This window comes from Peromyscus leucopus, chromosome 14, assembly GCF_004664715.2.
Source record: "Peromyscus leucopus breed LL Stock chromosome 14, UCI_PerLeu_2.1, whole genome shotgun sequence".
Lineage (NCBI taxonomy): Eukaryota > Metazoa > Chordata > Mammalia > Rodentia > Cricetidae > Peromyscus > Peromyscus leucopus.
In genome coordinates, this window is record NC_051075.1 from 24897696 (window position 1) to 24969784 (window position 72089).

At 43.2% G+C, this 72089-nt stretch overlaps 1 protein-coding gene across 1 annotated transcript; it reads left to right on the forward strand.

Moving 5' to 3' along the window:
• Positions 1 to 10944: 10944 nt before the first annotated feature.
• Positions 10945 to 50854, forward strand: Brms1l (BRMS1 like transcriptional repressor). The gene is made up of 10 exons (XM_028869743.2): positions 10945 to 11262; positions 16071 to 16161; positions 25019 to 25146; positions 25908 to 25987; positions 42681 to 42777; positions 43555 to 43638; positions 44098 to 44162; positions 45055 to 45094; positions 46148 to 46274; positions 49256 to 50854. The coding sequence occupies exons 1-10, from the start codon at positions 11121 to 11123 to the stop codon at positions 49371 to 49373; spliced, it is 972 nt and encodes a 323-aa protein (XP_028725576.1). The 5' UTR covers positions 10945 to 11120; the 3' UTR covers positions 49374 to 50854.
• The last annotated feature ends 21235 nt before the right edge of the window (positions 50855 to 72089 follow it).

A 72089-nucleotide genomic window follows, 5' to 3' on the forward strand; every position in this document is an offset into this window, starting at 1 on the left:
TGCATGTGTGCTCATTTCTTTTTGTTGGGTCTGTGCATAGTTTTGGAACCAGGATAATAGTGGCCACATAAAAAGAATGAGGCAATTCTCTTTCAGTTTTTATTTTGGGGAATAATTCAAGAAATGGTGTGAATTAGTCTTCGAAGATCTGGTAGAATTCTCTGCTGAATCTATCTGGCCCTAGATTTTTTTTTGGGGGGGGTGGGTTGGGAGACTTTTAATTGCTGCCTTTATTTCACTAGGGATTATGGATCTGTTTAAATTATTCATTGGTCTTGATTTAGTTTTTGTAGGTCATATATAACAAGACATTTATTCATTTCTTTTAGGCTTTCCATTTTGGTGGAGTACAGATTTTTTTTTTAATTTTTAAAACTTAGTCCTGTATATATTTATCCCATCCCTCGTCTTCTCCCAGCTCTGCCCCCATTCCCTTCCATCCACAGTAAGACCAGGCACTTCTGCTCATAGTAAGGCTGAGGAGGTAACTCGGTAGGATGAAAAGGGTCCCCAAAGCAGGCCAAAGGAAAGTATGTCCTTATGAGTCTCCAAATTTTCTTAGTGAGAGTCTGTTGTGATGTCCCTCTCTTCATCTCTAATTCTATTCGTTTGAATCTCCTCTCTCCACCTTTTATTCAAGTTAGCTAACAATTTGCCAGCCACATTTGTTGGTTTTCTTAAAGAGCCAACTCCTGGTTCCGCTGACTCCTCCTCCTAGTTCGGTTGTTGTTCGTTTCTATCTCACCAGTCTTGGCTCGGATTCTGATCACTTCTTGCCATCGACTCCATTTGGCATTATTTCTTCTGCTCCGGAGTTTTCAACTGTGTCACTGAGTATCTAATATGGGGTCTGTCTAATTTTTTGATATAGGCACATAGTGCCGTGAACTTGCCTCTTAGAACTGTGGTCATTGTGTCCCATAGGTTTGGGTATGCTGTGTTTTCTTTTTCATCCGTTCTAAAAAGTTTTCATTTCCGTCTTTATTTCTCTCTTGACCTGCTTTTCATTCAGCAGTGACTTGTTCAGATTCCATGAGTTTGTAGACTTTCTTCTGTTTCTGTTGTTGTTGATATCCAGCTTTAACCCAGGGCGGTCAGACAAGATACAAGGTGCTCTTTCCTTTCCTTTCCTTTCTTTTCCTTTCCTTTCCTTTCCTTTCCTTTCCTTTCCTTTCCTTTCCTTTCCTTTCCTTTCCTTTCCTTTCCTTTCCTTCTCTCTCTCTCTCTTTTTTTTCAAGACAGGGTTTCTTGTGTAGCTTTGGAGCCTGTCCTGGACTTACTCTGTAGCCCAGGCTGGCCTCGAACTCATGAAGATCCACCTGCCTCTGCCTCCCAAGTGCTGGGATTAAAGTCGAGCACCACCACTGCCCAGCAATGTGCTATTTTCTTATATCTGTTGAGACTTACATTGTGTCCTAATATGTGGTCAATTTCAGTTAAAGTTCCATGGACTGCTGAGAAGAAAGTATATTGTTTTGTGTTTGTGTGGAACGTTTTGTATATACCGGCTAAGTCCATTCGATTTATGACACTATTTTACTACAGCATTTCTCTGTTTAGTTTTTGACTGGTGAAAGAGGGGTGTTTATTGGGTGAGTGTTTTGTTATTTGCTGTTGCCCACTCTGGACCCCAGGCAAGTGTGGTGGCTGTGCAGTCCCTGGTAGAGGGTGCTTCTGCTGGTTAGTGGGTAGCACAAGGAAGGGGAACGGGGTAGGAGGACAGGATGAGAGGGGCAGATACAAAGCTAGGGGACCTGGGTTTGCACCAGCAGTCTCCAGGGAATGGGGGTGGGGTGGGTCTCCCAAAGGCAGGCTGCCGTGGGACTAAGAAAGTCTGGAGAGACAGGAATGGAAGACCTCAAGGCTATTTTTCAATGATCCGTTTAAAATGCAAGCCGCACTATGCTAGCTCTGGAATAATACAGATAGAAAAACAGTATGTACACAGCTGTAGTAATCCAAAGCGCCAGAGCTGGAATACTGGGAACTGTGAAAAGAGGAGAGAAGTCGGATTGAGGAGGGGCTGGAGCAAGTACACAAGATGCTAAGATCTGACAAAGTGGGGCTGGCCGCATGGCGTGGCGGGTAAACGCGCTTGCCACCAAGTCTCATGACCTTCAGCACCCAGGACCAGCATCCTGGGAGATGGGAGAACCAATTCGGCTCCCAGAAGTTGTCAGTCACACGCGCATGTGCTTATGCATGAGTGTACACACACACACACACACACACACACACACACACACACACACACACACCCCAACATAAAAAAAAAAGATTGGCAAAGCCTAGAGGTAAGTAGTGTGTAATATAACATTTTGACCACCTTTTAGGTGTTTACATTTCTAGCTAATGTTATAATATTCAGTAAACCTGATTAGAAAATCTATATGCCCCTAAATCTATAGGAGAATCGGTAGAAGCAAAATGCCAAACATACTCGTCTACTGTGCAGAGTGAACGTAATCGGAAAGGGAGTGGAATCAAAATTATCTACACAAAACTAAAATGACAACGAATCACTATAGGCAGATGGTGTGTGTGTGTGTGTGTGTGTGTGAGAGAGAGAGAGAGAGAGAGAGAGAGAGAGAGAGAGAGAGAGAAAGAGAGAGAGAACTATTGTTTTTCTGCCTTACACATTAATTTGAGGCTGACTAGAATTGTGAAAATTTTAAATTTTCTTTTGTGTAATGTGTATGGTATTATCTTAGGTTTTCTATTGCTGTGATGAAACACCATGACTCAAAAGAAAGTTGGGGAAGAAAGGATTTATTTGGCCTAAACTTCCACATCACTGTTCATCACTGAAGGAAGTCAGGACAGGAACTCAAGCAGGGCAGGAACCTGGAGGCAGGAGCTGATGCAGAGGCCATGGAGGGGAGCTGCTGACTGGCTTGTGTAACATCATTTTTAAAAGGTCTTATTAATTAAAAAAATGGAGCCAGATATTGGGGTAAACGCTGAAAGATCAGAGAAACAGAACAAGCCACAGCCAACCTCACCTCACCAACTCCTCTGCCGATTCTGTTTCCTCAGACTGAAAGTCTCTGAGTCCTCCCTGGTAGGAAACAGAACCACTAGCCCAGGGATGGAACCACCCACAATGGGCTGGGCCCTCCCTCATCAATAACTAATGAAGAAAATGAAGAAAATGTCCTACAGGCTTGCCTGCCTATAGCTGGATCTTATGGAGGCAGTTGTTTTTTTTTTTTTTTTTTTTTTTTTTTTTTTTTTTTTTTTTTTTTTTTTTTGAGACTCCTTCCTTTCAGATCACTCTAGTTTGTGTGTCAGGTTGACATGAGACCAGCCAGGGCAGGTATGTATGTTCACATGTGTCGGCAGGTGTGTCAGGTTGACATGAGACCAGGCAGGGCAGGTATGTATGTTCACATGTGTCGGCAGGTGTGTCAGGTTGACATGAGACCAGGCAGGGCAGGTATGTATGTTCACATGTGTCGGCAGGTGTGTCAGGTTGACATGAGACCAGGCAGGGCAGGTATGTATGTTCACATGTGTCGGCAGGTGCATATGGAGACCAGAGGCTGATGTTGAGCGCCCTCCTCAATTGTGCTCCTCTGTAGACTTTGAGGCAGGGTCTCTCTCTTGAACCCAGAGCTCACTGGATTCAGCTGGTCTAGATAGCCCAGGATTCTGTTTCTGCTTCTTTAGCATTGGGTTTACAGGTAGGCAGGCCGCTGTGCCTGCCTGGCTTTTCCTTGGATTATGGGCATCTGAGTCTTCAGGATTTCACAGCAAGTGCCTTCCCTGCTGATCAGTCTTCCCAGACTACGGCAAGAATTGTAGACTCTGAAACAAATTTAAAGATAAGATTAACTTCTTATTTTATAACTGACCAGAGAGACGATGTTTTGCCAAATTTATTCCTGGGCTACTAGAATTATAGAAGCAGGGCTTGAATCCATGCTTCTTGCTCTCTAACTTCCTTTTGTTCGAGGCCGGCCTCAAACTTGTGGCAAATCTCTTGCCTCAGCCTCTGGAGTTGCCAGGATTGCAGGTGAAAGCCACCATATCTGGCTCCTTCTGCTTATCTCTGCAGAAGCAGAAAAGCCTCCACTTGAGGACCACTGTATGCCAAGAGAGTATATGCAAGCTCTGATGTCGCACTGTTTACTTCAAATCTGAGATCTGTTATTTATTGCCTCTATGACTTTGGTGAAGTAATCTAATTGCTCTGTGTCTCAGTTTCTTTGTCTGTAAAATTAACTCTCAGATTTGTTATGGAGATTAAATGAGCTGACTTATTTAAAGCACAAAACCATATGAGGCATATGTAGTGCACTATTTAGCACACATTCTTCTGGTTACTGCCATAACAAAGATTAACTGAAGTCAGTGACTTTTGCCCATGGCTGTTTTTATTTGATCTGCATTTAAGGAGCAGAACCCAGCCGGGCGGTGGTGGCGCGCGCCTTTAATCCCAGCACTCGGGAGGCAGAGCCAGGTGGATCTCTGTGAGTTCGAGGCCAGCCTAGTCTAGAAAGCGAGATCCAGGACAGGCACCAAAGCTACACAGAGAAACCCTGTCTCAAAAAGAAGCAGAACCCCAGGCCAGGAGTGGTGTCTCATGCCATTAATCCCAGCTCTCAGGAAGATGACACAATGCTATGAATTCAAGGCCAGCCAGCCTCTGTCTCAACAAACATGCTCCTAACAAAACAAAAACTTCATTGGAGAAGGTGTTTATATCTTGTCATTCCATACAGAAATCTCAACTTCAGTTTCTCTTGAAAATCGGAAGGCCTGATACTACTGTTCGGCTAAAATTCTTACATCCTAACAACTGGTTGGTTGTAACATAGTAGCTTTCCTGTTTTCAAGTGCTTCGGCCTGTCTGCTGCTTGCCCTTGTGTTTTCTTTTCTTTTTTTTCTCCTTTTCTTTTTTTTTTTTTTTTGGTTTTTCGAGACAGGGTTTCTCTGTGTAGCTTTATGCCTTTCCTGGAACTCACTTGGTAGCCCAGGCTGGCCTCGAACTCACATAGATCCGCCTGGCTCTGCCTCCCGAGTGCTGGGATTAAAGGCGTGAGCCACCACCGCCCTTGTGTTTTCATACTTGCCTAAAACAGCCCTGTTCTCAAGGAACTCGCAATCCTATCGTTGACTCACACTGGCTGAATATAGCCTGGGGGGGGGGGGAGGGAGACAGTGTCGCCAAGTACGGTGCATAGCAGTAGCCCGGCGAACACAAGGGCATCTGAAATGGTGGAGATGGTGGTGGTGGTGTGAGTTGTCAACCCAGAGGCTTTGAAAAACAAAAGGAAAGGGAGAGGCTTGCAGAGAGAATTCAGTGAGTAAAGAAATGGAAGGGGAACCAGCCTGTGTCCTTAGCAACCATAAAGAGAGCCTTTCGGTAGATTTTTATCTAGGAAAGATAGACACAAAATAATAGAAGTCTCTAATTTGGATTTTACCGTGCAGGAAATGGACAGCTCTTGAAATGTTTCCTGTCATTAAATTACAAATCTAACTTTCAATGTAGTTGTGTCTGGATGTTGTTATCACATCCTCGTTCTTGAGAAAGAAATGCTGTGTGAATGCCTTGTTTTTTATGAAAAAAATATTTTGAAACATTCATTTTATATTTATTAATTTTATATGTCTTAGTGTGCATTTGTGGTTTTTTTTCTTTTTTCTTTTTTTCCTTTGGGGGCCTGCCACCTAGTTCCCAAATAAACACATGGAGACTTATTCTTACTTATGAATGCCTGGCCTTAGCTTGACTTGTTTCTAGCCAGCTTTTCTAACTTAAATTATCCCGTTTCTCTTTAACTATGTTTTGCCTTTGGGCTTTTTACCTTTCTTTATTCTATATATCTTTCTTTCCTTCTTACTCCGTGGCTGGCTGGGTGGCTGGCCTCTGGCATCCTCCTCTCCTCTTCTTGCTCCTCGACACTCCTGTTCTTCTCTAGCCTAGATTTCTGCTCCTTATTTGTTCTCTCTGCCTGCCAGCCCCTCCTGTCCTTTCTCTTGCCTAGCTATTTGGCCATTCAGCTCTTTATTAGACCAATTGGGTTTTAGGCAGGCAAAATAACACAGCTTTATAGAGTTAAACAAATGCAACATAAAAGAATGCAACACATATTTGCATCATTAAACAAATAATCCACAGCATAAATGAATGTAACACATCTTAAACTAATACCCCACAACATTAGTGTTTTGCCTGCATGTATGTATGTGAACCATGTGCATGCATGGTGCCTAGAGAGGTCAGAAGAAGGAATAGGCCCCTTTGAAACTGGAGTTATGGATGGTTGTGAACCTGGTGCCCAACGTCATCCACATAAAGCCTGAGAAAGCTTTAAAAAAAAGTTCTAAATGCACAGAAACAGAGATAAACATAAGCTTCCTAGTCGCACAGTCTCATGCCAGCTGCAGCGCTGAGATACATCTCCCAACAGTTACCTGTAAGAAAGAGCCAGCTGCCAGCTGCCACGAGCTAAGTGGCATGGCAGGTTCCTGCAGACTCTCTCAGGGCCAGGACAGAGAGGCTTCTCCCAGCCGCTGCCTGCGGGCTTAGGCTATACACACTGCATGACGGGTTGGGGGTTTTTGCTCATGCAGACAGAAAAGATTACAGATATGTAGTAAAGACAGAGTCAGACAGAAAAAAACCTCTAAATGGGTTACAGTGTGTTTAAAAACATACAAAGGCTTGGGAGAGAAAAGAAAAAGGGTAGAGATAGTGCTTAAAAAAGGACTAGAGACATAAAAATTATAATAAGCCACATAAAGATGGGAAATAGAGAGCGTCTGGATCCTGTATGTTATTGTGTTGTCTTTGAATTTTTTTGGCTGCTACCAGCCACTGGATTATAAAAACTGCTAGATTCAACCAGCCTATATATTTTAAAAATATCTTGACTTCAAAATTTAAGTAAAAAATGTATTGCTTTGGGGGACAGGTTATGCTTTATTTCCACAGGAAATGAGAGGCTATGGATTCATTCTGAGTTAAGGAAAACCAGTTTTGATTGAGGAAGACCTCTTGAAATCCTGACTACAGACAGACATGAAAAAAAGAAACCTAGAAGAACTACAGGACACCTGATGTATATTTTACCTGCTCAAACACATAACAAAAAAGTCATCTTTGCCTGACTTGTGTACAATGCACAGTCTATATTTGGATTAATGCAGATATGTATGTTACTTTTTAAAAGTTTATGTATTTTTAGAGCAAGAGGACCAGACATCAATAAAAATGGACCAGGTGATCCAACATCCAAAACAACTTCAAGGCTGCTGACTGACATGATCCAGCCTCACAGAATACTCCATTTAGAATTAACAATTATCCAGTTTTCTCAAGGTTCCCAAAAAGATGTCAGCTCCCTCAAACAACAGGAAGTAGTCTAGAGAACCATGCCCACATTCCCAAAAAGTTGATTATGGATGTTTGTTATCACTTAAGGGGGGTTGGTTATAAGTTATTATTGGTAATGGTCAGGAAACAGCTGAACAAAGGAGATTAGATTCAAAGATCTCTTTCTAAAAAAAAAAAGTGTGTGTGTGTGTGTGTGTGTGTGTGTGTGTGTGTGTGTGTGTGTGTGTGTGTGTGTGTGTAGCCGAGTGGTGGCGCATGCCTTTACTCCCAGCACTCTGGAGGCAGAGGCAGGTGGATCTCTGTGAGTTCAAGGCCAGCCTGGTCTACAGAGTAAGTTCCAGGACAGTCAAAGCTACACCAAGAAACCCTGTCTTCCAAAAAAGGAGGTGGGTGGGATATGATATGATATAGAAATGATAACATAAAAGGGTTGAATCTACTTTTAAACAAAAAATTACTAGTCTTAAATATTTTACATTGGTATGGATTTTTGTATATTGATACAAATTTGAGGTTACTTTTGCTATACAGTATATGTTTCTATTCTTGTTTAAGATATTTTTGTATATTGATACAAATTTAAGGTTATTCTTGTTAGAACCTACTGTACCTATGTTTCTACTCTCGTTTGGAGTATTGTGCTTATGCAGCTCATTTAAAAATGTAATGTAGTTAAGCCATACAGATTAATAGTCATCTATAATAGTTAAATTTATAGTCATGTTAGGTATGTTTTCAAGGTCATACACAGATATATTTAGATAGATAGATAGATAGATAGATAGATGGTCTTTAAACACTTCAAAGATCTACAGAACAGGACATTTAATATGTTTAATAACCTAAGGCTTTTCATGACAGCGAGACACATCTGTTCCTGGCAACACCAATCTACTTCAGAGAAGATGATGGACACTGAAGAAATTCCATATAGAGTTTGTTTTCTTTATGGCCATGTGGGCAAAGAAATTTTCCTGCTGGGCGGTAGTGGCACACGCCTTTAATCCCAGCACTCAGGAGGCAGAGTCAGGTGGGTCTCTATGAATTCAAGGCCAGCCTGGGCTACCAAGTGAGTTCCAGGAAAGGCGCAAAGCTACACAGAGAAACCCTATCTTGAAAAAAAAAAAAAGAAAAGAAAAGAAAAGAAAAGAAAATTTCCTTGCCTCAATTGCTGACATTTTACTGTCCAAACTAGACTAGCAGGATGCAAGAAAGGTGACTGCCAAACTTTGCCAAGACAAGGTAGGACAGTCCTTCAAAATTCCCTGCTTCACAGGAATGTCTGTCAGATATTCTACACTTGTAGGGCAAAGATGGATGCCCCAACATTATAGAGGAACCTTGGGTGACTGTCCAGGCAGCTAAATGTTTCTGTCATTTCTTAGTTTTGGTATTTGTTTGCTCTGCAATTCCTGTTTACTCAGGTAATATTATATCATTCTCGGGTCGCTGATGGAATTGAAGACTAGATAGTTATAGTTTTCCTTGTTACCAAATTTAGAAAAGAGACTCACAAAAGAGGTTTAAAGTGTATAAGGTTGAGAGACATTAAAGGATAGTTTTGGGTTGGTAATATGAGTTAGGACAGAAAGTGAATTAGGTACAACACTTGGACTTACCAAAAAAGAATAGATAATAGAGTATTTTCTCTAATTTTGCCAAACACAAGTGGATATGGTAACTGTAATTCTTACTTGATAACTGTTTTTGTTGTATATAATTTTACTATGTTAAAGTTAAAACTTTCCTTCTTCATTTAGACAAAAAGGGAGAAATGCTGTGGAATATTCACTGTGTGAATATATGTCATCATGACTGGTTTAATAAAGAAGCTAACTGGCCAATAGCTGAACAGACTAAAATTAGGTAGGAAAGCCAGATTAGGAGAATGGTGGGAGATGAAGGGCAGAGTCTGGAGTTGCCAGCCAGATACAGAGGGAGCAGGAGATGAAAATGCCATGGTAATAAAGGTACGGCCACATGGCAGAGTATAAATATGGAATATGGGTTAACTTAAAATGTAAGAGCTAGGGGTTGGGGATTTAGCTCAGAGGTAGAGCGCTTGCCCAGCAAGTGCAAGGCCCTGGGTTTGGTCCTCAGCTCTGACGGGAAAAATAAAAGAAAAAAAATGTAAGAGCTAGTTAGTAATAAGCCTGAGCTATTGGCCAAGCATTTATAATTGATACTAAGGCTCAGTGTGATTATTATGAAGTGGCTGCTGGGACACAGAGAAACTCCACCTACATGAACCATTATGTGGGTTCTAGGACCTGAACTCAGGTCCTCCGCAAGAACAAGTGTTCTGAACACCTGAGCCATCTCTACAGCCCCTGAAAAGACCTTTTAAAATAAGACTTATTTTTTTTCTCATTTTTATCTTAATGTATGAGTCTGTGTGTGGGTATGTGCATGTGAGGCTTGATGTGGGTATGGGGAACCAGACTCTGATCCTCCAGGAGAGCAGAACATGCTCTTAAATGCCGAGCTACCCCTGTAGCTCATTCTACAAAATATCTTTCAATAGTAAATTGCTCTTATCTTTATGAGTGGTAAAATACAATTTTTCCCTTTTTTTTTTCAGGGTCTTAGGGGAGACAATGCTGGCTTCAAACTCCGTAGCTGAGGACGATTCGGCACTTGTGATCACCCTCCATTTCCCATGTGAAAATCACTGGCCTGTCCCACCTCTCCCACCTTAAAATATAGTTTTAAGATTTGCCTGGAAATCATTTTTCTTGTTTACAAAATGGATATAATACTGACTCCCACCTCGGGGCTATTGAACTGGAAATTCAACTCCTCTACCGCGCAATAAGCTTGTTACTTTACCAAGACAACTTGATGTAGAATGAAAGTGGTCAGCTGTTGCGAGTTACAACAATCACAGTACTTACTGCGTCCTATTAGTCTGTGTATCCTGTTTTTGAAAAAAAAAAAAAATGAAGTCTCTTTAAGTCAAACATGTATTTTTCATTGGTGCCTGAAATTAAACCAACTGGTAGCACCTTCCATTAAAAAAAAAAAAAAAATGCAAAAACGCTAGACTGAAATACCAAGATAAAACTTCCTTCCCCTCTGTATTTTTGGCTGTAAAAATGTCAAGATTAAAATTTCTTTGTGAAAATTAAAAAGCACAAGATTTTTCTTATACATACAATTCAATTTAATAGTTTATTCGCGGCAATAAATGTACTACTAAGAAAGAAGAGACGATTCTGCCCCTCTCTAGGCTCAAAGAGTAAGGAAAGACCCTTTCAGGCAAAGGACCTTTTCACATTTTGCGTAGCTAGGGAGATCAGATAACGACTTGGCGGGAAAAGGATAAATACTGACCAAATCAGCACAATCTGTTTCTGTTTAGTTTATAAACTGCGTCCCAGCATGTCAGCTTTCCTGCCTTGTGGGACTTGAAGTCCGAAGTTAGGAACGATGCAGGCAGCTGGACCTTAGAAACCCATAGCCCCTGAAGCTCCGAGGCCTAAGGACTACAACTCCCGACATACATCAGAAGGCCGCGCCGTAATCACAGACAACCAATCGTTTGTCTACAAGGCAAGCCCCGCCCCCCGCTCCCGGACAGCCTTGGCCAATGGCAGAGCTCGGAGCGCACAGCCTGCGGGTTAGGTTGTGAGGCCCGGGCCGGGGGTGGGGAGGAGTCGAGGGTTTCGGAGCGAGCTCTGCGGCCGGGTGATTCGGGGCGTTCGGCGCGCCCTTCCCCGAAGCGGCAGTGGCCGGGCTGGGAGCAGGGAGTGGGAAGCGACGGCGCGGCTGGAAAATGCCGGTCCATTCCCGAGGCGATAAGAAGGAGACGAATCATCACGATGAGATGGAGGTGGACTACGCGGAGAACGAGGGGAGCAGCTCCGAAGACGAGGACACCGAGAGCTCGTCGGTCTCCGAGGATGGGGACAGCTCAGGTGCGCGACCCGGCTGGGCAGGGACGCCGGGTCCCAGCGCCCGGCGCGCGACAGGCCGCGGTGCTCACGCCGGGCGGCGCGTCCTGCTGCGAGCGCGGGGCGGGGAGACGGGGAAGGGGCGGGGACTGGCTCGGCCTCCGGCACCCGGGAGCTGCGGGGCGCCGCCAGCTCGGGCTCTCCGTCCGGCTCGGCGGGCCGGGCGCTGACTTGTGGGGACCCGAGGGGGCTCTGTCCACGGGTGGGGCCCTGCCCTACGGTCGCCTGGCGGTGCCCTGGGGCTACCCACCCGGGAGTGGAATGCCCCGCTGGCTGGTCTGCAAGACCGTGGAAAAGTCCCGTGTCCGCCACCCTTGTCAGCGTGTGTGTGTCGGGGGCGCCGAGGATGGATTTGCCTTGGTCCTTGGCGGGCTTGGAACTCGTTAACATTTGCTTGTAGGTCAGCTTGTCATTAGTACGGTCATCGGTGCTGTCGAGGGGACTAACTTGGCAACTCTCCCTCCCATTCATAGGAGGTCCCCAAAGTTTCCAAGACCAAGAAGGGACCAGCCTGAGGGAGGATTTCGAATCTTCGTGGTTTTTTTTTTTTTTTTTTTTAAATCTGGATGATGTGGGCAGTTCCCAGATTCCCAGAATCTTCTAGCGTTCATGATTTTGTAACTCTGGGCTGTTTCTGATTCCTTTATTTATATTTTATGGTTTTTTTTTTTTTTTTTGATGGGGGAGGTAGATTAACATTACAAATACGTTTTGCGAATCTTTCATAATTGTCATTCAGAAATGATCGGTATTGGTGATTTTTTTTCTGCGTCTTTCTCTGTCTGACCATATGATGGAGACTGAGAAGGGTTTCTTCCGCTAACCCTGGTCTTGGCCATGTTTCTAAGGGAAGCATTGATAACACGTTAACGACCGTGTGTTGTCACACCACACCTTTTTTTTCGGGCTTGCTGTCAGAAAAAAATGGACAGATACACCCCTCCCTGGAAGAATGTAATGGCAATAGTCAGCCACCCAAAAGTAAATGTTTATGAGGGAGACTTTTTGCTCAGTGTTGGGCACTACTCAGCATGAGGTGTAAACATATAGAGGTATTATCTTGTCTCAGGTGAAGAACAGTGATTTCCTTACTCAACAGAGCCGCCAAAGAGACAAACGCACGGCAGTTGTGACAGCATACACCAGACCTGAGCAGACTGAATCCAGAAAAAATCCCAGGATGAAGGGGTGGAGGTGGGCGTGGAGTTCCACCCCTGGCTGAGGAAGCTGTTGGTGTTTGAGAGTGTGGGGAGAGAGTCACTTTTCTTTCTTTTTTCTTTTTCCGGAGACAGGGTTTCTCTGTGTAGCTTTGCGCCTTTCCTGGAACTCGCTTTGGAGTCCAGGCTGGCCTCGAACTCACAGAGATCCGCCTGCCTCTGTCTCCCGAGTACTGCGATCAAAGGCGTGCGCCACCACCGCCTGGCCGAGAGTCACTTTTCTTTAATAGCATGACCCCTGGTTGGTCAGCCTCTTGCGAGGGCAGGCTCCAACCCAGGAATGGCTGGGTAAAACAAACTGACCTACATGGTTTTCCAAAAAAGGAAAAGTGGAGGACTTGAAGTTGGTAGGGAGGTGGGTGGAGCTGGAGGAGTTGGGGGAGGGGGAGCGAATATGTTCAAAATACATTGTACAATTCTCAAAGAGTTAATAAGAATATCTAGAAATACTGTTGTAAGTTGCCAAATAAACGGTTGGATGTACACAGTGCTGGAGGCATTCAGAGGCAGAGGAAACACTCCCAGAATTGAGTGGTCAGCACATTTACCCGAGGAAGAAGGGATTGCCTTATTTTGAAGCATCTGGGTTGGGATAGTTAAGGTGGAAGTTCATATAGGAGAAGGAATGTGAGGAAAGGTGCAAAGGCCAGAGTTCAAGGCTTGTTGGAGAATGAGAAAACCAGTTTGGTTGGGAGACCAGCAAGCTTGCAAAGGCAAAGAAAGCTGTAGCTGTGAGAGATTTCAAAGACGCTAAAGACGGAGTTGAGGAGTCCCACTTTAGGAGTGAAGGTAAGAGGAAAGTTCAGACACAGGAGAGGTGTGGGTAGCATCAGCACTAACGGAAAGGAAAAGACTTGAGTTGAAGATAGAGGATAAAGTATTTGGATCATGTTGCTGTTGAGTATTCCGTCTGTTTATGTAAGAATGTCTGAACTGACAGATGGAAATGTAACACTGGAACCCGCCTGGGATAAGAAGGTGAGACTTCAAAATTAGCAAATTCTTTTTTTTTTTTCCTTTCGAGACAGAGTTTCTCTGTGTAGTTTTGGTGCCTGTCCTGGATCTCGCTCTGTAGACCAGGCTGGCCTCGAACTCACAGAGATCCACCTGGCTCTGCCTCCCAAGTGCTGGATTTAAAGGTGTGTGCCACCACCGCCCGGCTAAAATTAGTGAATTACTTAACATGAAGTAGGGATTTCACATTTATACTCTGTAAATACAGTTCTTGGATCTGAAAAATGTTTTTTTTTTTTTTTTTTTTTTTTTGGTGGGATATAGAGGACAGGGTTGTGCTATGTAGCCCAGGAGCAAAGCATTTTAATATTAAGTGTTCTTGTTTGTTTGTTTTTTAAGGTTTTATTTTTAATTATGTGTATATGTATGTGTCTGTGTGTAGGTACAGGTATATGAGTGAGGATGCCCATGGAGTCCAGAAGAAGGCATTGGATCTCCTGGAGCTGGAGTTACAAGTTGTTGTGAGCCCCCCAGTGTGGGTGCTGGGTACTCAGTCTGGGTCCTCTGCAAGAACAGTTATGTGCTCAGATCCTCTGAGTCATCTCTCCGGCCCATGTTCTTCTTGGGTTTTAATGGGAGCCAGGTTCCCATTAAATGTGTTATAATTCTTTCCTTCTAATATTTACATTGCCATGATTTTTAACATGTTCAAAAAAAACTCATTCTAAAAAAAACATAATTTACAAAGATCATAATAGTGATTTGAACTAAAAGTCAATTTTTTAAGTGCAAGTATATCGTTTAAATGCATTTTACAGTTTTACTTTTTCTAAGACCATTTTTATTCTACCACACCTAGAGGCACATTACGTGTCTCAGTTTTTCCTCTTTCACCTGGTACTGAGCAGATCCTGGGGACACAGAAACTTCCTACAGAATTTGGAAGATAGGAAGCCCTGAGGGACCAAGTGTGTGTGTGTGTGTGTGTGTGTGTGTGTGTGTGTGTGTGTGTGTGCGTGTGCGTGCGCGTGCGCGTGCGCGATCCTGTGTCCCTGTCATGTCCCTCCTGATCCCTGCCAAACCCCTGAACAGTTTGGGCCTGTGCTCTACGTGGAGTTAGATCTCCAGTTGAGTTTTGAAGACCTACAGAGGAGGCTATCAAGAAGCAGAGATACTTCAATTTGTTTTAGAAAATTATCATCATATACTTCCTTGCTATGTGAAAATAACTATACATGCTGTGACTCTTTCTCATAGTTTGACCCTTTCTTTGATGGAGATCAAGATGCAGATCTATTTTGATGTGTTTCATATATGTGATATAAAAATAGAAGATGGGGGCATGGGACAGACCTGGTAATTACTGGTTGCTGTCTTTAAAAGTTGGCTTACCTTTTGCCTCCTTTGCTCTCTCCCTTTGACTGACAGTGATGTGAAGAGAGGGAACAGTGAGAGGATGAGTGTCAGCATAGGATTCCCTAAGCTCCATGTAGTGCGATTAGTTTGTTTTTTGTTGTTGTTGAGACAGGGTTTCACTGTGTAGCCTTGGCTGGCCTGGAACTCCCTCTGTAGACCAACCTGGCCTCGACCTCAGATCCACCTGCCTCTGCCTCTCAAGTGCTGGAATTAAGGGCCTGTGCCAGCTGCCTAGCAATTAGTTGCTTTTTTTATTGTGATGGGGTAATCAGCCATGTGACTTTTCCACCTCCATCTTCATTTTTATTATTTATTTATTTATTTGTAGGATTAAAAAAACATTTGAATCATGTGTATGTGTATGGTGTGTTTAGAGGCCAAAAGAGGGCATCTGATCCCCTGGAACTGGAGTTACAGGCAGTTGTGAGCCATAGCATGGATACTGGGAACTGAATTTGGGGCTCCTGCAAGAGCAGTATTCACTCTTAACTTCTGAGACATCTTTCCAGCTCTGGTTTTTCTTTTTTCTTTTCTTCAGCCCAGGCTGGCTTTGAAACTTTATCATTTCCCGCCTCAAATTCTCTAGTGCTGGGATTACAAATCATGTGCTACCATAGCTGACACGTTGCAGTTGTGAAGAAAGAATTCCAGATGTGTTTTTTGACTAGTGACATTTTATGAGCATAGTCATTTTTGGTGCTAAGTTCTCAAGAATTACTGTAAAACCAAAAGTGGGTTAATTACTTAATTGACATAGCTTTTAAAGTCCTTTAAGAAGACTGAAAAAATGGATAAACACCAGGAGCTCTAGAGACTGCTGGAGCTTTAACTAATCTGTCATTAAATTAATTCTATAGTGGTAATTATTTTGGATAAAAATTATTTTCCTTTAAGGTTTAATATAGACCTTGGATGTCCAACTTCAAATTACAGCATTTTTTTTTTTTCTATTTGGACTACAGATATATTTGAAACAGTTTTATCTTTTTTGTTTTTTGAGATATGGTCTCATGTATCCCAGGCTGGCCTCCAACTTGCTATGTGGCATACGGTTGTACCTAGCCTTGAACTCCTAACCCTCTTTCCTGTACCTCGCAAGCTCTGGGGCCCGGGCCTGTGAGTGCTCCCAGGCCTGCCTTGACGTTTGACCTTTGATAGTTCCCGTTTTTGTCTTTTTATTGACAGAAATGGATGACGAAGACTGTGAAAGGAGAAGAATGGAATGTCTAGATGAAATGTCCAATCTTGAGAAACAGTTTACAGATCTCAAAGATCAGTAAGTACCAATCGCAGGAGGTCACTGTCGCCCGAGTCTCAAAGTGGCATCTTTACTAGCACGAGAGGGTTAGTCTTTGCTGTGTTCCCTTCTGTGTTTTATGGGAACAGACAGATCTGATCTGAAGGAGGCGTTAGGAGACCTCATTAACTAAACAGCGTTTTGAGGCGAGAAGTTCTTGGGGGTGGGATGGAGTAGGTGACTGGCGTGTGGGTGCTGGCGCTTCAAGTGTGTGCGTGGCTGCATCCTTGGTCCTAGTCTGCATTATTTGTTCCTTTGTTAAATAATTGGCTGAAGATTTCCCCCTCTGGTGCTGGAGACGAAACTATGCACATGATAAGTAGGTGCTCTGCCGCTGAGCTATAGCCCCAGATCCCTCCTTTTTCTTTGGAGACAGGGTCTGGCTAAGTTGGCCAGGCTGGTCTTGAACTCACCTTTGTAGCTCAGGCAGGCCTTGAGCTTGTGATCCTTCTAACCTTACCTCTAGTGTAGCTGGGTTTACAGCTCGGTGCCACCAGACTGAGACCGTGTTTAAAATTTGAGGATAAAATAGAGTATTGTCCCCCAATTTTCTGTTTGGTAATTCGATTTTATATCTTAACATTGAATGGGGTGTATATCATCCATTTCACGTGTGTTACTTAATTTCCTTGTAACAGCTCTGTAAGGTTGGAGGGTAGTCTTCCATGTTAGTAGTGAGGAAACTGATGCTCAGAGAGGCTTTTGTTCCCGTAGTTTATCAGAAACTAGCAAATGAAGTCTGGCCTTTTGCCTCTGGTGTTACATGTGCATTCCACTAAAGGCTCTTTTCTTTGGAGAAATTGTTATGGAGTGGAAGAGCTCTGAATCAGATTTGAATGCATTTTAGAAAATTGTTCTTTGTGTGTGTGTGTGTTTGCTGCACGCATGTGCATGTGTGTGTTTTGCATGCATGTGTGTCTGTGTATCACATGTACATGGAGGCCAGGAAGAGGGCATTAGATCCCCAGCAGCTAGAATTACATACAGATGATTGTGAGCTTCCATTTGAATGCTGGGAATCAAACTCCCATCAGCCAGTGCTCTTAACTGCTGAGCTATCTTTCCAGCTCCTAAATCAGGCTTTCTTTATTATTTATTTATTTATTTATGACTCTATGTTTTCTTTTTTTTTAATTATTTTTTTTTATTTTTAAGGAATTTTTTATGCATTTTACATACCAACCACAGGTTCCCCTCTCTTCCCTTCTTCCACCCCTCCTGCCTTCCCCAACTCCAACCCGCCCCCTATTTCCTCCTCCAACAAGGTATGCCTTCCTACAGGGAGTCAACAAAGCCTGGTACATTCAGTTGAGGCAGGTTTAAGCCCCTTTCCTGTATCAAGGCTGTGCTAGGTGTCCCACCATAGGCACTGGGCTCCAAAAAGCCAGCTCATGTACCAGGGATGGATCCTGATCCTACTGCCAGGAGCCCCATAGGCAGATCAATCCACACAACTGTCTTGTTTATCCAGAGGGCCAATCTAGTCCTATGGGGGCTCCACAGCTGTTGGTCTAAATTTCATGAGTTCCCACTAGTTTGGTTAGGTTATCTCTGTAGGTTTCCCCATCATGATCTTGATGCCCCTTGCTAATAGAATCCCTCTTCTCTCTCTTTGACTGGACTCCTGGAGCTCGGCCTGGTGCTTGGCTGTGGATCACTGCATCTGCTTCCATTAGTTACCGGAAAAAGGCTCTATGATGACAGGGTATTCACCGATCTGATTACTGGGGTAAGCCAGTTCAGGCACCCTCTTCACTATTGCTAGTAGTCTAAGTTGGGGTCATCCTTGTAGATTCCTGGGACCTTCCCTAGCACTTAGTTTCTTCCTACCCCCATGATGCCTCCTTCTATCATGGTATCTCTTTCCTTGCTCTCCTACTTCGTCCCTGTTCCAGCTCCATCATCCCATTCCCTTATGTTCTCATCCCCCATGCCCTACCCTCCATTGCCCCCCTTCATTCCCAGTTTACTCATGGAGATCTCAGCTATTTCCCCTTCCCAGGGAGATCCATGCATCCCTCTTGGGTCCTCCCCATTAGCCACCTTCTCTGAAGCTGTGGGTTGTAGTCTGGTTATCTTTTGCTTTATATCTTGTATCCGCTTATGAGTGAGTACATGCCATGTTTGTCCTTCTGAGTCTGTGTTATCTCACTCAGGATGATATTTGCCTGCAAATTTCGTGATGTCATTGTTTTTTACTGATGAGTAGTACTCCATTGTGTATATGTGCCACATTTTCTTTATCTATTCTTCAGTTGAGAGGCATCTAGGTTGTTTCCAGGTTCTGGCTATTACAAATAATTAAAATAGTTGAGCATGTGTCCTTGTGTTACGATTGAGCATTACTTGGGTATATGCCCAAGAGTGGTATAGCTGGGTCTTGAGGAAGATCGATTCCCAGTTTTCTGGAAACCACCATACTGTAAATCAGGCTTTCTGAACAGATGGAAAGGTGATAAGGTGCTGGGGGTGAATTCAGTAGAGAGCTTGCTGAGCACAGGCGGGTAGAAAGCCCTGTTTGATGTCCAGCCACTTAAGTAAATAAGTCCATCCATCCATAAAAACAATGCTGTTCATGATCTCACAATCTACTGTGAAAATTAAGGAGGGTCTTCATCAGTGTTCTGTTGCTGTGAAGAGACTCCTATGAAAGAAAGCGTTTAATTAAGGTTGGCTAACAGTTTCAGAGGTTCAGTCCATTATCCTCATGTGAGGGCGCATGGCAGTGTGCAGGCAGACATGATGCTGGAGAAGTAGCTTAGAGCAACAGGAAGCGAGCAGGACACTGGACCTGGCTTAGGCTTTTGAAACCTTAAAGCCCACCCCCTCAGTGACACTTCCTCCAACAAGGCCACACCTCCTAATCCTTCTCAAGTAGTGCCAACCCCTCACAACTAAGCATTCAAATATATGAACCTATGGGGACCATTCTTATTCAGACCACCACAAGGAGCTGGATGTAAAATTCTTTGCCATTTGCTTGGCATGTGGTAGGTGCCTAAGAGATATCAACTTTTCTCCCCACTTGACCTACTTTTTGCTTTTGGTCCTGGAGATTGAATCAGGGCCTGGCATGTGCTAGATAAGCACTCTATTACTGAGCTACACCAGCAACCCATTTTGAGAGAGGACTCTTGGCAAATTGTTGATGCTAGCCTCTACTCTGCTGCCCTTCTGCCCGGCCTCCTGAATAGGTGACATCACAGCTGTGCGTCACCACACTTCCGTTCACCCCTCCACTTCCCTGTTAATGCCAGAACGCTTGTGCAACTGGTGCCCCAGAAGTGGATCTCTTAGGAGTTCTTCTTTTCCTTGTGTGCTGGCTATTTTTTCTGTCAACTTGACACAATGTAGGGTTCTTCTGTGAAGAAGAAATTTTTAAGAAAAGGTTTATTTTATTTTTTTATGTATGACTATTTTGCCTGCATGTATGTCTGTATACCACATGTGTGCCTGGTATCGTGGAAGCCAGAGGAGAGCATTGGATCTCCTGGAACTGGACTTAACTTATAGATGGTTGTAAGCTACCATGTGGGTGCTGGGAATTGAACCCAGGTCTTCTGGAGAAAGCAGTGAGTGCTCTCAACCACTGAGCCATCTCTCCATTCTGGAAGAAAGAATCTTAATCAAGAAAATGCCTCCATAGGATTGGGCTATGGCAAATCTGTAAGGCATTTTCTTGATTGGTGATTAATGTGGGAGGGCCCATCCCACTGAAGATACGTGGTGCTGTTCCTGGGTTGGTGGTCCTATTGTGTATAAGAAAGCAGGCTGAGTAAGCCTTGGGAAGTAAGCCAGTAAGCAAGCAGCATTCTTCCATGATCTCTGCATTGATTCCTGTCTCCAGGTTGATGCCTTGAGTTCCTGCTCTGACTTCCCTGGATGATGGACTCTAAGCTGTAAAATGAAATCAACCCTTTCCTCCCTGAGTTGCTTTTGGTCATGATGTTTATCACAGCAACAGAAGCTAACTAAGACACTTGGAGACTGGATCTTGCTGTCTTGCCTAGCCTGGCCTCAAAGCTGACATTCTTCTGCCTCCATCTTCTGAGTACTGGGCTTGCAAGTGTCCAACATCATGCTCAGTGAAGTCCCCCAAGCAGGGTGGGGAGACAACGTGTTTACCATATTAATCCTGTTAATGCCATTTCTTCTCCTTCTTTGGGATTAGGGATGAATATATGAGTATTATTTTCTCCTAGTTTAACATATTAAAAATACAAAGAGTGTGTGTGTATATATATATATATATATATATATGTATATATATATATATGTATATGTATATATATATGTATATATGTGAGTGTGTATACACACACACACACACACACACACACACACACACACATTTTTGTTTGTTTTTGTCTTTTGAGACAGGGTTTCTCCATATAGCCCTGGCTGTCCTGGAATTTGTTATTTAGACCCAGCTGGCCTCAGACTCATAGAGATCAGCCTGCTTCTGCCTCCTGAGTTCTGGGATTAAAGGTGTGTACCACTATCACATGGCAGTATCATATTTTATTGTACAGGTTTACATTATTTTAGCATGTTTGGTGTCATGCCTGTAACTTCAACCCTTGAGAGGTAGGTGGATTGGCCATTCCAGATAAACCTAGGCCACATAGCAAGACTCTTTAAATAAAAGATTTCCATTGCTAATTTTAAATTAAAATTAGTTTGATTCCATTTGGGCAACATAGGGAGTTTATCTAGTATCATCCTGGCAAAGAGGAAGCAAATGTGTGTGTATGCTTTTTTTTTTAATTTATTTTTAATTTTTTTTTTTTTTAAGATTTGTTTATTTATTATGTACACAGTGCTCTGTCTGCACATATGCCTGCAGGCCAGAAGAGGGCACCAGATCTCATTACAGATGGCTGTGAGCCACCATGTGGGTGCTGGGAATTGAACTCAGGACCTTTGGAAGAACAGCCAGTGAGTGCTCTTAACCGCTGAGCCATCTCTCCAGCCCCATGTGTGTATGCTTTAAAAAATTATTTTTAATTATGTGTATGTGTGCACAGGGTGTGTTGGGGGTAGCTCTGGACACATGGGCGTGCAGGTGCTCCTGGAGGTCAGAAGTCAGCTTCCCTGCAAGTTGCTGTGAGCCACCTGATGTGTGCGGAAACCAACTCAGGCCTTCTGAGCGATCAGTACTCACTCTTAACCACTGAAATGTTTCTATGGGCCCAAAGTTAGGTCTTTATATTTTAGCAGAAGTAGCTCATAAATGAAGAATTTTTATGCAGTTCATTAAGATTTACCTGCCAATCTTGTGCAGTGTATTTTAGAGCTATCCAGCAACGGAAGATTGCTTTAAGTTCTCCTATGTGGGACAGCTTTGCAAGTAGTCACTGAATCCAATCTTGTTCACCTGGGCCATGTTGCTTTGCTGGTTCAACTATGATCACCAACTAGTTCCCCTTCCAAGCTTCTTTCATCTCTGGATGTATTAAAAGTACATCCATGATCATCACACAGGAATGTTCATTCTTTTTTTTTTTTTTTTTTTTTTTTTTTTTTTTTTTTTTAGTTTTTCGAGACAGAGTTTCTCTGTGTAGCTTTGCGCCTTTCCCCTTTGGAGACCAGGCTGGCCTCGTACTCACAGAGATCCGCCTGCCTCTGCCTCCCGAGCGCTGGGATTAAAGGCGTGCGCCACCGCTGCCCGGCAGAATGTTCATTCTTGAGTGTAGATGTAACCAACAGTCTTATTAAATAAGAAACACAGAACCAATGTAAAAGAGAAAGCTGAGAGGTCAGAGCTCAGAGCTAAAATCTCACCCTTCCTCCTGCAGTGTCCCAGCTTCCCAAAAGAGAGCTATATCCTGTCTGTCCGTCTTTTTATAGTATTTTGTTCTGCCCTCTCATTGGTTGTAAACCCAAACACGTGACTGCCTCGTCACTGTCTGTATGTACAGCCCCCCAGGTCTTAAAGGCGTGTGTCTCCAATGCTGGCTGTATCCCTGAACACACAGAGATCTATGGGATTAAAGGCGTGTGCCACCACCGCCACACTCTTGCTATGGCTCTAATAGTTCTGACCCCCGGGTAACTTTATTTATTAACATACAATCAAAATCACATTTCAGTACAATTAGATTACCACCACACTTGAGGAATTGATTTATAGGACTGTGTACCAGAAAAAAAAAGGCAATTTTTGCATTGGGTTTAAAATCTTTGCTTTTCCATCTTGCTCCAAGTGCCTTGCCTATTTTTAGCCCCTCATACTTTGTATCTCTGTCGGGTGTCTTCAAGCTTTAGAAGAGATAGGGAATGATACAATTGTGCTGCTCCTCCGGGTCTAGAATCCTAGAGCACTGAAGAGATCTGCATAAAGCCTCCAGCCCAGCTGGAGTGTGTAGGTGACATCTTCCACTGCCTTCAAAAGACAGGGGGGTTTGTACCAGATTCTCAGTCACTAACATTTTCAGTCACTAACATTATTCAAATTTAGATTTATTCATTTTTTGTATGCGTTTTGCCTGCATGCATGCCCTGTGCCCTCAGGTCAGAAGAGGGCATTAGATCACCTGGACCCAGCGTTAGGGATGGTTGTGAGCCACCACCTGGGTGCTGGGACCATCTCTCTGCTCCCCTCATTCATTTGAATACTTGACAATGAGCTAATGATTGAGCATTTACTCTGTAATAGGATAGTTACTGTCAAAGGGTGTGTTTCTTGAATTTGAGCTTGAGTCCCAAGCTTATAGAATTTTTATTGATTTTTAAGGAATCTATTTTTTGGAAAGGGTAGATGAGCTGGTCAGGATGGCATATGCTTGTAACTCCAGTGCCAGGGGGTAAGGCAGGAAGATTGAAAGTCCCGGGCTAGCCTGGGGTACATAGTGAGACCCTGTCTTTAAAAGTTATATATTTATTAATTTATATCCTCTTCATTTAAATTCCATCCAAAATTCAAAGAGCTCTCTCAATATTTTGTATATATTTGATGTTCTTCAGGTGTGTTACCTTTCTGTCAACGTTTTAGTGAGTTTTCTTTAAAATCTGTTATAATTTAAAAAAACTATCAATCATATCATACTTCTGGCGTTATATGTTTATGGTTGTATTTTGAGCCCAGGAAACTTTAACCCAGAGGTAGGAGAGTATTGTTTTGACAGTTAGCCACACTCTATGTTGTTGTTGCTGAGGGACCATGTAGACAAAAGTGGACTGTTGATTACGTTAACTCTCAAACTTGCCTCGCCATTTAAGAATGAACCTGTTGGAGACAGAGGCAGGGGGGTTTGGGAGTTCGAGGCCAGCCTGGTCTACACAGCAAGTTCCAAGACAGAAACCCCATCTTGAAAAAGCAAAAACAAACAAAAAAAAATTAATAGGATTTCCTGTTAAAAAGAACCCTATATTATGGAATTATTTTCAGAAATAAACATTTTCTCACATATTGAATCTTTTTGATAATCTGACTATTACATCAACTGGTAAGGTTTTTTTTTCCCCCCACTTGGTATTGCTGAGTGAACCCCATGCCTTGTACATTCTAGGTAAGTGTTATATTTATTGCTAAGCTACTTTCCTAGCTTTAAATTAAGGGGATTTCCCCAACTTTTCTCTTTCTACAGTATCTGTAAGCATATTCGTGAATAGGGACAATAGAGACCCCTTACCAATTTTTCATTTCATCCTTTTTGAAAGCATTTATTTTTTTTAGATTTTATTATATTTTTATTTTATGTGTATTTGTGGTTTACGCACATTTATGTCTATGTACCATGGGTGCAATGCCTGTGATGGCCACAAGAGGGTGTCAGATACCTTTAGACTGGAGTTACAGATAGTTGTTAGGTATCATGTGGGTGCTGGGATTTGAACCTGCGTCCTCTGGTTGTTTTTTTTTTTTTTTTAAGTGTGTGTGTGTGTGTGTGTGTGTGTGTGTGCGTGTGCATTTGTACCATGGTGTCTGCCAGAGGACAAGTGGCAGGAGCCAGTTCTCTCTTTCTACCCTGTGGTTCTGGGGGTGAAACTTAGGCCATCAGTTTGGGTAGCAAATGCCTTTACTCACTGGGCCTAAGGTGTAGCCCAGGCTGCCCTCCAGCTGGCGGTCCTCCTGCTTCTGCCTTTTAGCATCGCCGCCGAGTGTGCCTCCACACTGGCTCCTCACTTCTGTGTGGTTTATTGCCTCGGAGTCCAGGCCGTGCAGCGCTCACCGTATCGCCCAGACTGCCTCAGACTTAGGCTCTTTCTGCCTCCGTTTCCAAATGCTGGGATTGCAGCAGCCTCGTGTGGGGCCAGCTGGGCTTAGCTTCCGTTCTTCATCTCTTCGTCCACCAGCTCATTTTACTTTACTTACTGTGACAATAATATAATCAATACCCAAACTATTAAAAGTGATTTCCTTATTTCCTTTAAGCTTAGTATTTAAAGTAACCTTTCCTTTTAGATTTGATTTATTGTTGTCCATTTAAAACAAAGATTGGGAGTCTCAAACTAGTCATTTCGTTTTCTTTCCACTTTTATTGTTTTGAGATGGTTCTTGCTGCGTTGTCCAGTCCATCTTCTTTCCTCACTCCCCTCCCCAGTAGTTTTAGACAACAGACAAAGGCCGCTGAGCCTGAAGTTTAATTGCATTTTTTTGTTGTGACTAAAGAGTGATACCAATTTAAAAAACACCTTGGACTGGTATCTAGTTGAATATTACAATGTATATAAAGTCAAATAATGTGAATTTTCTGATTGCAGTCAAGGCCGGAGTGCATTTGATAGGTTATTGGAACATGAGCACTTCTAGAAAATAGTAATGCATGGGGGTGGCATGTTGCTCTTCTTTGTTGGGCATTTTAATTAATGTCTTAATTTTTGCTTTGTTAAGACTTTATAAAGAACGGTTGAGTCAGGTGGATGCAAAGCTCCAAGAGGTCATAGCTGGTAAAGCACCAGAGTATTTGGAACCGCTGGCAACTTTACAAGAAAATATGCAGATCCGCACGAAGGTCGCAGGTAGGAGCGTGAGACATTTTGTACACTTTGTGACGCTTTGGTTCTGTGGCGTTGTTTGGGTGAATATGTTGCGGATGGCATAGGTCCAGGTATCTGCTACCCTCCTTGATGGTTCAGACAGCTGATTATGTCCCCAGGCCGCCTGTGACTTGGCCTTGAGTAGCCCATCTAGAGTTACCTGCTTGCCAGTCTGCATGTGCACATGTGCATGGTCTTGCTGCCTGTTTTATGTCCCCTTGTTCCCTGTGAGGCCAGCACTTGGCCTCTGCCCATTGGGAGCACTCTCAAATGGTCTGCCTTGTTCTGTCCCTCACACAGTTAGTCGTCTTCCAGCTTTGGACTCTGAAGAGACTAGTTTGGATACAGTAAAGTATCCATTTCTTGCTTTGGTTATGTATGCCCGATGAAACCAGAGTTTATTGTCTGTCTCTCTTCTGTTAGGAGAAACCTGAGGATTGTTTTCATCAGAAAAGGATTGTGCTTTTTATTTTGACCATTTTCTAGCGAACATTTAGGAGTGTTCTTAGAAGTATGAGGCACAACAAAAAGTAGCCATGTGATTTCTTCCTAGCTCACGAACTCTTACTTTCTCATCTTCCTTGTTATGCGTTTTGACTGAGTCTTTTTTTCCCAAGGGTAAAGTTGGAATCACTTGTGCCTTTCTTATTGAGTCGTCTTATAAACTATGTGGAGACGACGGTAGGGAAGCACTGAGGACGCTGTATTGCCGACATAATCAGAATCACTGTGCTTGGTTGCAGGCATCTATAGAGAGCTCTGCCTGGAGTCTGTGAAGAACAAATACGAATGTGAGATCCAGGCTTCCCGCCAGCACTGTGAGGTACCGTCCCGTCTCACTGTAACCGCATCTCTCGAGTCCTTCTGAGTCAGTCAGGGAAACAGCGTTCAGGGGTTCTCTAGCTCCTCACGGGGGTGAGTGTAAAGGAGCGCAGTTCTCCTGGAGGCTGGACTGGAGACGGGACTCAAAGGAGCACAGGAAAGACTCGGGATCATTTCAGAAGTTTTGCAGCTGTTACTTTAAAAAGTATTTACATTATGGTGCTGGAAACGGTCCTAGAGCCCTGTACAGGCAAGTGCCGCAGCGCTGGGTGCAGCCACAGCCCGAGACTGTTACTTCAGAGAAGTAGGTAGTGATCGGTCATCAGACAACTGAAATTATAGCATTACTAGCACAATATAGAACTTTAGGCCAAGAATGTATATGCCCTAGTGCAGCTAGAGCATCGGGCTGTAGAATTAATTTTTGACTGTCTGAACTGGTGTCCACATTTTAGGGTAGCATTTTCTATGAGAAAAAAATATAGGTGCGTTTTCTTTATGTCGTGTTGATATTGAACAGTGTTTAGGATCATCATGCTAATTTTTCAAATAACTTCATAAGACTTAAATATCTTAAAAGGCTGAGACAATAAATAAGGGGACAAGTTCTAGAATGACTCCTATTTTTAATTAAAAATATTATTTTATGTAAATATGTGTTTTGCCTGAATGTATGTCTGTGTACCTGTGCATGCCTGGTATCCTCGGAAGCTGGAAGAGAGCATTGGATTCCCTGGGACTAGAGTTACAGATGGTTGTGAGCCACTAGTGGGTGCTGGGGATTTAACCTGGGACTTTTGCAAGGCCAGCAAGTGCTCTTAATCACTGAACCATCTCTCCAGCCCCTAACCCTCCTTATTTTAATATACCATATCCGAACAGGTATAAAAGCAGTGGCCCCTATTGCTTTTTTTTGAGACAAGATCTCAATGTGAATCCATACTTAGTTTGGAACTAGATATGTAGACCTGCTGTCCTTGAACTTCCAGAGATCTACCTGCATCTGTCTCCTGAGTGCTGGTTTAAAGGTGCATGCCTTTAATGCACCACACTCAGACTATTGCTTTTTCCTCCTTCCTTCTTGAGACAGGGTCTTACTGTGTAGTACAGGCTGGCCTTGAGCTTTCCATCCTCCTGCCTCTGCTTCTTAAAGACAGTGATAACAGGTGTGCCACCATGCCAGGCACACTGGTAATATTTTGTTTAGATGTTTCGTTCCTTTGTTTATAAGTGAAATTTAGTTTTCAAATTTCAGGACTGTCTTTGATGTATAAGACAAAATAGGAATAATTGATATTTTCTGTGCTGTAGAAATAATGTATTTAAGACTTTAGCTGTAGCCCAATGAGTGTTAAGTATGAGTGTTAAGATTTAAAAATGTTTAGCTTGCTGTGCACCAAGTGTGTGCAGTGCCCAGGGAGGCCAGAAGAGGGCACTAGTCTCTCCTGAACTGGAGTTACAGACAGTTGTTAGCCTGCATGTTGGTGCTGAGTACACTGTGTTAGTTATCTCCAGTGGAGTACTTCCTTAGGCTTTCCTTGACTTCATGAGATCTCTTATTTATTTTTCATGATGCTGCAGATTTAATCTGGGGCTTTACTTGCTAATATTTAAGAGCAAGGTTTTGTAAATTTGGAATATCAATACTGATGCTGTATTTTTATTGAATTCTGCTGGAGAGTGCACAATTTTGATATGTTCCATTATTGGTGATGTTACTTGGATCACTTGATTGGAATTGCAGCTTTCTCTAAGTAAACTTTAAAACTATGCAAACAACTTGTTTCTCATAACAACTTTCTATTAATTTGTTTGTGTTAATATAAAGTCATTGTTTCTTTATTTTTGTTTGCTTTTGTCTATTACTTCCTGAGGGAAATATGTTAAAATTTCTATGTGTGTATCTTAGTTAAGACTTTTATTGCTATGAAGAGAGAACATGACCATGGCAACTCTCATAAAGAAAACATTTAACTGGGACTGGCTTACAGTTCAGAGGTTCAGTCCATTATCATCATGGTGAGACATGACAGCATGCAGGCAGACATGGTGCTGGAGAAGGAGCTGAGATTCTACATCTTGATCTGCAGGCAGCAGAAGGAGACTGTGTACCACACTGGACATAGCTTGAGTATATATGAGACCTCAAAGCCCATCCCTGCAGTGACACACCTCCTAATACTTCCCAAATAGTTCCACCAACTGGATACCAAGTGTTCCCACCTGAGAGCCTTTGGGGGCGGGCGGCTCTCACTCAACTCAGACAGTATCCGTCTCTAACAGATGTATCTTTGTCTGGAGACAGTATTGAGGAGCTGTTCTCACAGCAGCTTCCAGGTGTGCGGTGTGTTGTTAGCGCCAGTGGTCACCCTGCTGTGCGGTAGGTCCAGGATCTCTCTTGTCTAAGTGTGGTGTCTGTTGGCCAGCATCTCCTGTCCCTTCCCATCCCCAGTGCCTGGTGACTCCCAGTCTACCCTCTGCTGCTGTGAGTTTGCTGCGCTCTTTCTTCCGAGTCTACATATAAGTAAGATACCACAGCACTTGTCTCTCTCTGTCTGGTTTGTTTTACTTAGAATAAGGTTCATCCATGTCACAAATAACAGGATTTTGTTCTTTGTAAAGGCTAAATAATGTTCCACCATTATTATATGTCTATTTTCTATGTATCACATTTTCTTTATTCATTCGTCTGGGGGTGGTCAGTTAGGTTGATTATTCCGTAGAGTGGATATTGTGAATAACTCTGCAGTGAATGTGGGTGGTGTACATTTACGTCTTTGACATAGTATATTGTTTTCCTTTTTGGCTTTTCAGACAGTCCCCCTATTCACTGTGTAGCCAGAGATGACCATGAACTCCAGGTTTCCCTGCCTCTGCCTTCCAAGTGTTGTGATTCCATGTGCTCACCACTACACCCTGCTAGATGTTGTTATTGTTGGCTAGTGTCAGTGGATTTAAAAATCAGTGTTTCCTCCCCTCTCCTCCCATCCCTTCCCCTCTCCCATCTCCTCTCCCCTTTTTTCCCCTCTTCCTCTTCCTCAAAACAGTCTCACTATGTATGTAGCCTTGGCTAGCCTGGAACTTATGTGGACAGGCTGGCTTCAAACTCACAGAGATCTTGCCTTCACCTCCCACGTGCTAGGGGACAGGAATGTGCCATTCATTATGCACAGCTTTTAATGAGATTAAAGATTTCTAATATCTCCTTATATCTCTATAAGTTTTTACTTAGTCACACACATCTTATAATTTTTATACATTTTAATAACTTTAATTTTTAACCTTTTTCTATCTCTGCAATAATGATTTTGATCTTGAGATCTAATTTGTCTGAGTAACAGCCATCCTAGTTTGATTTGGCCTGGGGGAGTTGGCTGCTAAATTTTTAATTTCTTTATTTTTTATCTTATTATTTATTTATATTTTATATACATTGGTGTTTTACCTGCATGTGTGTCTGTGCGAAGGTGTCAGATCCCCTAAAACTGGAGTTACAGGCAGTTTTGACTGCCATGTGGGGTGTTGAATTGAACTTGGATCCTCTGGAAGAGCAACCAGTGCTCTTAACCACTGAGCCATCTCTCCAATCCCTCTTTTTTTTTTTAGACAGGATTTCTTTGTATAGCCCTGGCCTTAAAGTCATATAGATCCGCCTGCCTCTGCCTCCTTAGTGTTGGGATTAAAGGCGTGAGCCACCACTGCCTGGATTGAATTTTTTTTCTAAGCTTTTTTTTTTCTTTTGACTTTGTATTATTCTGTATTGCTTTTCAAATCGCATATGCCTTTTATTCAAACTTTATCTGTTTTTTTATTTTTAGATTTATTTTACTTTTTTAAAAAAGATTTACTTATTTATTATGTATACAGTGTTGTGTCTGCATGTATCCCTGCAGGCCAGAAGAGGGAGCCAGATCTCATTTCAGATGGTTGTGAGCCACCATGTGGTTGCTGGGAATTGAACTCAGGACCTCTGGAAGAACAGCCAGTGCTCTTAACCTCTGAGCCATCTCCCCAGCCCCCAGATTTATTTTACTTTTATCTATATGTATGAGTGCCTGCGTGTGTGTGTGTGTGTGTGTGTGTGTGTGTGTGTGTGTGTGTGTGTACACCATGGCCATGCCCGTGCCCACAGAGTGGAACTGGAATGACAGGCATTATGAACTGCCTGGTGCAGGTGCTGGAACCGAACCCCAGTTCTCTGCAAGAGCAGTAAGTGCTCTTAACCACCGAGCCACCTCTCCAGCCACTTTGTCTGTGTTTTAACTGGTAACTTTGGTTCACTGATATTTAGAGTGGTTGTTTAATACCAGTGTGTTTTCTTTTCTGTGTCTACCTCTGCTTGTGCCACTGTGCCTGGCTCTTTCTGATTTGTTCCTTCTTTTTTGTTTTAAAGATTTATTTTGTGTGTGTGTGTGTGTGTGTGTGTGTGTGTGTGTGTGTGTAGGTGGTTTTGCCTGTGTGTTTGTATATGTACTGTGTGTGTGTGCAGTGCATGTGGAGACCAGAAGAGGGCATCAGATTGCCTGGAACTGGAGTTGCAGATGGCGGTGAGCTGCTATGTGGGTGCTGGAGCCAAAGCCAGGGTCCCTCCAAGAGCTGTGAGTGCTCTAGAGATAGCAGTGAGCCATCTCTAGCCCAGTGACTTATACTTTGAATGCCTTGTCTTTAATATTTAATTTTCATTTTAGTCCTTATTATAGCATTATGCCATAGGAATTATTTTAAGCATGTGAAATGGGGTCAATGAAACTGAGAGGTTGAGTGATTTACTCAGGCTCACATAATTAATGATCAGCAAAACCAGAATTGGTATCCTTTGTTCTTTCTCATTATTCATGTACCTTGCCATTCAGTCTAAACTTCATCAGTCAGGGCTTTTTGTCTGCTTATTTTGTAGTTCTTATATTTGACTTACAGAGAAGTAAGTGAGAGTCAAGAGAAGGAGAAAGGCGGAAGACACGGTTCCACGTGTCTCTGTCTGCTTGAGTAGCAGCAGGTAGGGAGGAGCAGCCTGGCTTTGAGACTAGACGCGTGCATACGGGTACACATGCAGAGAGTGTACTGCTACTTTGCTGAGGGATAGAGGCAGCAGAGAGGATGTGTCAAATTAGGAGATTGAAGTGTAGAGTACTAGTGTCCCACTTGAAGAAGGCTGGGGAAGCTTTATTTAGGCCAGCTCTTTGAGCCTCACTACAAGGCTTGCAGTGACTATCAAGATTGGACAGCAGTGGCTAGGGATAGAGCTCAGTTAGCAGAGTGCTTGCCACACACACGCACAGAGCCCTCAGGTTCATCCTCAGCGACTCATAAAACTGGGTATGGAGGTAGCATGTGCCTGGAACCCAGCACTTGGGAGGGGGAGGGGGAGGGGGAGGACTAAGGACCAGCATGGGCTACATGAGACTGTCCCTGAAACACACACACACACACACACACACACACACACACACACACACACATTGATGTATTGATTGATTGATTTAGTAGCAGGTGGGAGCCAGGACTCAGAGGCCTTCAGAGTCAGTCCAGCTTCAGGTTTTTGAGAAGATTGATGAGAATTCTTCAAGGTTCTGATGTCTTTTGGTCAACAAGAACCTGAGTGTGGATCCCCAGAACATGTGTAAAAGCCTGGTGTGTGGCAGTGAGTAGCTGTAACCTCAGCCCCGGGCAGAGAGGATAGAGACATCCCTGAAGCTTGCTGACCTTGTAGTACAGCCCAGTCGGTGACTCCAGGTTCAGTGAGAGAGCCTGCCTCAAAAACCAAGGTGGAAGTGATCGAAGATGCCTGATTTTGACCTCTGGTCTCCACATGCAAAATACACGTGTGCACATGCACTCATCTGCACACACACACACACACACACACACACACGCACGCACACGAGCGCATATAGACATATACAGGCTAAAAATAAAGTTTGCTTTTGATTTATAAGCTTAGTAAATGTCTATTACTAAAATTTGAAAATTAAGTCTAAAGAAGGAACTGAAATTACAATTTACCATGCAGAGATAATCATTGTTAATAAGTGAGCATGTTTGTATATATTTTCTAACATAGCTGGATGGTTCTGAACAACTCTTTAGTGTTCTAATGTATTATAAGCAGGGTTTCATGCACATGCTGTGGTTCTAAATACTCTTTGAAGGTGTGTTTCCTGTAGGTCACGTGCACATACCCTTCTGAAGGCATAGGCTTACAGTGTAAAGAAGTGTGTGCTGTCTTATTTTAAACTGCATCTCAGTGGCTGTTATTTGTGACTTTTAGATGCGGCCTCTGGAGTTATGCCTTATTTCTGTCATTTAGATGTGGTTAGTTTTTTGTTAGCAGAAGCAAGCATTCTGTGAGCTTCTTCATTCCTTTCTTCTTATGACATTGTGTCATGGTTTTGTTTTTTCCCTACTTGTAAGTATTGTTCACGAGCTAGAGTTACGGTCTGCTGTTGAAACACAGGACAGATAATGCCTGTGTATACCATGTCTGTTTGTGCAGAGGTTGGTACTAACTAGATTTTAAAAAACTTTGCAATTAAAATTTACATTAAACCTGAGGAAAAAGTTACGGTGTACCTAAACTTTTCTCCTGCATCAATCACTTTTGTCTCTGTGGTGGGAACGAATAGCAATAATAATAACTAATAATAACCCTTGGTTTACTGTTGGTTAGCGTTTTTCTTCCTCAGTACTGAGACTGAACACAGGCTTTGCACGTGCTGTTCAGGAGCTCCACCCTGGACTCTGTCCCTGGCCCTTTACTTACTTCCTATTATTATTTTTTTAACTTTCCTTTTATTTATTCTTTGTGTCTTTCACATCATGCATCTCCATCCCATTCATTTCCTGTCCCTTTGTATCTACCCTCTGCCCTTGCAGCCTCTTCCCCAAAATAAACTAAAAATTTAAGAGAAAAAGAAAAGGAAAATCTTCTCATGGAAGCTGTAGTATGATATAGTGAGTCACGCAGTAAACCCTTTTCTCCATATGTCTTTACGTGCATTGTCCACAGCAGAGTCACTGGTCTGGTTGAGGCCTCTGGTTTCTGCTCACTATCGACGCTGGGCTTCACTGGGACTCCTCTTGGATGTCCTGTTGTTGCCCTGTGTTGTGGAGATCCTGCAGCTTTGGGTCTGCAGGACTGATCCCTTCACGTGCTCCAGTAGATCACAAATGGTGTGGATGTTGCGGTGGGCCAACTCATAAGCCTGGTTCTGGGCCTGGGTAGGTGCAGGGTTGGTCAGCCCGCCAGCTCTCCCTTGTCCTCACCACCAGGTGGAGCTCTCCAGCATTGCTCTGGCCAGTTCAGCCCTTGCAGCCAGCTCTCCCACACCTACACCTTCAGGGCCAGCTCTACTGTGTTGCCCAGTGGAGGTGTAGGGGCCATTCTCCCGAGTGCTGCAGCTGGTGAGGGGCAGGACCAGCTCTCCCGCTCTTAGGACCTCAGGGCCAGCTCTCCCACCTGCTATAGGCAGCGAAGGGTGGGGGTGGAGGGGTGCAGAGTGGGGGTGGGGTGGGGTGGGGTGAGTTTCTCTCTCCCCAGTCCACACCACCGTATGGCGGATGAGGGGCGGGGCCAGATCTCCCATGCTGGGAAGCTCACCCACACCCCTGTCAGTAGGGGCAGCTCTACTCTGCTGTCCAGACAAGGTGCAGGGCCTGCTTTCCTGAGTGTTGGAGCTGGTGGAGGGGAGGGTCAGTGCCCTCACCAGCTGGAGGCAGTAGGGGCAAGGAGGGAGGGCATCTTTCCCTCGCCCCCCTCACCACACCACAGACGAGGGAGGTGGTACCAGCTATGCCCCTGTCCACAGGTTCAACTTGACTGGGCTCCCCAGGCAAGGCGCAGGGCTCCATCTCCTGAGTGAGGGCTGCAGCTGGTGAGGGTTTGGGTCAGATCCCCCCGCCTGCTGCAGGTGGAGAGGGGAGGAGAGCATCTTTCCCTCACCCACACCACCACACGGCAGACTAGAGGGGGTGCCGCTGCTCGTCCCATCTCACGCCCTCAGGGACAGCTTGACTACACCCCCGCGAACAGGGTCAGCTCTATCCGGCTGCCCAGGTGAGGTGTAGGACCCTCTCTCCTGAGTGCTTCAGCCCGTGAGGGGCAAGACCAGCTCTCCCTAGTGTTGCAGCCAGCGAGGGCCGGGCCAACCCTCTACAGCCCTGTCCTCTCTGCTTTTGGTGGTGTCAGGAGCCACAGACGAGCGAGCGCCGTGAACCCAGACAAGGGTCCTGGCAGCGGCCCAGGCCCAGACATCATCATGGCCTTCGTGGCAATCAAGTCACCCACCTCAGCCTTCTGCTTTTGCCTCTTCAGATATGCCTCTCTCTCTCTCTCTCTCTCCCCCCCTCCTTCCCTCCCTCCCTCCCTCCCTCCCATCACACAGCATACATTTTGGCCAGACTGGCCTTGAACTCACTTGGTAGTCCAGGTAGGCCTTGAATTTGTAATAAGTTATACTATCAGGCTAACTTACCTGCTTGCTTTTCAGTTCTCCCCAGAGATTCTTACAGATTTGTGAAAAATCTTCTGAAGTTGTTACTTTTAAAAAATAAAGTCAAAATTACAGTTCCATTGACCTCCCCCAAAGCCTGTGTGAACAAATGAAAGTGCATGTTTCTGTAATGGGGTGCTGATAGTTGTCGGGGGAGTTGGCTGAGCTTACTAATCTCTTTGACAAAGAGTTGAACATCTGGGACGGACCAAGCCACGGGAATATAACAAAGTATCTGTTTTAGTTCTTTGTGATGGGAGGGGTCCTAAGACTGGGAGTCGGCTAAATGGAGCCGGCTTCGGTATTTCCCAGGGCTCCTGCACATCCCCTTCCCCAGTGATCTGGTTTTACCTGCCCCCGTGCCTTCCTGCTGTCTCCCCTCACAGCGGGACGAGAAGCCACCTTCTGCCTTGGCTGTCCCTGCCTGTCCCTGTCTGTGTTCCTCTACCGCTCTTCAGTGTCTGTAAACTCGGGAGAAGTCTAGGTAAACCTGAGCTTGTGATCCTTTTTCAGTTGGGTTAGGGCTAAAGTCATGCCCTCCACCGTCAGAGCAGCCTCTTCATTAAAGGTGTCTTACTGTGGTCTGCTGGTGTCCTTTGTGACCAGTGTGTTAGAAGATGCATCAGCCTGTGAGTGAGGCACTGTCCTCTGGGAGCAGTGTCCCAGCTCCTGCCTCCATTTTCCTCCTCCATTCTGCTGCATCCTGTCTCATTCGACTTGTCCTGTCCGTCCGTCCATCTCCGTGCTTCCTGGGACAGACTGCATTTCTGTCCTCGTGAAGGGTCTCTTCACCTTCACCTGTCTCAGTTTGTCTTCACCTCATTCCCTCTCAGGCTGGCAGAGTGTTTTTCAGTGGCATCTGGAGAAAGGGTGTAGGGAAGGCAGTGTTGGGATCTCTTGTGATGGCTCTGTATTGCTTTATAATCAATTACCCCAAAACTTAGTAGCTTAAAACGTCCTTTGTAGTTTGGTGGTCAGGGCTTTGTGAGCGTGGCTGAGGGTGGAGGCTGTGCTTCACTCTCAGAGCTGGCAAGGTGTGGCTGCCATGGCTTTGCTGCCCTTGCTCTTCCCATGACCTGTGGCGGGGCCTTCCTAGACCGACTGGACAAAGACAACAAGGTAGAGTTACTTTTGTTTGACCTAGATTTCTGCTGTATTTTGCTCATTAAAAGTATTGCTAGCCAAAAAAAAAAAAAAAAAAAAAAAAAAAAAGCTAGGCCGTAGTGGCTCACACTTTAATCCAAGGGAGAGGCAGGCAGATCTCTATGAGTTCGAAGCCAGCCTGGTCTACAGAGCAAGTTCCAAGGATAGGCTCCAAACTACACAGAGAAACCTTGTCTCAAAAAAAAAAAAAGTGTTGCTAACTACTGCCTACATTCAAGGAGAAAAAACTAGTTTATATTTGTAAGTTAGTAGTATCAAGGAACTGTTTTAACCTACCACATCTTTGCCATCCAAAACCATCATGACTCTCAGTAGAGAACACAGAGCTGAAGGTGGTATCGTGTTACCTCAGGACGGTTTCTTTCTTTTTGTTTTTTTTGAGACAGGTTTTCTCTGTGTAGCCCTAGAAGTCCTGTAACTCACTCTGCAACCAGGCTGGCCTCGAACTCACAGAGCTCCGCCTCCCTAGAGCGGGATGAAGGGTGGGTGCTGCCACACCCCGTTGTTGTTGTTGTGTTTTCTCTTTTTGAGATGGGGTCCTTGCTGTGGACCCAGGGCTGGCCTTGCCCTCTTGGTCCTTAACCCTCAGCGCCCTTAGTCTCCCGAGTGTGTGCCAGGCCTGGCTCCTTACTGCGGCTCCTTCCTGCTTCTGAGGAGGCCTGCTTTTGCTCCTGCCCTGTGTGCTTCTTCCTGAATACGTCCGGGGTTTTCCTCCTCATCCTTGGGGTGGGGAGCAGTGAAGCATGGGTCTCTTTCATTCATGGTGCTGGATCCTCGGAACCTCTGACTTGTTGATATGGGGTCTTCCTGTGTAGCCAAGGCTGGCTTTGAACTTGTAGCCGTCTTTCTGACAGACTTCCAAGTACAAAGGTTGTAGGAGTCCAGTACTTTACTCAGCTTCAGGGGAGCCTTTTAATTAGGAAACAGAATATTCTGTTCTGAGAAAACTTTGTATCTTTAATTTCTTTTAGATTTAATTTTATAAACTGAACTCCTTAGTTAATTTGGGGGAGGTTCTGGAGGTGACAGCAGTAACTTGTGCATACCAAGTACCACTGTAGCCCTGCAGATGGAGTTAAACTTCTTTTTCTATTCATCCATGGCCATTGGATTTGCGTTTGATTTGAAAGTTCACTATTAGAATTTTCCTGTAGCCAGGGCCTAAGGTTTAAAGGACTATTCTAAGTTGTTTTTTTTATTTTTTTTAATATTAGTGTGTATGCGCGTGTGTGTGTGTGTGTGTGTGTGTGTGTGTGTGTGTGTGTGTGTGTTTATGACGTGTGTGGTGCATGTGCCACAGTGTGCATGTGGAGGTCAGAGAACAACTTTGTAGAGTCACATCTTTCCTCCTTCTGTGTGGGTTCTGGGGATGGAATTGTAAGTCGCTAGGCTTGTCCCACCTGTGCCTTTAACTAACTGTTGAGCCACCTTGCGAGCCTGAGGTATTAGTGAGGCAAGGTTTCATGTAGCCTAGCTGGCCTTGAAGTCACTTATGTAGCCATGTTAGCCTTGAGCTCCTGACCCTCCTGCCTCCACCTCCTAAGTCCTGGACTCACAGGCATGCACCACCAGTCCTGGCCACTAGGGTGTGTCACTCTCTGATAATGCTACTCCTTCAAAATCTCCCGGGGCTCCAGTCCTGAAGGAGGCTGAGAACTGTGAGGCGCTTAAGGCCAGAAACTACCAAAGGGAAGTTTATTCTGAACACAGGTCAGTGGGAAGGTAGTACAAAAATGGAACTTTGGGGTCATTATGGTGGGATTCCTTAGACCCGCCCTAATGATAGCGAGGATGCCAGCCTGGGGAAGGACTAATGAATAGGTTCAGTCTAAGGGTGAGGACGGAGGGATGGATCCCTTGTAAGTAGTAATGTTCCGATAAGATCATCCACTGTACAGAGAAACCACTGCAGGCAAACAGACTTTGTGTGGCCTTATTTTTCAGGTGCACTCTGGCTGCCCAAGTATGGTTTCTTCTCTTTCTGTGGGGAGGCTTCTGAGGGTCTTGCAGGGTTGGAGAATAAGGAGAAAAGTCTCTCCAGAAGGGAGGTGTGAAGCTTAACCTTCCTTGTCAGGTTGCCTGGATTTAGAAACAGCGCTGTGCGTGTTTGTGAGGCTGTTCAAGCGAGGGGAAGAGCCACCCCGATGTGGACAGCGGTTCCACGGCCCCCGATGTGGACAGCGGTTCCACGGCCCCCGATGTGGACAGCGGTTCCACGGCCCCCGATGTGGACAGCGGTTCCACGGCCCCCCGATGTGGACAGCGGTTCCACGGCCCCCCGATGTGGACAGCGGTTCCACGGCCCCCGATGTGGACAGCGGTTCCACGGCCCCGATGTGGACAGCGGTTCCACGGCCCCCGATGTGGACAGCGGTTCCACGGCCCCCGATGTGGACAGCGGTTCCACGGCCCCCGATGTGGACAGCGGTTCCACGGCCCCCCGATGTGGACAGCGGTTCCACGGCCCCCGATGTGGACAACAGTTCCATGGCCTGGAGCCCTGGAGTCAGTGAGGAGGAGCGGATTGGACACTAGTACCATTTCTCTGCTTCTTGACTGGATGCAATGTGCCCAGCTCCCTCAAACTGTAGCCAGAATGAACTAGTCTTTCCTGAGTTGCTTTCACCAGATACATAGTTGCCACAGCACTGAGAAAAGTGGCTGATTCAGGGCGGGACTGAAATGAGAATAGATTCAAGGCATTTCATTCTGTAATTTATTTCTTTTCCCAAACGGGGTCCCATGTATCCAGTGTTGTGCTTTTGTCTTTTATTTTTGAGACAGGATCCTAGTGTGTAGTCTTGGCTGGCCTGGAACTCACTATGTAGATCAGGCTGGCCTTGAACTCCCTAGAGCTGGGATTAGAGGTGTGTGACACCATGTATGATTTATGAGGTGCTAAGAACACAACCCAGGGCCTTGTGCATGCTAGACTAATACTTTTACCAATTGGGCTACATTCCTAGCCCCACCCTCAACCTACTGTAGAATATATAGCTAATATTTTTTAGAAAAGTATTGAAAGTGTCAACATTTCAGTTTCTTTTGGTGGAATTTTTTTTTTCTTTTTTCTTTTTCTTTTTTCTTTTTTTTTTTTTTTTTTTTGGTTTTTCAAGACAGGGTTTCTCTGTGTAGCTTTGCACCTTTCCTGGAACTCACTTGGTAGCCCAGGCTGGCCTCAAACTCACAGAGATCCGCCTGCCTCTGCCTCCCGAGTGCTGGGATTAAAGGTGTGCACCACCACCGCCCGGCTTTTTGGTGGATTTTTTAAAACAAATCATGAGGAATGGTTAGTGCACTTAGAGAATTTCTACTTCACTTACAGCAAGTTTACTAGTGTAAAGCAAAAGAGAATCCACCATATTCATAAAAGCAAAAGCCTTATCACTTCAGTTCTTCGTGTCTCTGCTGGGGAACTGAATCTGTTGCTGACAGCTGCCGTGAGGCCTGTCTTGAGAAGGCCTAGTTCCCTTTTCTCTTTTCTGTAACTTCTTAGTTCCTGCAGCACAATGCAGATCCAGTTGGGATATTTCAGAAGACTTTTCATACATCAGAGGAACAAGCAAAAGGAAGTATTGAGAACAGCATATAATGAGATAATTATTTTCATCCCAATACATATTTATTTTGTGTATGTATGTGTATGTTCATGTTTGTGTGCATGCATGGCTACATGTGAATGTATGTTCTTACAGGTGTAGAGGCCAGAGATTGACAATTGATGTCTTCTTCAGTTTTTCTCGACTTTAGTTTTGGAGACTTACTGAGCCCGGAATTTGCTAAGTTGAGTAGTTTGCCTGGCCAGCAAGCCAGTAATCCTCCTGTCTCTGTATCCCTCCCTAGCACTGGAGTTCCAGGAGTGTCTTAGTTAGGGTTTCTATTGCTTTGAAGAGACACCATGACCACATGGCTTACAGTTCAGAGGTTCAGTCCATTATCGTCATGGTGGGACTTGGTGATGTGCAGGCAGACATGGTGCTGGAGAAGGAGCTGAGAGTCCTATACCTTGCGCAGGCAGCAGGAAGTGAACTGAGACACTGGGCATGACTTGAGCACATATATGACCTCAAAGCCAGCCTCCACAGTGACACACTTCTTCCAACAAGGCCACACCTATGCTACCAAAGCCACACCTTCTAATGGTGCCACTCCTTATGAGCTTACGGGGCCAGTGACATTCAAACTGCCACGAGGAATGCGCTACTAAACCTGGCTTTGTAAGTGGGTGCTGGGGTCCTTGTGCTTAGGTGACAAGCACTTCACTGACAATGCCATATCCCTAGCCCTAATATGTAGTGTCTTTGTTTTGTTTTGTTTTTTGTTTTTTGTTTTTTTTTTTTTGGTTTTTCGAGACAGGGTTTCTCTGTGTGGCTTTGGAGCCTGTCATGGAACTCGCTTTGTAGACCAGGCTGGCCTTGAACTCACAGAGATCCGCCTGCCTCTGCCTCCCGAGTGCTGGGATTAAAGGCGTGCGCCACCACCCCCGGCTGTAGTGTCTTATTAACTATTTTAGTGTACAAAGCAATAGGTTTCATTATGATATTTCATGTATTTGTATCATGTACTTTTCCTTTATCTACCCCACTACCCTCTCTTGCCCCCTTTCCTGCATCCGCTGGTATAATTTTTCATGTGGCATTTTTTGCTTTAGTTTTCACTCCCCCATCAGGGTACTCACCACACCTGAGCTTCTGAATTCAGATTAGAGATGGCAAGTTCAGGACAGACTGCTGTCTCTTTAACTCCTGTCTTTTCCCTACTGTACAGGGTAGCCTTCAGGTATGTGCAGATTAAATCTCAGATTTTTATCAGAAGAGTTCATGATTGCCATATAGGCATGCTACCTATATGTGACCTGCCCCACCTTCCCCAACAAGAAGGCCTGTCTATTACAGTAGATTTCATAGTCAGTCTGTCTATGATCTCCCAGTATTTACTTGAGCTAATCTTGTGGTCGGTGGGTTGTGACTCTGTTGGGGTTTGTCCCCTCTCTACCTTCACACTGGGGATTGAACCTAGGGCCTTGTGTATACTGGGCAAGTGCCTACCGCTGACCTACAGCCATCTTTTAGTTTGTGATAGACTCTTACTGAGTTGTCCATGCTGACCTTGAGTTCAGCCTGGAGTCAGATAGCCCTTGAACTTGGGATCCCACTGCCTCCGCCATCCATGAAACTGGGATTATAGACCTTCTCTACCATGCCTAGCCTTATAGGCTTTTTATGAAAAGGGCCTTTGTATTATATTTATGTGCATTTTATGGCTTTTATAAAAAAGAGTGTAGTGGCATACAATCAAAACCAATGAACCTGACCTTGTAGCCTGGGTTCTAATCTAAGCTGGTAAAACTATTTTTCTTTTATTTGTTTTACTATTATTTAAAATTACATATTTATTTTTATGCATGTGGATATTTTGCCTGCATGTGTACCATCTGCATACCTGGGGCCTGAGGAGGAAGAAGGAGGGCTGGGTCCCTGGAAGTGGAGTTGTTACAAACAAATGGTTGTGAGTTGCTATGCGGGTGCTGGGAGTTGAACTTGGGTCTTCTGAAAGAACAGTCAGTGCTCTTAATTGCTGAGCCACCTCTCTAAGGCCCCAGTGGTTTATTTTATTTGTCTATCTATATATTTATTTATTTTGTTTTTTTTGTCTGTTTTATTCATATTTTTATTTTCTTGTGGTGCTAAGGATTGAACATAAAGCCTTTAATATGCTAGGTAAGTGATCTCTCCTATTGATAGACCCCAGATCCAGGGTACTACCTTCTCGAGGGGGCGCTCCAAGAACCCAGACTGCGATCCAGTTGATGCAACAGCAAGAGGTTTATTGATGCGGCTGTACAGTCGGGCAAACTCTGCTCCAGAGAGCAAGAGTCGCATCGTACTGTAGACACATAGGTACTTTTAAAGGAAAAACCCACAAAAGCCATAAGATTACAATTCCCATACAATTTTGTTTCACAAGATCATGGTCTGATCACAGAGTGGGTACAGTCACGTCCGCATGTACATTCTTCCCAAAACCTCAAGGGGGTATCAGGGCAGGAGTGGAGTTTACACACAGGTCACAGTGGTCCTTCCTGGAACACTTGCAACTATCCCAGTCACAGTTGAGCACATCTCTTAACAGAAATCTCTTTACATTGTTACATTGTGGCAGGCATGGTTGAGTAATGATTGAGTCAGGTTGCCCTTGGAACTAGATTTTTAGTTTCTCATTTCCTGGGGCTTGGGGGTGTAAACCTGAAGGGTTAGGGTCTTTCACTATCTTGTTTGTTTTAGCAAGTGAGTATGACATAATTAATCTATAATTTTATAATTCAGTTAACATGTCCATTTTCTCTTAAGTCTATTGCTTATGTATATTCTAACTGAAATCTAACTGAAATGTATTACTTTTTGAGTTACTTTAAATGACAGTAACATTTTTACCTAAATATTTTTCTTGTCATATACTGCTGTATTTAATATGATATAGAGACAGTAAAAATCCATATGATCTATTTTATTTAATTTTTAAAATTTTATTTTTTTTATTCCTGTGTGTGTTATGTATGTGTGTATGTGTGTGTTCATGCCCATGGAAGTCAGAAGAGGGCATCAAACTCCCTGGAACTAGAGTTACAGATGGTTGTGAGCCACCACATAGGTGCTGGGAACTGAACCCCAGTCCTCTGCAAGAGCAGCCAGTGCCTTGAGCCGTCTCTCTGACTCCAATTCTTAAACGGGATGTTATTTTACTTAGTTAAACCTGTTTTTCATAACTGTTCCCTGGTTTTATTTCTTTTATATGTTGAACATTTCTTCTTTATAAGATTTAAATTGTGGGGCTGAGGACGTCGCTCCGTGGCAGAGCACTTACCTAGCACGCACACACCCTTGCTTAGTCCTCAGAACTGCGGGGATAGAAATCGTTAAGATCCAACAAAAAGCCAGCCCACCAGCACGTGCTAAAGGACTCCAAGTCATTTGGTATTATAGTTAAGATGAACTGGGTTTTCTTTCTTTTCATGTAAGTGTCTATCGTCTTTCTTTGCAGAGTGAAAAGCTTTTGTTGTATGATACAGTCCAGAGTGAGCTTGAGGAGAAGATAAGAAGGCTTGAGGAGGACAGGCACAGCATCGACATCACCTCAGGTCAGGGCCGCTGCGTGATGCGTGACGGCGGTGTCCCCCTGGAAATCCAGTGTCCTAGCCGGAGGGGAAGGGAAGGAGACTTCTAAAGAATGATCAGGCTGAGGTTGTCTGCAGAGATGTAGGAAGGACAGCGAAGGAAAAGGGACAGAAGTCTGACAGGAGCTACCGTGGCCTGTCCTGACGACAGTGGATAACTGGTCCAGGGCGGAGAAAGGAAGCACTCCCTGATTATTAGATCAGGTCAGGAGGGAATGAGGCCATTTCAGGACGGGACAGGACTAATGGAGTTTGACTGGGTTGGCCTTCAGTCCGCTTTTGTGGCTTGCACTTGCTTCTCTGCTACAGTTGAGGCAGATTTGATGAGATCAGTGTGGGTGTTCCTTTGCTTGTGAGTGAGCTGTGGACCGTTGCTTAGTTCTTCTAAATCCATGTCCCCGTTTGGAAAAGAACAGCCTCCTCAGGGCTGGCGAGGTGGTTCAGCGGGGGAAGGGGCTTGTCCCGAAGGCTGGCCGCCAGAGTTTGATCCCCAGCACCCTGTGGTGGAAAGAGAACCCACTCTCACAATCGCCCTCTGACTTCCACGTGTGTGCTGTGATGTGCAAGCGTGCGCGCGCGCACACACACAGCACACATAGTGAAGAAATAAATAAATGTAAAGCAGTGAAAACAAACTACCTCTGTGTCTAGTTCTCTTGTATGTAAATAAGCAGTAAACTTGGGTGCTGCTCCTTCTTCTGTGGCCACCGGAAATCAGCTCACACTTTGATTTGCTTGCAGAGCTATGGAATGATGAGCTGCAGTCCAGGAAAAAGAGGAAGGATCCTTTCAGCCCCGACAAAAAGAAGCCCGTAGTTGTTTCTGATATCCTTTCCCATGTTCTCTGGGGTCTCACCCGGTGCTGCCTCCCTTGCTACCTCCCTCGCTTCGGCACACGCCCATCTCACACACCCATCTCACACGCCCATCTCACACGCCGATCGCACACACCAGTCTCACTTGGACTGTCCGGGAGTAAGCACACGCTGACTCAGAGTGACTGAAGCTGCCTTAGAGGCGGGGACAAGAGGACTCAGCCCTGAAAACTGAAAGTGGCCAGGCCACAGGACTGAGGGGGAACAGATGTTTATGATACAGTTGATTAGTTTTCCCCGGTGCTTTTTGTTGTTTTTGAGACCAGGTCTTGGATGTAGCCCGGGCTGGCCTTGAACCCATAGTCCTCTTGCTTCGGTTCCCTGAGTCCTGGAGTCACAGATGTGTGCACCACATTGCGCTCCAAAGTGTGTGATCTCTTCCCTGCTGAGTTGACCTTGACCTCTCAACGTCCGTATATCGTGTATATGCTGCAGGATCTTGATATCCTTGAGGACTGGACGACGATCAGGAAGGTATGGTTAACAAATGGTGCCTCAGCGGGAGGATCCTTTGTGGTCTACCTTTGAAGAGTTTGTTCATCAGCATCGGAAAATAGAGTTGGTGTCAATATGCTCTGCTTCGCAGTGGGCTGTAGAGTATTTTTAGAATTGGAGACATGTCTGTGATTTGTATTTTTTTCCCAGTAATACAGTGATTAGTAATTTATAAAAGAATATGAATTTACATGTTTACTTTGCTCTAGAGTATTTGAGCTCAGAGATTTGTCTGTTTCTGCCCAATAGAAGGCACTCAGTAAATACTTGTTGAATGAATAAATTGAACTTCGAGTGTCTTCTATTCTGTTAACAACTATCAAGGCATGAATGGACCCAGATACTTGTTTAAGAATGGAGCTATCTATCTTGCCATCTTTGTACTTATTCTTTATTACCATTTTTACTTTTTATTTTGCTCAGACTGCCCTAGAATTCACTTGTAGCCCTCAAAGTCTTTGAACGTGTGAGTCTCCTACCTTGGCCTTCTTGGGATCTGGATTACAAGCCTGTGCCACCAGGCCTGACTTGAGGCTTGCTTTCCTTATTAAAAATTTCCATTTTTATAAATCATCCAGAGAAAAGTTTTCATCTGTTAATAGTAATACCCATGGGAGAAGGTGTTCTCTGTGGCTTTAGACATCAGCCTGGAGGCTGGGCGCACCTCAGTTCTAGCGTGCTTGCCTAGGGTGCTTGCCTAGCATGTACGATGCCTGGGGTTCTCCCCCAGCACCAGAAGAAACTGAGATCAGCTAATGTTTATGTTTTATTTTATTGTTGAACCAATCAAGAATGTTGTATATATTATAGATAGCAAAATGCATTTTCGGTCTGAACTCAGATTTCTCCCTCTCCCCCTCTTTTTCCTAAGGCAATGGCTACATTGGGTCCACACCGAGTTAAAACAGAACGTAAGTCATAAGTTGTGACATCCTCTCTGTGGAGAGCTGTTGAATCAGGTGGTTAAATGCCCCATGTATTGAGGAGCTACACATCACTGGTTCCACTAATCAGCAAACTCTGTGACTGATATTACTAGGAACTCTGGAGTCTCCTGGTTCATGTAAAGTTTGAAAGTTTCCAATGCTGTGTGTTTCTTCTTTCACTGTTAAGCCATATCATTCTTACTGATATTAGATCTGTAATTCAAGATCCATTTACCAAGTCTTTTTTTTTTTTTTTTTTTTTTTTTTTTTAATTGGCCCATTACTTCTTTAGGTGAAATTTTTGGAACTCATGAATTGGTCCCAGGAAGTCCAGGTTCTCTGGAGCTGTGTACTAAATTTCTTAGGAGTGTCTCCCCTGTATACCAGAGACTGAGGTTCTTGAAGGGACAGTGGGGAAGGAGACATGTGGAGGCTCCTTTAGTACTGTGTCTGTCACTAAGTAAGTTAGTACAGATGATGATGGTCTTTATGAATCCATGCGAAGATGGTGATTCTCTGAGAGCTGACAGCGGAGTGATGAGGGTGCAGCTGGGACATGATGATGTGGTTCTGACCTGTTTCCATAGGAACAACTTTATGTACCAATGCCAAACCATTTCTGAGGGTTGAAAATGCAAGTTCTGCTTAGGATCATTACAAATTCTGGGGACCTGTCATTATACATTAGGTTTTGCTTCTTTCCAAGTATGATATGCCTTCTAGGGGAGGAAATTTGAAAAGTAATTTTCAAAACTGGAAATAAGACAATTCATGTTTTCCAGGAGTTCTTAAAACTGGTGCTGGTAGTTAGTCTTCACGTGCCTGCTTCCTCTTCCCCCTTCTTCTTCTTAGCCATCCACCTTTGTTCATATTAGACAGTGATGCTAAAGGAAGAGAAACTCTTGTTTTACATTGTAGATTCCCCATGGAAGAACGTTTCCAATGTTTTTTACACGCACATATGTACGTGGATTAGTGTTGTCTTTTAAAGTTTGGACAGTGTCTTTCTAACATGAGTTATTTAACTGATCCCTTTAGCACCTGTGAAACTGGAAAAACATCTGCACAGTGCTAGATCTGAAGAGGGAAGACTGTATTATGATGGTGAATGGTATATACGTGGCCAGACAATCTGCATTGATAAAAAAGATGAATGTCCTACAAGGTAAGAAGCTTCCTGTCACTTCACTGTTGCTGAGAATTGCTGTGTACACCTGTTGTCAGCCACCGTTTGTAGCCTCTTGGGGGGGGTTGTCATGTATCCTTAGCTCCCCTGGGTCCTTTTTCCTTGAGTCAGATCCAGCCGTGTGCACAATTAGTACTTATATACTAGACTTCATATTAGAGTTGAACACAGCACTAGCATAGTGGATGTGCTTGGAATTATTTGTCCATGAAGTTATCCTGTTTGTTAATTCTTACAGTGTGATTAATTGTTATGATCCTCATACAGTAACTTTCAAACCTGATGATTAAGAATTTTTGGTGGGCCTATTAATTCTGAATTCTTTTGGTCCCACTTCAGTTTTCTGGATTAAACAACCATACCAGCCAGCAATGCAACTTAGTTGTTAGCGTGCTTGCTGATTACACACAGCTCTGGTTCCAGTCCCCAGTGCTACATGAACTGGGCAGGTGGAGAACCTATTATCTCAGCACTGGGGAGATGCAGACAGGAAGATCAGGAGTTCAAGGCCAACCTTAGCTGGGGTCTCTGAAAATACCAGGGCTGGCTGAGTAACAATCCATGTGAGGCAAGACAAAATCTAGTTCAACATGACTCAGTAGCCAGTGTTGGTTCAAACTTCTAGAGTCTTTAATTTTAGGCAATTTAAATACAGTACGTTTGGAAAAGGTTTCCTGGTGTAACACAGTCCTTTGTGCGCAAGGACACATAATTACATGGAGACCTTCTCAAAGTACATGTTACTTCTTCCATGAAGGTGGGTTCTAAAGAGAGACTATGTATGTTATCTTAAGGGCCTAGGGGAAGATCGCTGTGGTCTTGGTCATACAGATAGCACAGAGGTCATCTAGACTATTGGCCATCTCTGGTCCTGTGTGGGGGAGCCTGCTGGCCATACAGATACCCAAGGATCACCTAGTCTATTAGCCACCTCCACTCCCAGCCTTCTGGGTGGAAAACTGTGTGTTTAACATTCCTGTTTTCCCTAGATATTATCTGTGAGCACAAGAATCTTTGCTTGCACTTAGCTACATAGAGTTGGAGGGTAACCTTGGGACACAGAAAACTATTTCAGACAAAAAGTGTTAATTAAGGCAGGAAAGAAGTGGAAAATCAAGAAAACTTTAAGAATACCTAGTGGGGCTGGAGAGATGGTTCAGCTGATGAGAGAGAGGGAGCTGCTCTCTTAGAGGACCCTTGGTTCCCAGCAGCTCAGCTGTCAGTTAGCTCCAGCTACAAGGAATCAAGCGCCCTCTTCTGGCCCCTGTGAGCACTGCAAACAGTTTGTGCACTGTGTAGCTAAAATATTCATGTACATAAAACAAACAAACAAAACCAGAAATAAAACATTAAAAAAGAGAACTTTGTAATTAAAGTATAACTTGGCAAATAGAAATTACTTTTTAAGTGTTAATTTAGATTTAAAATTTATATTATTCATGCAGCCTATAAGTTATCTTGCTGTGGTCTTTTTGAAAATGTTAATGAATTATTGCTTTCATCCTTTAGGGTTAAATTCTCAGAGTATCAGCTTTCTAAGTAAGAAACACTCTTTTCTAGATAAGAACATTTGAGTTTAGTTTGATTTCTTATTTTGAAAGCTTAATTGGATTATGATTTCATATGTACATTTTTGGATTTCAAGAACATGCATAACAATTTTCCTCATTTAACTATTATAATGTCATTTTATTTGATATTCCAGGATTCTCTTGTTTTATTGGTTTTGAGACATTTTACTACTACTTAGCATTACAGTGATTAAAAAGAGATAGCAGTGGAAGAGATAAATCTTTTGGAAATAGATTTTAAATCTCTTTTCTATGTAAAGATTAGCAGTGTTGAAAAGAATCAGTCCAGCAGATAGTCTAACACTGGAAATTGAGAGATTAGCAGGGAAAAGATTTCCTGTTGACAGTAGTGGAGGCTCTAATGCTACCTGAATGATGGCTTTAGGTCCACTGTCCTGGAGGATGGGGATAAGGATGGGGTAAGGAATGATGTGCTTTAGAACAGCCAGTGACTCACTTAACGAAAGAACATGTGCCACAGGGCATTTCAGCAGGTGTACAAGCACCATAGAGCACACTTAAACACTTAGATAGTATAGGCCAGTCACATAATGCAGCCACTTGATGCAGCCAAGAGATGGGGTAAACCTGAGTTGTAAGATGCTTTACAGCAGCCGTTTTTATTTGATTTAAGAAATAATTGGGAAGGAATATGTGATAAAATTATGACAGAGGGCTGAGGGTGTAGCTCAGTGGTGGAGTGCTTGCCTCCCCTGCACAAGGTCCAGGCGAGGATCTTCAGCACTGGGGAAAAGGTTGATGCAGTAACAGAGTGTGACTCGTCTTTGTCAAGTGTTAGGCGCTGCATGCGATTGTGTGTACTCTGCTTTCATGTGATTGACAGCACGGTGGGTTCCTGTGCACCAGTGTCCTTACACACACACACACACACACACACACACACACACACACACACACACACACACACACGAAGAGTTGTGCTGTAATGTTTTGACAGTGCAACCTGACTAAGAACTTCTTAGCTTCGGTTTTTAGCTCACGGAGCTACTGTTGTATGTACAGTCTACTGCTGGTCAAGATGTCCCGTAGGAGCTTATCAGTTCATTCAGAACGTGAGTTGTACCCCAGACTCGGGGTTGGTGGTTGTCGGGCTCTTTTCTACTCCGTGCCCTGCTGGCAGTGCAGTGTCTGGCAAAGGTTAGTTCTGTACCTGAACTAGTGAGCTGTCGCAGCTTGTAGAGCGTGGAGCCGTGTTTTTATAGTAACAGCCAGGCCCAGGCAGAAGAAACGCAAGCTCGCGGCCAGCCTGGGAGATAGCTCTATAGCTCCAGGCATGTCTTTAAAGAAAAGAGAAACAAACCCCATAATACTCAAATGAATGAAATGAACCACATTGTAATGCATTTATTTAATTATTTTCTTTTTTAGTGCTGTGATCACAACAATTAACCACGATGAAGTTTGGTTTAAGAGGCCGGACGGAAGCAAATCCAAGCTTTACATTTCACAGCTACAGAAAGGAAAATACTCCATTAAACACTCGTAATCACAGTTTAAGTGTTGTCCAAATCCACCTTGTTAGTGTTACCACGTGTGATGTGCCATGGGAGCCCAGAAAATGTATTCAGCAGCTGATCTCTTCATCCAGTCACGAGAGAATGTGTCTTTTAGGTAGCACTCTAAGTAGACCCCATGTTGGTAAGCCATTAAGAAAGCTAGTGATCAAATGGAATCACGACCATCCCATTTATTTGCCTCTTAGGACCAGTGGCCGCCAGGTATATTTGGTAGGTATTTCTTCCCAGTTTGGTTCATTTGGTGTTTTAATTATGTGAGTGTGTCTCATCTTTTAGTGAACTACAAACTGCAGTGCCTGCCGTTTGAAATTGCCCCCACCTTTGTCGCTCATTGTGTTTGTAAATAAGACTGATGAACTGTTTCCTGTACATGAGTTGTGTTAGTGCATAGTTTGAATCAGGATGGAAATTTATACATAGGTCAGTGAGTATGTATATATGGCACCATCAGCTTGCTTAGAACTGGTGGCCCAGCTGTACAATCTTGTTTGACCCCAAATTAAGCTGTTGGGCTTGAGAAGTAAAGGGAGCACTTTTATAGACTAGATTTCCTTCGTCCTTGACGGTGGCGACCTCTTCTCCGGATCATATTTGCAGTTTATTAGTAGCCCTGTGGCAAGTGTGAACACGCTGCTGCCTGGGTTTATCGAGGCTGCCGGAGGGCAGGCGTCCCTGCCTGGTGCAGCTGACGCACAGTGTCAGCAGGAGGGCGCCGCCGCCGCTGTGGCGCTTTCTGCACATGGATGGCTGTGCATTTGAAGAGTTTAGGAAACATTTTCCAGAGGCAAAACTAGATCCTAATTCTAATTTTATTGCTAGGGTAAAGTAGATGTGGACACTTCCTTTGAATCTAGCCCACCCCCCATTAGCATTTTAAAAAAAAATCTTCCATGTTTTTATAGTAAGGCCATTTGGTGCAATTTAGAAAATGTTGGCCTCCCTTCCCTTAGCCACATCCAGAATGAACTTCTAAAGCCTCTGGAAGCAGGTAGAAAATGGAAGCCTGCAGCCCGGCAGCCCCCATGGCTGTGGTGGGTGTTAGGTACAACCAAGCCAAGTATTCTGGTGGTCTCGTGCACTTTAATTTCTGTTACAATGGTGTTTAAGCGGACGAGGGAGATGGACTTATTAACACTCAGCGAAGGAGTCTCTGCATGATTCCGTTAGTTCCTTACGATTTTACCTCTGCAGATGCCCTGTGCAGGTCACTACTTCCCAGCTGCCAAATTGTACCGCGTTCGACTTTTGAATTCAGTGTCAGCAACATTGTGCTGCTCCGCTCTGATTCTGAGCCACCTTAGTGGCTGTACGCACTGTCGCAATCCAGGGGCGTTCGGCAGTGCGTATACATATACATACATATATATATATATATGATGTTTGATAAACATTTTTAATGAGATTTGTATTTTTAAATTGAGTGTGTAATAAAAAGAAGTGTTTGCGTGTCCTTCGTGGTACCGTGTGTCATTTCCTCCTGGGCAGGTGTTTATACCCTGCCCACTTGCGGGCGGACTTGAGCCCGTTGACATCAGTAGATCCACGGCGCTGTGCAGAGGCTTCTGCTCGGCTACCCACACCTGCGCCTCTGTGGGCCGCACGGAGGTGTTCAAGAACCCAAGTTATACTTAACTAAATGCACACACTGTGCCTTGACTCTGTTTGCAGATCCTACCCAGAAAAAATGGAAGGACTTGTCTCTCAATCTTACTGTGAAAACGTTACTTTCTGTATCATGCTTACTGTTCCACCATCAGTATAAGATTGAGGTAAGCATGTGCCTGTCAGTGGTATGAATACCATAAGGTATTTTATTACAGGCATTTCCCATCAGTCTTTGAGTCATGAGATTGAATTTTGGAGAGTCACTGGGACCCTGCGGTGTGATGGCCCGGCTGCTGCCACCGCTGCGTTTACAGTCGTTGCTCCTGTCTGTCAGTTTCTGTCAAGGCTCCTTGCTCAGTTGAGCTCACCTTGCCCCGTCATCTCACACTTACGACTAAAGGTCCCAACAGTTTCCTAATTGGTGAAGTAGTGATTAGAAGTGAACCGTTAATGGAGTACACTTCATTTAGCCCCTTCCCCTTGCCTCATATGGGTGGACTGGACACCGAGTGTTCTTGCTGGGTGTGGTGACACATTCCTGTCACCTTAGCGTGGGAGACAGGGGCAGAAGGTCAGAAGTTCAAGGCCAGAGTTGGCTACATAGTTTGAGGCTGGCCGGGCTCAAACAACTAGTCTGTTAGTTGTTTCAAACCAACAAACTAAAAAATAAAGAAAAGGAAAATCGTGTTTTGGTATACACATTGTTACCTAGGATTTTCCTTACAGAGCTGTTCATGTACCTTGCCTCTCTTTAGTAATTGTTTAAAAAGAATAGGGAAATTGGTTGTTGTTTCTAAGACTTTGCCTTTGCAAGTAAGTCTGTTATAAAGTAGAGGGATTTCTTAAGGGAAATGGGATTGAATAAGGGGTGAATGAATGCATTAGCTAGGATTGTTATCGTCTCTTGCCAAATTGGAATGTAAGCTATTGTATTTTGAAATTTGAAGAGATGTAAAAGTACTAAAAAGCACCAGAAAGTTCAGAGTAGAGGCAGAGAGGAGGTCTATCTCTTGTCTTTATGGATGGAGCTGCAGAGACCCATGCCTGGGGCACTGTGTGTGACCTGTGGGAAGTCTCCATTGTCACTGTGGGCCAGCATCTTGCCCTCAATAGCCTTTTTTAAAGATTTATTTTTAAAAATACTCTGTGTGTGTGTGTGAATGAGTCTGTGTGAGTGCATCTCACGTGTATTTGGGTGCTGGCCTTTAGAGCATTGGGCCCTTGGAGTTCCAGGCATTTGTGAGCGCCGGATGAGAGCCGGGATCACACTTGGGTGCTCGGGAAGAGCAGCGAATGCTCTTAAACATCACGTCCTCTCTCCTCGAGCCCTTCTAGGTTCTTTCTAGACCATGTGTTTTGTCACTCTGACCAATTCACTGGATCAGGGTGGCCCCTGACTAGTGGAATAAAAAAAATAGTAATTTGAGTGCCTTCCATGTGTTACATTTCTGTTTAACGTATAGGCCAAAAGTCATTAATTTTTGAACATTCAAAACAAAGATGAATAAAAATGTAAGAATTCTACTACATATTTGTCTTGTGTTGGGGTTTTTTGACCTTATATTTTTTCTCCAAATAAGAAAGGTAAAATACCATGAACGTTTTGAAACTGCCTCAAATAGCTTATCTTTCAGGAAAACAGGTATGCGTTATGCTATGGAAAGCTACAGTTTGTAAGTATATAATTCTTTTCCCCAAAAGTTGGAGCTTATGTTCCTTTTCCAGACACATTTGAAAGCAGAACCTTTGGAGTCCCCTTTCCTGCTCTGTCTTTTTGTTGCTAAAATAGGTTTGGGTGGGGTGACCTTGCCGGGAGGCTGCTCTAGGCCTCTGAGGAGAGGACTGCCATCGTTCTGGGTTAGATTAGAAACAGGCCAAGCGCTACCCTTTCCCCACTGCTATGAAATTACGTTAAACTGTGAGGGAAAATCCTTAGGCAGAGGCTCGACCTTACCTTCTTCACAGGGATATCGAGGGACACGTTCTCCTTCATTTGTTATTGAGGGGCTCTGCAGCTGGCATCTGTGGGGGTCCACGGTGAAGTGCATGCATTGGAAGTCAGTTTGGATCGCAGTAAGTTACGGAAGTATGTCCGTGGGTCATTATACTTAAATGACCTGCTTTAAATTATTCATGAACCCTAGCAGTTTGTTTTGAGACAAGGTCTCACTATAGAGTCCTAGTCCAGAACTCTTTCGTAGAGCAGGATGGCTTTGAACTGTCAGCGATCCACCTGCTTCGGCCTCTTGAGACTGAAAGTCTTTTATTTGAACCTTATACTCCGTGATGTTAAATTATATCTTGTGAGTATGTATGTGTATAAAATACCAGTTACCCACTACACGAGAGCCACTATAACCTCGCTCAGGTCCAAAGTTTCTGTTGAGAGTTTTGGCCTTCTAGAGAGGAGAGCCCAGGACTTACACCACTCATCCTTCCCTTCCCTGAGAGCGTTTATGTTCTCTCTTTTGCTGTGCATTGTCCAAGGGAACAGTCAGTTGAGGTCATGGCCTGTGTTTAAACCACTGAGGAGGGAGTATTGACGTAACCAACCGTCTTATTAAATAAGAAACACAGAAACAATATAAAAGAGAAAGCCGAGAGGTCAGAGCTCAGAGCTAAAATCTCACCCTTCCGCCTGCGGTGTCCCAGCTTCCCGAAAGAGGGCTACTTCCTGTCTGTACGTCTTTTTTATAGTATTATTGTTCTGCCTTCTCATTGGTTATAAACCCAAACACGTGACTGCCTCGTCACTGTCTGAATGTACAGCCCCCTAGGTCTTAAAGGCATATGTCTCCAATGCTGGCTGTATCCCTGAACACACAGAGATCTATGGGATTAAAGGCGTGTGCCACCACCACCACACTCTGTCTATGGCTCTAATAGCTCTGACCCCCGGGTAACTTTATTTATTAACATACAATCAAAATCACATTTCAGTACAATTAGAATACCACCACATTTCCCCTTTTCTATTTTAATAAAAAGAAAAAAAAAGCAAAAGGTTATAACTAACAAAAGAAAAACTATATACAAAAGTACAATAACTATATACAATATATACAAGTAATAAATACCTAAACAGGTATTTGACAAATCAGAGAAAATAATTCCATTATCTATCCTATTTTGGTAAATCCAAGATGTATCTAATGCACTTTCTATCCTAATTAATTTTCAACTATAACTAACTAATCTTCAACCATAACTAACTAATCTTCAACTCCCTCAGAGACCCAAGAAGGGAATAATATTAGCTAACAAAAATAAAAACAGGAAGTGTATGCAAGCAACTTACAAAAAATTTGTGAGTTGACAGAAACAGCCAGCTGCCTGGGCAGTCACCTGAGGTTTCTCCGCAGTGTTGGGGTATCATCTTCAGCCTATAGGCTTAGTGTATCTGACAGACTCATTTGTGAAGTAGGATGTACACAAGGTCAACAGTTCAACCTCACATTGGGTGAGAGTAGTCCATGTACCAGAAACACCTGAATTCCACTAGTGTCCTGTCATGATTCAGGATTTTAAATTCTGGAAATTGTTGACAGTTTTTGAATTCAGCTGTCCATTCTTCTTGGCTGTGTATATATGGCTTCATCTCAGCATCCCCTTCTTCTCCACATCCCTCTATTAAATGCCAGTCTACTTTCGAGAGGCATGAGCTTTCAGCTGCTGTTCCATTGCACAACAGAAGCCATCGACCCTCTGCCTGTTAATCTGCCTTCAAAGAAAAGGGCACTGTACCTTTTCCGGATTGCAAAGGCCACTTCAGGGATGGGGCCATATTGTCCTGGCCTCAGAAGATGCCTTTTGATAAAGCCATAACCACACTTGTTTTGGCAAGAATCAGTAGTCCCTTGTTTCGTGTTCTGTCTGTCCATTTTGTCCTGTTGATTCGAGGATACTTTGTTGTCCAGTGGCTAACTTTTGCCACAATGAAAGTTGACTCCATATGCAGTTTCTTCAATGACCATATTTTCTCTGAAGTAGATTGGTACTGCCAGGAGCCGACATGTCTCAAAAAAGAAAAATTTTCTAAGTTATTAAAACATTTTAAATGCCATATTCTGTAGATCTCTGAAGGGTTTGAAGATGACCTGTCTAAAACATCTCTGCTCAATTTTAAAAACATATCTAATATGACTACAAGTTCTATTGTAATGTCTAACTACTAACTTTCATTTCTTTATATCCTAGTAGTTGGTAATAATAACATTCAAGGATCAGAAATTTGCATTACATTGTTAAATGAATGGTATAAATACAATTAGAAATATACATATAGCATTTTCTAACAATATCAGTTTCAAATTTGTATACAATATAAAACAATCCAATCCAATGTAAAGTATTTAAAACTAGTAATTGTCTTTTTCTTTTCTTTCTTTTTCTTTTCTTTTTTTTTAAAATAAGAACCTTAAATCTAATCTCCTTTGCTTAGCCTTTTTCCTAACCCTTGACAATAACTTGTAACCAACCCCCTAAATACTGAAAATTATCCCAGACCCAAAACCCATTAAAAAGACCAAAAAACCACCCACCCCACACCACCTCTTTGGGAATGTGGGCGTCGTATTCTTAAAATTGCTTCCTGCTGGGTATGGGCGAAGTTTTCTTTATCCTGAAAGAAAAATTTTAGGTTAATTGTCAAATTCTAGGAAAGGTAACTATATCCTTCATTATCCAGCCTGTGTATAATGCCAAAGTTCAGGGTTTATCTCAAGTCCTTATTCAAGTAGTCTTTGAGACTGGATCATCTCAGCTAGTCATCTCAAAATTGCTCTGAGCACCTTGTAGTTCAAAGCTGATCTGTGGATGATGTTTGTTAGCTTAATGATATTATTATTGTCCACGTGGAATTGTTGTTGTTGTGGGGCCCCATCTTCTTTCTGGAGACTTCAGTTGATGTTAGGCCTGGCCATGATTTCCTGCAGAAAACTGATAAGAGACTCGAACACAAAAACATATATATGCAGCTAGCCTTTTTTCTAGAATTAGTTAGTACTCTATATGACCATTCATATCTTAACAAAGTTTAAAATGTATATATATATATTAATCTTGTAAATTTTGATATAAAATTTATACTTTAAGAAAAGTTTAAAGAATCAGAATAGAATCAAAGAGTTGAGATTAGTAATAGAATAGTCCCTTAATTAATTTTGCTTTTGTCCTGTACCATAGCAGAAGATGGCTCTTTTATTCTGGCATGATACAGGGAGTTTGCATTTTCCTTTTAACAACATGCTTGAGTTTAAAGAAGGAGAGAGCCATTCTCCAACTCCAAAGTCAGCTTTAAATTTTAATTGAACTGGGACTATTAGAAGACCAATAGTGTTAAATCTTTAGAGAAAAGCAGAAACAAACACTTAGGAAGACATAAAATTTTTTAGATAATATATACCCATACATCGTTTCATTCTGTTTCTTGGGATAGATGATTTGTCCCTTTTCTTCAGTTGTCTCATTTGTCCAGTGTTCTTCAGATTCCTTAACCTTCATTCTCCTAAAAGACAAAAACAAAACCTTTTCCCAAGACTAATTTTGGGGATGTTTCCTTTTGGCAAGTTATTATCTGATTAAATGAAAAGGCATGTGTTATTGATACAAGTTAGTTTAAATTGGATGTTCATGCTGGTTGATGAACTATCACCTCCTCTAATTAAGAGGTCTCTCTTGTTCAAATCGAACCTTTATCAATTTTGATGGTACCCACAGCTTATCTTCTCCTGTAGAAACAAAAGCAAAACCTCATCCCCAATGTAATACATACCCTGGTTTCCATTCTGAGGTCAGCACATCCTTAAAGTATATATAGGCTGATTTAATTCTGTAGTTTTTTCTATTATCCAATGTCTCTCTGCAGCTGTTGTTCCTTTCTCATTGGCATTCAGAAAATTAAAAGTTAGTGAGCATTATGCAGTCTATTTCTGGGGGTTTTTGTTACCCATTTCTGTTTATTTAGCATATCCTTTAGAGTTCTGTTTGATCTTTCTATAACTGCTTGACCTGTAGGATTATGTGGTATGCCTGTAATATGCTTTATATTGTAATAAGCAAAAAACTGTTTCATTTTAACAGAGACATATGATGGAGCATTGTCAGTTTTGATTTGTGCAGGTATACCCATGATGGCCATAACTTCTAGCAAATGAGTGATTACAGAATCAGCTTTTTCAGTTGCCCATTGAAATCCTGAATAAGTATCGATAGTGTGGTGTACATATTTCAATTTTCCAAATTCTGCAAAGTGAAACACGTCCATCTGCCAGATTTCATTTCTCTGAATACCCTTTGGGTTACATCCTGCTGATAATGGCGTTTGATTGTAGAAGGAACAAGTAGGACATTTCTTTACTATTTCTTTGGCTTGTTGCCAGGTTATGGAAAAATCCTTTTTTAAACCTTTACTATTGACGTGATATTTTTTATGAAATTCTGAGGCCTCCAGCACATTTCCTATCAATAATTTATCAATCTCATCATTGCCTTATGCTAGAGGGCCTGGCAGACCAGTATGGGATCGAATGTGAGTTATATATAAAGGATGATTCCTTTTCCTGATTGTATCTTGTAATTGAATAAATAGTGAAGTTAATTCTGAAGCATCAGGGATAAATTCTGCAGTCTCAATATGTAACACCACTCTTTCAGCATACTGAGAGTCAGTTACTATGTTGAGAGGTTCTGAAAAATCCATTAATACCAACAGAATAGCATACAATTCTGATTTTTGAACTGAATTATACGGACTTTGAACCACTTTACTTAAATTTTCTGATTTGTAACCTGCCTTTCCTTCTTTGTTGGCATCTGTATAAAATGTACAAACTCCAGATATGGGTTTTTGCTGTACAATTCGAGGCAAGATCCAATCAGCTCTCTTTATAAGATCAATTCTATTGCTTTTGGGATATTTGCTGTTAATTTCTCCCAAAAAATTACTGCAAGCTCTTTGCCAAGGTTCACTTTCTGTCCATAATCTTTCAATGTCCTCCTTAGTTAATGGTACGACAATTTCTGCTGGGTCTATGCCTGCTAATTGACGAAGTCTCAATTTTCCTTTGTAAATCAAGTCAGAGATTTTTTCCCCATAAGTTTTTAATTTTTTATTTGGTTTATTTGGTAAAAATATCCATTTCAATATAATATCTTCCCTCTGCATTAATATTCCAGTAGGAGAACGCCTAGAAGGTAAAATAACCAAAATGCAATCCAGCTTTGGATCAATACGATCCACGTGTCCTTCATGCACTTTCTTTTCTACCAAGGCCAATTCTTTCTCAGCTTCAGGTGATAATTCTCTTGGACTATTTAAGTCCTTGTCACCTTCTAAGGTTTTGAACAAATTAGTCAGTTCATCATTTTTTACCCCAACAATAGTTCGTAGATGAGAAATGTCTCCAAATAATCTTTGAAAGTCATTAAGAGTCTGTAGTCTATCTCTCCTAATTTGCACCTTTTGGGGTCTAATTTTTTGTAGCTCTATTTTATATCCTAAATAATTAATAGAATCTCCTCTTTGTATCTTTTCAGGAGCAATTTGTAATCCCCAGCAAGGCAAAATTTTCTTTACTTCTTCAAACATTATTTCTAAAGTATCTGCATTTGAGTCAGCTAGTAAAATATCGTCCATATAATGATAAATTATGGATTTAGGAAATTTTTTACGTATCACTTCCAATGGCTGTTGTACAAAGTATTGGCACAGAGTTGGGCTATTCAACATTCCCTGAGGGAGGACCCTCCATTGAAATCTTTTAACCGGTTAGAGAATTATTATAAGTAGGTACTGTAAAAGCAAATCTTTCTCTGTCTTTTTCTTGTAAGGGTATTGAAAAGAAACAGTCTTTTAAATCAATAACTATGAGAGGCCATCCTTTTGGTAACAGAGTAGGCAAAGGCATCCCAGATTGTAGAGAGCCCATTGGCTGAATTACTTTGTTAATTGCTCTAAGGTCTGTTACCATTCTCCATTTACCAGATTTCTTTTTAATAACAAATACAGGAGAATTCCAAGGGCTGGTTGATTCTTCAATATGCTGAGCATTTAACTGTTCTTCTACCAGCTCTTCTAAAGCCTGGAGTTTCTCTGTTGTTAAAGGCCATTGTTGGACCCATACAGGCTTGTCTGTTAACCATTTTAAAGGTAGAGCTGTTGGTGTCTTTGGAAGATCATCAGTTATTGTGCCCTGTTCTTATATAATATGGATGGCTGGTGACCACTCATTAGAACAATATCTTCTAATATTTCTCTCAGTAACATGTGTTAGTTTATGATTTGTTTCTGAGATTGGAGGGATGTTAATCTGAGTATTCCATTGTTGCAACAAGTCTCGACCCCACAGATTCATAGTTATGTTAGCCACATATGGTTTTAATTTTCCTCTCTGTCCTTCTGGACCTATACATTCGAGCCATCTTGCACTCTGTTTCACCTGAAATAACGTCCCAATTCCTAACAGTTGAACGTTTACCTCCTGAAGAGGCCAAGTTGGATGCCAAAATTCTGGTGCAATTATGGTAACGTCCACACCTGTGTCTACCAGACTAGACAACAAAACACCATTTATTTTTATCGTTAATTTTGGTCTTTGTTCATTAATAGAAGTTTGCCAAAAAATTTTCTTTATGTTTTCTCCTGAATTTGCTATTCTCTCTGTCTCATCATCTTGACCAGCATGATTTATTCCAATAGGCATTTGGTTATTTAATCGCTCAGAGCAGGGATTTCCTCTATGGCTGCAGGAAAGGTTTGAACTGGATTTGCAACCGGGGCCTGCATGAGGCCCCTCTGGGAGTTTCCCGAAGACTGAGGCAAAGGATTACCCTGTCTGTCCTTTGTTGATCTACATTCGTTGGTCCAGTGTTTTCCCTTACCACACCTTCTGCATACTCCAGAAGGAAGGGGCATTCTGTTGCCATTGTTCCTTGAAGAAACATTTTTTCTAGGAATGACCTGTCTACAGTCCCTTTTCAAATGTCCTTGCTTTCCACATCCAAAACATCTAACACTCCTCAAACCTTTTGAAATTACTTCTCCTACCCACGTATCATCATGCTCATCAGCCTCAACATTAATTGTTTCTCTAATCCAATCTTCCATAGGTGCAGATCTTGCCCTTAATGGCTTGATTATTCTTTTGCATGCTGCATTTGCATTCTCAAAGGCCAAAGATTCAATTATTGCCTTACCAGCTTCTGAATCCGAGACCATTCTCTTTACTGCTGAAGCCAGTCTTTGTAAAAAATCTGTAAAAGACTCTTTTGGGCCTTGCATCACCTTTGTAAATGACTCAGATTTTTTCCTGGTTCCTCAACTCTGTCCCATGCATTCAAGGCTGCCGTTCGACATAAAATTAGGGTTTGGACATCATATAAACATTGTGTTTGTACTGAAGCATATTGGCCTTCTCCAATAAGCTGATCCTGGCAAACTTGTATTCCTTTATCCCTCCATTGTTTTTCTATGTTTTTAGCCTCCTCCTTAAACCAGGTCAGAAATTGAAGTCTCTGGCTGGGTTCCAGAACACCTTGTGCAAGGTCCCGCCAGTCCTGTGGTACTATCCTATTATATGTTGACCAAGAGTTTAACATTTGCTTTACATATGGGGAATGCATGCCATAAGATACTATTGCCTCCTTAAACCTTTTTAAATCCAACATTTCAATTGGAGCCCAAATATTTTGTGTAGCCATTTGATCAGGCATCTGCTGTACGGTTACAGGATAAATTAAGGGTGACTGTGTGAAAACAGGCTTTCTTTCTGCAACCTTATGATCCCGACTTGAAACAACTTCACTGTTAATTTCTTCTGTCTGAATTTTTACAGGTTTAACAAGTTCTTCTAAAGCTGTTATCCTGGCACTTAAATTGACTATCTTTTTAAATATTAAAATGTGGATTAGCATAGTTATAAGCTGCATAATTCCACCAATACTAATATTATATAGTTGTTCCATTGTCAGACTGCCTAAAATTTCGAACAAAAACCAATTTTCTTCCAATGTACACATGAAACCCATTTGTTTTTTAATGTTGAAAAAAGTTCTCTTTTAGAAAGTTTCCTTTAAAATATCTGATATGTTATGACTTACCAAATCTGCGTAGAACAGTAGAAATCCGAGGGGATTTTCAAAGCAGCCACCTAGTGTCCCAGGTGTAAATTCAGAGAGAGAGAGAGAGAGAGAGAGAGAGAGAGAGAGAGAGAGAGAGAGGAAAGAGAGAGAGAGAACGCACAAGAAAGCGTAGCCGGCTAAAGCTTAAATCCAGCCACGTGTTCCCTCTTGTGCCGAGTCAAGGCTTGGGTCTGGCTTCCTTAAGCTCCGACCACATGCGTTGGCTTTACAGGCAGGGCCCTGTTCGGCAGGGCAGGTTTGAGTTGTTTGTAACACCTGTAACACCGGCTTTAAGCAAGCAGGATTTAAGCAAGCAGCTCACCGATAGTCCAGCCTGAGGTCAAGCAGACCTAGACCCAGGCTAAGAAACCGCCGCTCGGACTAAGAAGCCGATCGCCGCTGGCTGCCGCCTGCTGCCACCGGCCGCCTGCTGCCCTTGCGGGAAAGTGGACCTGCCGCCAAGCCAAGCGGTTTTTAATGGATTCTTGTCACGTTGGGCGCCAGATATTGATGTAACCAACTGTCTTATTAAATAAGAAACACAGAAACAATATAAAAGAGAAAGCCGAGAGGTCAGAGCTCAGAGCTAAAATCTCACCCTTCCGCCTGCGGTGTCCCAGCTTCCCGAAAGAGGGCTACTTCCTGTCTGTACGTCTTTTTTATAGTATTATTGTTCTGCCTTCTCATTGGTTATAAACCCAAACACGTGACTGCCTCGTCACTGTCTGAATGTACAGCCCCCTAGGTCTTAAAGGCATATGTCTCCAATGCTGGCTGTATCCCTGAACACACAGAGATCTATGGGATTAAAGGCGTGTGCCGCCGCCGCCGCCGCCGCCGCCGCCGCCGCCGCCACCACCACCACCACCACCACCACCACCACCACACTCTGTCTATGGCTCTAATAGCTCTGACCCCCGGGTAACTTTATTTATTAACATACAATCAAAATCACATTTCAGTACAATTAGAATATCACCACAAGGGAGGTTGCTTTGCAGTTCACTGCCTACTAGGTGCCTCCTCGACCTCCCTGGTTCTCTGTAACCTTTCTACCTCCATCCCCAGGCTTAGAAGATTTTCTGAGATTCTGTCTTACATTTGTCTTTCAGTTAAGGAGGAAGGGACACAGAAGGCCTGTGTTCTATACTAGAGGAAATCTGTATTTTACTCTTCTGCATCCTTTTCTTTTGCAAGTGTACGTCTTGGTAATTGCTGTGGTTTGGGTGTCTGCCATGTCTATTGTGATTGAGGGCTTGGTCCACAGGGGGGCGCTGTTGGGATGTGTGGGACCTCTGGCAGGTGAGTTCTTTGTGGGAGGTCCTTAGGTCATTGGTGACACATCCTTGGGAGAGAGTTCTCATGGAACTCCCTGGTGGTTCTTGTGAGGATTATTCTGAAAGTCTGCACTTGACTTTGCTTAGCTGCTTCCCCTTTGAGCTGTGAGCCTGCCCTTCCTTCTCTCACAGTCACGGCCTGCTGCCATCTGCCCTCACCAGAGGCCAGTCCAGGGGGGCTGTCTAGTCTTGGACTTTGAACGTCCAAAATTGGGACCCAATTAAAACTTTTTAAAAGTAGCCCGTGTTAGGTGTTTCACTGTCACAGTGATGAATGTTTCACCAATGTGGTGACTTCCATTATCAGCCCCTGGAGATCCACCTTGTCCTTTTTCATGGCCACATAGTATTCACTGATTTTTGGAATAAAGTGGTAAGACAGTGTGGGGTACCACACAATATGGCCAACATTTGAATTTTTCATTTCTTCCCACCTCCCCTCCCTTTTCTTAAACAAGTCTGGAGTGTAAAAAATCTGTGAAGAGGACTGTTGTAGAAATACCCCATATCTTAAGTTAAATGGCTGGATTGCTTGGGGAATTTATATTTACTAGATATTGCCAAAGTTCCCTGTAAATAAACAGTACCAGTTTATAATCCTACTAATGATACATAGGGATGCCCATTTCTCCTAATCACAGAGACACAGGTAATTTCCACTGTCTTCATTCAGTGTTAGTTTCCTATGCTCCCTTGAATCCCTTTGCTTCAGTTAGCCAGGTAGACCCTCACTGTACTCCCTTTGAATGACTGTCCTCGTTTCCTGGGCCTCGTATCATCACTATCCTGACAAATCTCAAACCAACCACTGCCTTCACTATGGATTCATATGTCATATTGCCAACGTCTATCCCATAGCTCATGTTCTTGGTACTATTAAAACGCCACACACAAAGCCAAGGGTCCTTCCCCTTCCCATTTCCCCATCTCAGATGGACTCCATTTGTGTTTTCATTCTCTATTCCCTCTACCACCCACAGTTAGACTCTTGTGAAGGCTGTGGTAGGTGACTTGACTCCTGGATAGTGGAACTAGACTGTCTCTGTGAGTTCTTCAGCTTACCGACTATGTGCTTGGAAACTTAACCTCTTAGGCCTCAGTTTCCCCATCTGAAAATTAAATGTTAAGATGTGTAGGGTTGGAGTGAGCATTTAATAAGTTAATACATGTAGGAACATAAGAGAGTTGTTACATGGTATAAAATGAAAAGTTATATTTGTGCATACATGTGTTTTATTTTTAATTGAAAATAATCTTCATACAATGTATTCTGACTCCCCCATCTTCTCCCAGATCTTCCCCTAGCCCTACCCATAAAACTCTGTGCCTTCTCTCTTTAGAAAACAAACAGGCAAATGAAAAAACAGTATAAAAGAAAACAAAATCTAAAAGTACAAGAAATACACATGTACACACAAAAACAAAACACAAAATTGGAAACCATAACAAACAAAAAACCAGTAAGACTGAGAGGTGGGGGTAGGGAGGAGGAAAGGCCAAACAAAGCAATATAAGATGGAAAAATCTACAAAACTACCATTGAGTTTGTTTGTGTTGGCCACCTATTTCTGGGCATGGGGCCTATTAGGTGCGGTTTGTATACCCACTGAGACTTCTGCCTTAAGGTTTCTATTGCTGTGAAGAGACACCATGACCAAGTCAACTCTTATAAAGGAAAGCATTTAATTGGTGCTTGCTTACAGTTCAGAGGTTGAGTCCATCATCATCATGGTGGTACATGCTGGTGTGCAGGCAGACATGGGGCTGGAGAGGGAGCTGGTGTTCTAATCTTGCAGGAAACAGGAAGTCTTCTAAAACACTGGGCAGTATCTTGAGCACATATGAGACCTCAAAGCCCGTCTCTTCCAACGCTTCCTACGACAAGACCACACCTACTCTACAAGGCCACACCTCCTGATAGTTCCACTCCCTTTGGGGGTAATTTTCTTTCAAAGCACCACAGACTCCATTAGAATAAGCTAATTATCTTAGTTAACGTTCTATTCCACGGAAGAGTCACCATGACCATGGCAACACTTATAAAGGAAAGCATTTAATTGGTGCTTGCTTACAGTTTTAGAGGTTCAGTCCATTGTCATAACGGAGGGGATCGTGGCACACGCAGGCAGACATTCTGCTGGAGAAGTAGCTGAGAATTCTCCATCCGAATCCACAGGCAGCAGGAAGAGAGAGCCACAGGACCCGACTGGCTTGGGCTTTTGAACTGGTTTGAACCTGTGAAGCCTCTGTGCTTCCATAGTCTCTGTGGGTTTATATGTGTGTCATATAAAGTGCTGTGTGTAGAAGGCCTTGTTTTCGTGGTGTATTCCATCCCTTCTGGCTCTTACAGTCTTTCTGCCTCCTCTTCCTCATACTTCCCTGAGCCCTAAGGGGAGTGGTTGATGAAGACATCCCCTTTAGGACTGAGTGTTCCAAGACTTCTCTCTCTTTCCACATTGTCTGGCTCTGGGTCTCTGAATTAGTTACCATCTTCTGCAGGAGGAAGCTTCTCTGATGATGGCTGAGCAAGACACTGATCTATGGGCATAGCAGAATGTCATTAGGAGTCATTTTGTTTCTGTGGTCCTTTAGTAGGACAATAAAATTTGCTTTTTTTTTCCTGGGCATATCTCGTCCTAGGTTCTTGACTACCAAAGCAGTGTCAGGTATGGGTTCCACCTTGTGACGTGGGTCTTGCATCCAATCAGATTGTGGCTGGTTACTCCCATAATATTTGTACCACTGTTGCACCAACATCTCATACAGCCAGGTCACTGTTACAGATTGCAGTGTTTAGAGTTGGGTTGGTAGTTACCTTTTGCCTGTTGCTGTGCAAATTACCTTCCAGTACCCCGGGTACTGGTCAGTAGGGGTGAAGGCTCTGGTTAGGCCCCAGCTCAACTTCTCAGTGTTCAAGGAGATGTGCAAGTGTTGTCTTCAGCAACAGGGACTTAGCATCAGTTTGTGGAGAGCAGCCATTATCCTTGACAATAGACTGAGTTATATAGGGGTTTCCATGGGGTCCCTTGGGCCAACAGCTTGATTAGATTTAATCCATTTTTGGCACTGGAAGTTTCACTTGGTGAAAGATGTCTAGTTGGAGCATTCTCTCCCCCATAACTTGATGACTCTGTTTATGTTTCTTTCACATGTGTATATATTTTAAGAAGCTCCTACAGTAGTAGGTTTCCATGTGACCCCTCAAAGTGCCCACAGTGTTAGTTGTTCCCCATGTGTTCCCTCCCTCTTCCTGTTTAATCCTCTCATTCCGTCTTCACCCCTTGTCTCCCCATTACTATGCATTCTATTTCCCCTTCCTTGGGGGATCCTCCCTTCACATCTAGTCCCTTAGCCTGTATGTAAATTTTGTGGTTATATGAATTGTAGCATGCCTATCAAAAACTTAAAAGCTAATGTACATATGTAATACATACATACAAAACATACATACATACATACATACATACATACATACATACATACAAAATTTGTCATTCTGGGCTCGGGTTGCATCACTCAGGATGATTTTTTTTTCTAGTTCCATCCATTTACTTGTGAATTTCGTTTTTAACAACTGAATAATATTCCATTGTGTAAACGTACCACATTTTTATTACCCAGGCATCTGTTGATGGATGTCTAGGCTGTTTCCAATTTCTGGTTTTTACGACTAGCACAGCAATGAAAATGGATGAGCAAGTGTCTCTGCAGTAGAATATGGAGTCCTTTGGGTGTATGCTCCATATATTACAAGCATTCTCTAACGTCCATTCCATCTAAGGCCCTGTTTCCTGATGAGGTGGACATGGAGCCCTTCTTTGGGCTCCTTCACTAACTGAGGAAAGAGAATCAGTGTACCTCTGATGTCGAAGCTGGGGCAATAACAATTGAGAATGGTAGGCAGGGTTTTCTCCCGTGGAAAGAGCTGAGAGATTAACAGTTCCTTGGCACTGAACTTGCTGGTATCAGCTGACTGCACTCAAGGCTTCCTTGTGTTACAGAAACTTCCGGAGAGCTTGCCTCTTTCTAAATTATCTTCAGTCAGTCACATTCTTGAAGCATGTGACAAACTCTAGATCTTCATATTCTATTGATTTCTATCAGAGAGAGAGAGAGAGAGAGAGCGAGAGAGAGAGAGAGAGAGAGAGAGAGAGAGAGAGAGAGAGAGAGAGAGAGAGGAGCGAGAGAGAGAGCAGTGTCCAAGTAAGTACTACCTGGTCCTCATTGCTGGGCCCTGCATTCTCTTATAGAGCATCAGCAATCAACGTCATCACCACACCAACATCTGGCCAGGCCGCTCTGACGGGGGTGAAGAGGAGAAAGACCTCTCTCCGTGCCCATGAGCTCGTCTGACTGTAGACATACAGAAGGTCGCTCTGTAAACCACAAGAGGCCAAGCGTTCCTTCCCTCTTGTAGCTGTATGAGTGCTTTACTGATGGTTTTTTAAATTTTGTTCATCTGGGTCTATCAACGGTATTAACGTGCCCAAATCACAGTGTTCCATGCACTCCTGTGAGCAGCTTTTCCAGGACAGAGCCCCCTTCCTGGAACCCTACTGCAGGTCTGACAGAAGCTCATGCCCCGTGGTGAATCCTTGCTAAGGCTGCCCTACTCAGACGCCTGCTGTTCCTCGTAGTGTGCTCACAGCCAGTGGTGTATGTGAGAAGTCCAGCTTGGCCTACCTAAGGGAGTTCCTGCTGACCTTTGCTTGGGGACCATCAATATGGAAAACATCGATTTCTATCTTCTTAAGATTTTATCTTTATTTATGTGCATATGTGTGATGGTGTGTATGCGAGTGTCTGTGGAAACTAGAGGAGAACATAGGAACTCTTGCAACTGGAATTACAAGGGGTTGTGAGCCGTTCAGTGTGGGTGCTGGGAACAAAAAAGGAACTGGTCTTAATCTCTGAGCCATCTCTCCAGCCCTGGCTACATGGGACATTTAGGACAGTTGAATTATCTTTTGTTGTTTTTAAACATTTTAATTTAAGATCAACCTTGTGTGTGCCTGTGCATGTGTGTGTACACGCCACAGCACACATATGCAGGTCAGAGGGTAGCTTTGTGGATTGGTTCTCTCGTCCCACCATTTGGGTTCTGGGGATAGAACTCAGGTCATCAGGCTGGTGTGGCAAGTACCTTCACACTCTGAGCCATCCTGCTGCCCCCCTTTTGATTCTTTTGGGACAGGATTTCCTGAAGTCCAGGACAACCTTGGGCTCCCAATCCTCTTTTGATTTCAAAGTTCTGGGAGTGCAGACATGTGCCACAGTGCCTGGCCTTAAACTAGTTCTGAGAATTATTCAATAGACCTAGAATTGAAAGATATTTGTATTTGGGGCAGGGTTGTGGCTGCTTCCACTATATCATCGCCATTAGGATGACTGAGCAAAGAGACTTCCGTTTTCATTTCCAATTACATGTTAGTGAATGACTCACATTAGAGACAAAGACAAGACAGAAGGGCTTGTTCCAAGACACTTGTGCTGCAGGCTAATTTAAATCGTATTCTTCTTTTTAAAACAATAATAATATTTCAACTATACTACCTAGGGAAATTTTATAAAAGCTCTAGTTCCCGTGCATTTGATTAAAACCTGAAGGTGGCAGCAAACTCCTGCAAGACACGTGTGCTTAGTTTAGAATTTGGACTTCTCCTTTTAATTATTCCAAATCTTATAATGAGGCTAACGTTGAATTTAATCCTGTTGCATACTAATTAAGGGATATTCAGGAAGATGATGAAGTTCTACACAAGGATTATATTTTATTACTGTTTACTAACTGAAAAGAAAGTACCATGTTAAAGGCTCAGGGAAGTTGCAGCCAATTATATGCTTTAGAGTTACTATAGAAACAAAGTATTCAGTTAAACAAAGAAACAACTTTCACACAGACCAGAGGACTTTGGAGGGATGTGGCAGGAATCTAGTTTATATTTGTCCATTGATTCTCTGGCGGGTTTTTGCTCCACATGTCCCTGGTTTCATCTGTGAAATTATTGAAATAAATATGCTTTTAAAAATAAACTTTTAATAAAATCCATATATATATTTGCTTTTTGAGACAGGATTTCTCTGTGTAGTTTTGGTGCCTTTCCTGGATCTCGCTCTGTAGACCAGGCTGGCCTTGAACTCACAGAGATCCACCATATGTTTTTTTTAAACGTAATCATCTGGTTATCATCAGTAGATTCTCTAACGCAGTGGTTCTCACCTCCCTGACGCCGCGGTCCTTTAATACAGTTCCTCATATTGTGGTGGCCCCAACCCTGTGTCTCATCGCTACCTCTTAACTATAATTTTGCTACTGTTATGAATTGTAATGTAAATATCTGATGCTCAGAATATCTGATTTGTGACCCCTGTGTAAAGGTCATCTGACCCCAAGGGGTTGTGACTCACTAGACTATTGTTTATCAGGAGCATCATTATCTTTGTTTTTTTCTTTGAGACAGGCAGGATCTTACCCTGTAGCTCAGTCTGACCTTGAGCTCCCAATCCTCCTGACTCAGCCTTCTGAGGGCATTGGAGATGTGTGCTATCACACCCAGACCTAGCTGATAATATAGAAATTTTACATATAGCAAATTAATAAATATTAATTTATATTGGAAAATGAACTATTTCATAGTTCCCCGCCCCCCCCCCCCCCCAAGTCAGGGTTTCTCTGTGTAATAGCTCTGGCTGTTCTGGAACTCGTTCTGTAGACCAGGCTGACCTCGAACTAACAGAGTTCCATCTGCCTCTGCCTCCTGAGTACTGAGGAGAAAGGCGTGTGCCACCACTCCTGGGCTATTTCATAGCGTTTTAAAAATCTGTGCCTTTCACATGCTAAGTGAGTGCTTTCTCACTGGGCTACACCCCAAGCCCCATTCATCTTTTGCATAAAGATCTAGATTAGATTTTTTCCCCTTAAATTCTTTTTTTTTTTTTTTTTTTTTTTTTTGGTTTTTCGAGACAGGGTTTCTCTGCATAGCTTTGCGCCTTTCCTGGAGCTCACATGGTAGCCCAGGCTGGCCTCGAACTCACAGAGATCCGCCTGGCTCTGCCTCCCGAGTGCTGGGATTAAAGGCGTGCGCCACCACTGCCCGGCTTCCCCTTATGGAATAAACATTATCATTGACTTATTTAGTAGTATCAGAGTGATGGGAAGGTTTTAGTGAGCTCAATATATAGGCGTAAGATTACTAGAATTTTAAAACTTAGGAAAAACAGGATTTCTAGAATTTTTCTAGATAAAGTTAAATATGTGCTATAGATATATGTAAATAAAGTAGCTTTATATTTTGCATTACATTATTTACGTAATGCACCTGTGTGGAGGTCAGAGGACAACTTGCGGGAGTGTGTTCCCTCCTTCCACCACATGGGTGCCAGGGACTGAACTTAAGTCATCAGACATGACAGCAAGTGCTTTTGCCTGCCAAGTCATCCTGCCAGCCTCCGGAGTAGCTTTGCTGAAAGAGAAGGGACGATGGTATTTTAAACTACCTTCTTTATGGCTAGGCTTACACAGGAATAGTTCAGTAATTGCTAATTCAAATGATCTGATTTTTCAAGACACTATTTACCACTCCATTTGATTTCATATGATTTACTCATTTTGTGTGGTGTGTGTGGTGCATGCGCATGTATGCATATATGTGTGGTGTGTGTGGTGCATGCGCATGTATGTTGTATATATGTGTGGAGGTTAGAGGAAGATCCATGGGAGTCTGTTATTTCTTTCCACCGTTTGGCTCCAGAGACCAAACTCAGCTCATCAGGCTTGGCAGCAAGTGCCTTTACTCACCAAGCTAGTCCAGAAGCCCCCTTAATTCTCTTTTAAATACGTTCATAGAGCAGTAGTAAACTACACTATGAAACATGGCAAATATAAACTTGAGTTAATTCCAGGAATTGGGACTGGAGAGATGGCTCTGTGGTTAAGAGCACTGGCTGCTCTGCTGGAAGACCTGGGTTCGGTTCTCATCACCCACATGGCTGCTCACAACTGTCTGTTTCTGGTGCTAGGGAATCCAACTTCCTCTTCCGGCCTCTGGGGGCACTGCACACACTTGGTGCATAGACCTGCTTGCAGGCAAAACACCTAAACACACACAAATAAGTCTTTGAACAAATTGCAGGGTATAATTGTCCTTCTCTCTCATAGTCCTGATTCTTAGGTGGTAGAGGTGGGAGACAGTGCCTGAGAGAGGACTGCCCTGCACCTGCTCCGTTTGACCAAGGAAACGGGTTGATGGGTTGGCATGTACCTCAGTGGCTGAGTGCTTGTCCACACGGACACGTAAATTATACTTATTCTGGAAATACAACTGTATCTAATACAAAATTTCAAAGCAATTATTTTTCACCTCACAACTTTCCTAGTAGTTGTAAGTAGCTGGTCTGTTCATTTTCACATTGTATAGATTTGTCTGTTGTGTGTGAAAACATAAGCTTAAAAAGGATCTTTTTAAACTTCAGATTTTTCTAATTTAGAGTTATCTTAACTTATGGAGCTTGAATTTCACTTTGTCAGTTGGAGCACATAATGGTAAATGCAGTATAACCATGTGTGAACTATATAAACTCTGTGTACCAGGGAATTCCGCAGGTTTTCTTTTTCTTTCTTTTTCTGCAGTGGCTAACAGTGGTTGCCAGCAGAGGGCACTTTGGGGTCTTATGTTACAATTCCAGGTGGTTCGAGAACAGACTATTTGTTTACACAGTCATATCTGACATCTCCTAATTTCCTGGATTCAGTTTGCAAACCCTGGGACTGAGGAGGGATCAGTCACGGTAGAAACCCTTGACACTTGTCCGCTCAGTGGTGGGAATGAAGGTGAGAGGTGTTCCTGGAGGAGTAGTTGTGAGGGGCTGGGAACTCCCTGAACTTTCTCACCTTTCAACCCATCCCTGGTGCCCGATGTTCTCCCCTAGGTATCTGTAATGGAGTTCCGGGATAGATGTGTTTGTTTTTAGAGGTCTGACTAGTAGACAGGATGTAAACCCTAAGATAAGGCTACAACATCACTGCTAAGAAAGCCTTCTGGGTGAACAAGGGCAGTGCTTTCAAACTGACTGGTCCCCATGTCCTTATAAGTACACCTTTACTCGGACATGCGTGCACCACACACACATTAAACAAAATTCTCTCATGCTATGTTTCTCCTTGTTGTGTTTGTCGTCTCTCCAAAGGAACAGAACTTGTAGAATGAATTTTTGCTTTTGCAGGCAAAAGGCAAAGTTTCTTTCTTCCATGTCCTTTCACACGACCTGACACTAAGTGTGGCCCGATTTATAGGGTCTGTCTTCCTGCTTTAAATAACTGGACTAAGAAAAGCCCTTGCAGGAGTGCCCAGCATCTTGGGTTTTAATTGATTCCAGATGTAGTCAGGTTAACTAAGATTATACATCACACTTACAATGTGTGATAAAGGTATGTATAATTTAAAAATGGTTAAATGAAATGTAGAGATCGGATTAAGCTGAATGTGGTGGCTCATGCCTATAATCCTGGCTCTTGGGATGCCGAGGCAGGAACATCAATAGTTCAAGGCCAGCCTGTGTTATAATATAAGAATCTAATAAACAACAAACAAATCAATAAAAACAAAAATAAAAAGAAAATGAATT

Bases quoted from the DNA above. Each gene is read 5' to 3' on its own strand.
- Brms1l (XM_028869743.2), top strand. From the start codon at position 11,121: ATGCCGGTCCATTCCCGAGGCGATAAGAAGGAGACGAATCATCACGAT. The intron at 16,162-25,018 runs GTAAGTACCAAT...TGCTTTGTTAAG, and splicing joins TTTACAGATCTCAAAGATCA to ACTTTATAAAGAACGGTTGA. The intron at 43,639-44,097 runs ATATCCTTTCCC...TGACCTCTCAAC, and splicing joins GAAGCCCGTAGTTGTTTCTG to GTCCGTATATCGTGTATATG.